Raw genomic sequence first — 60,948 nt, forward strand, 5'->3', positions numbered from 1 at the left:
TTCCACATTAGAAATACAAAAAAAAGAAAGATAAATGCACAGTGTGTCTGCCCAGTTCATATTGGTGTCAATTAAATAAAATCATATACAAATATATACAGTATTTGAACATTTCACACGTGAACCAGAACATTGAATGTAAAGCACAGCAGTGGGAGACTCAGCTCCCTGATGTGCATCAAGATTAGGGTTATTTACATGATTCGATTGCACATGTGCTCTGCTTCACTTGCAGCCCAGGCTCCTTGATGCTGAATAATGAATTGATGTCACAAACAGGCGCACCACTCATGAAGGTGTCCATGGCTAAGAGTCTCTATATGGCATGTTACTCTCAGACTCTGTCCAAGCTGCTATGTTTAAAAGTGTCCTTGAAAGCTCCTGGCTGGTGTGATTGAGAGAAGTGAGGGAGGGGGTGGGAGGGATTCTGTCATCGCTCTGTGATCTATCATCACTGAATCACACTCACTGAAATGTCCTTATCTTCCAGGTCTGGACTTGGACTTGCCTGTCTGCGTGAGTGGACACGGCAAAAGGAAGAGGCAAAGGACATGGTCGGCTGACGTGACATGCAGCGTGTCACTGCTACGTAGCTCGTCCAGTATGCAGGGTGGCCTTCCCAGCTGCGCATCACCAGTGGTGCCATGATCCAGTTATAACTGTGGGTAAGCATCCAAGGCATTCATATGATTACATTAATAATATGCGAGTAATGTTGTTAAAGGGACATTCGCTTGTTTTAAACACAGTCAGTTTACCAGTGACAAAGAATGTTGAACCTGTGACAAAGAATTTATCAGAGGGGAGCTTTGTCAAGTCTGAAAAACCCCAGAAAAAATAACCTTTTACTGTTTGAATGTAGTGTTTTTGACCCACATTGGTAATTAAAGGTCTCAGCCTTTGCTGCTTTATTAGTTTGTCTCATGTAATACATAAGTCCTTCAACTTTATGGAAGTGCAATGATTTGCTGGGGTACCTCTTCCAAAGGGCATTTCTACAGTCGCACTGGTATCTGTAAAACGCTGTAAAAACACTGTAACGCTGTAAAAAGACAAAACCAAAAACCAAATGCCCTAGTCTAAGGGGCCCATAGCAAGATCCACAAAATTAGGGATTTGTATGTTAAATGCTTGTTTTAAACTGTGGATAATTTAATTTCAATTTATTGTGTATAGATATCAACGGAGCAGTATGTGGCATGTGTATTCAGTGTGATATTGTGAATATGAAGGCAAAGTCAAATTTCCCCCAGGGACAATAAAGTATATTCTATTCTATTCTATTCTATTCTATTCTATTTGAATCACCTCAACAGCTCATTTTTGTTCATGCCAATAAATCTCCTGCCAGGGGCTTTCGAGGGCTTGTATAACCTGTTAGCCACTTCTCTTCCTGAACATCTTAATGAAAAACTTTTCAATTCTGTGACAAAGGAACTGTATTTGCTTAATAAAGGGGAACCCCTGCCCCTCAGTGCTGGCCCACTTAGAAGCTCTGCCAACCAATAAACCAATAACGGCAGCTACTCATGACTTATCTAAAATGTCAGTCTGCAGCTGCTTCTGGAAAATCAGATACCACTGAAGAAGAAAGTGTCAGCAAGCCCCCGAAATCTCAGGGAATACCACAGAGTTGGGTTACACTACAGCTGATTAAGGCTTGTAAAAGTGTTCAAATCTCCACAGAGAACTTCGTCATGTTGACCAATTAAAGCACCTTTAGAGGATAGGGGGCTTTGGCAAAGTGGGTCTGTGCCTCCTGGGTCCATGCTCAGGGCCAGTTTGTTCAGTGACAGTATTGTCAGTTTACTGGACTCGAAAGCAGACTCAGGTGAGGCGTGAAAAGTGGTTTGAATGGAAAAACTGTGAGGCTATAGGGAGGCTGGTGGCAGGCAGAGGGAGATTGGAGGTGGTGGAAATGTCCACCACCTCCAGGTTGAATGGCAGCTTTACTGTAGAGGTTCTTCTGTTGAGGAGGTGATGGCACATGCAGGCTGGAGCTGGTGCTAGAGAGCGCAAGAAAATGCACAAGCACGACTTTCAAACAGCTACAATGGAGCATAATGAAATATCTCACATAAAGTTGATTTGCCAAGAGCATAGCAGACTGAGTAATCTGGCAACGAGCACGAGTCAGCCAAGGTATTTCAACTGCAGGCTCGATGAGGAGATGAATTGGGGGTTAGGAGATGAGCCAGGAGTCAGCAGAGGGAAACCACACCCACAAACATACGCCGCGACACAATAGGAAATGACTGTATTTGCCTCTTAACCCTAGAACACTAACGTTACAAAAAGTAACACCATCACTAACGCCGGGTATTTTTTACCCGATATAATATACCCATAAAAAAATATTTCTCACCAAAGTATATTAAAATACAACAATACATGGCAAATTGAAGTACACTTCCTTAATTTTCCACTATACAATGTTTCACAAAATGAAAAAAAGGTATCATGGTGACCCTATAAAAAAATGTCCAAAATTTGTGATTTTTTTTTGTTTTTTTAACAAAAACTTCCTTAAAAAAAAACTAATGGAGCTGGGACTTTGTCCTTCAGACCACCCATTTGTGGGACATTTGAGCCTTATTTGGTGGAGTAAAAAGAAAAAAGAAGAATTTTCAGCATCACCAGAAATGGTCGCCAGATTTAGATACATAAACACTAACGTCGGGTGAAATCCACCCGAACATGTACCTGCTGAAAAAACTAGGGATGGGAGCAGGGAAACATGCCTACCTTCAATGACGTCAGTGAGCAGTATGAAGCTACCCAGGGACCCACGAAACTCAGACAACAGCAACATAATGAAAATTATGAAACAATAATTTCATGGGTGAAAATCACCCGACGTTAGTGTTCTAGGGTTAATAGGGTAGACATAGGTGTCATCATAGGATGTAAGATCATTTTCTCTCTAGTGAAATATCTGTATTTAGTGCAATGATAAAAAAAGATCTAAAAGGCCTATTTTTCATCATCTGTAGCAATTACGTGATCAAACCTTTTTAGTTAACAAAAGCGCACAGATTACTTTTCTTCATGTGGTGCTGGAAGATTATGCACCTTCAAAAACATGGCTCAAAGGAAGACATTCACTGGGTTTATCTATCACTGCAATTCTCTCATTCAAGAGTTTGGCATGTGGGTAATGTAATTTTCTTTACAATTCATTGTACTTCAGTATAAGCATGCAGGACCAAGCGCAGTAATATTTCCCTCAGAGGACTTTGCTGTAAATAAGAGCTTTAAAACTCAGCACAACCAATTTCGTTATCAGTGGAAACCACTTAATGTGGTGTTGGGTTTGTGTCAGAATTATTCCTACCTGATGGCTTCAGCATTAATGGTGTATTTATTTACAGAGCGCAATAAACATAATTGGCTTGTACACGTATATTAAGCCTCAATATACTGCCGCCTTCCCCCAGCAGTGGGAGCGGGATCACTGTGGGAAACATGATGACTTGCTTCCTCAAGTGTGAAGCTTAAATGAATATGCCAAACACCTGTGCTTGTTTTTTCCTTTGTTTAATTGAGCAGATCAGTTAATAACTGCATTTTTGCACTGAGGGCTCAGCATGGTTCGATGTAAATGAGTTTTGTAGGGAAATACAGAGGACAATGAAATATAATACATTTGGAAACAAAAGAACTACACCATATTTGTCAGACAAATTATATTAATGTTTGTTGAGAGCGTTTAAGAAATATTGATTCAACTTAATGTTCATTTTATTCTAGCTATATACTGGCGTTCATACACTTATTTCTAGAAACACAGATCCGTTTTATTATTCAAATAAAATGCATTATTCATTTTTATTTTATTTCAATTTTTAGGCTACTAGCCTAATTAATTTCTTGCAGAAAATAGTCTACCGAAGGGGGGTGGGGGGTTGTTTCATTTATGGAACATCCTTTGTGTGTATAAAATATTAAAACAGGAGTGACAGTCCTTTTATTGCCCAAATCTTTACAGGCTCAATCCTTCACTTCTTGTTTTCCAACTAGGCTATATAAATTTAAGTAGCTACAGTTTAATATGGGCTTTAACTCGTTTGCTGTATCATGTAGCCTATAATGACAGCTGATGGCTAAAACGAGAGGCAGTGGTCTAGCCGTAGCTTAGCAACCGTTACTAGGCAGAGCAGCTCTGAGAAGCTGTTACTCTGCTCCTGTTAACACATCTTTACCAAACACGAACTATGTTTGGCTGTGTTTGTGACATAAAAAAAAAAAAGAAAAGACAGTCATTCAGGACGAGCACTAAATATTTCCAGTGCTGTAAAGATTTATGGTAAGGTGTCTAAAGATAACATTTTAAATTGTTGTTGCTGTTAACCTGTTAGCTTCTCTGAGAAGATGAAAAAGTTAGCCTAATTTCAAAGTAATATATATTTATATTATTATATATTTATATTCATAGTAAATATAAATTAAACTAAACTAAAAGTAAACTGGACAGAAACAGCTTAGCCTATTATTAACCAACACAAACAGCTAACCATACTGTCTTGATTAGCTAGCTTGCTGCAGTTGCTAAAATAGGCTAAGTTGTGCTTAAAAATTAATAATTATTGTTTCAAGCAGCAAACATGCAAGGTATCAAATTAAACTGCCAAGTCATGACAAGAAAACAGAAGGGTGTAGTGGCAGGAATTAGCCTATAAATTGGGTGTGGCTTTGCTAACAGCACCATAGTATTGAAGGTAGCTTTTAAATGAACAGGTGTCGTTATCATTAGGCATTGATGGCATGGCACAGTATAAATGACCCTTTCTACAGTATTATAAAGCACAGACATTTGATTTGTGTGTATCCTTGGTCTGGTGTTAGGTAGAGTAAACATAAAAACAGGATAGAAAATATCAATTATCAATAATGAAAAAGAAAAACACATTTAAATCAACTTGAGAGCGATAGCAGGTTGGAGTCAGGGCTGACTCATAACCCATCATTTCCACTTACGTCTAAAATTGCACCTTTTAAAGGAGAAGGGAGTTATAGTCTGTGTCATTAAAAGTAGCATTAAGCAGAGGAAAATTGCAATGCCATATAATACAGCACAGACAGTAAAAAAAAAAACAAACAAAAAAACAGGATGTTTATGAGATAAGAAATATATTGACTTTATTCAGTATGTCTCTTTGACTCAAAAACCAGTGCCTTTAGCTTTACTGAGGAAGATTGTTTTAAATAGCATGTAGCTTTAAGAAGAGGTCAATTTAAAGAAGAGCCATATTTCAGTTTATGTTTGGTTAATTTCTTTCATGCTGTAATTAGATTTTTCAAATGGATACAAAGCTGAACCAAATGATGTGGACACAGAGGGAAGGGCACATTTGCCAAGCAGTCAACCCACAGTCTGGTGACATAGTTTCCTGCCATTTGGCTGCTGAATAGTTTCAGCACCGGGCATGAAGTCACGTCCCTGTTCTCAGCAATGGCACCAATGAGCTCACTGGTTTGGCAGAGTGGAAGCTCCTGCTCTGTGGCATCCTCCGGTGGCTTTGACCTTCCTTTCATTGGCTGGCACGCTTAGTTACTGCTTTTAATTGAATTCTGTACAGATATAAAAGCATTCATCTGCTCCATTGTCTCAATCATAATGTGTTGTGGCAAGACTGCTTTAATGCAACTGACTGGCAGCAAAATACTTTGTTTTGTGTTAACAGCACCATACATATCACTCAGTTTTTTGTGTCAGTGGTATTCTTTTCTCTCCTTATACTGTAATATGCTATAGTACTAGTTACAGTATATGGTAGACATGTATTTTTTTATTTGCAGTTAATTCAGTGACATACTGTATGCGTGTGTGTCTGATTGTGTGTGTATGAAACACACTGATATTTCAAAGAAAGTTTCGTATTTCACTTGACTTTAAAATCTTGTATGTTATAAGATGTTATATAACAATACATCTTTCTTTTTTTCTCCAGGTAATGCCGAGCCAAATAACCAATCCTGGAGATGCCGAAGAGAAGAGATATTCTTGCCATCGTGTTGATCGTGTTACCCTGGACTCTGCTCATCACTGTTTGGCACCAAAGCGCTATAGCTCCACTTCTCGCCATCCGCAAGGGTAAGCAGTGCACCGCACTTCACAGACGATATCAAACCTGAAGTGGGTCCTCAAATCTAACACTGCACTTCAGGTTTAGACGACAGGCCGTTCATTTAGAGGCACTCACTGGCCATGACCATCAGCTTCATCAGATTTCGATAACACTTGCTCAGTCATTGTAAACCTCACCAGTGTGGATTGTTTAGGAGTTACCATCACATTTACACATTCATACCTTTAGCAGTTATTTCTATTATGTTCAATCTTTCAGCTGAAATGGAATTGTTCAGCTGTTTCTAGTCTACTTATACAGTAATACTTGCCCAATGCAGTTTTTTACCAACTAGTGTCCTTTCACAGTATTCACTCTTTATCCAATCAATCATTTATCCAATTTTTGTTTGATGACTGCTCTCAGATTAATTGATTTTGGTTCAACCATTTCACCAACTTAGAAATCAATTTTTAGAGTTTGTTAATCAGCAAATTAGAGTAATAAATGTGTATCTGCTTGATTAACTTTATGGAATATCTAGCATCCACGTATAATAATGTGTTTCATGTTTGCACACCAGTCTTAGTCATTAATACGCACTCATGAGCTTTCCAATCATCCCCCATAGACCACAAACCAACAGTGCGAAATGTCAAGTATGCTGCAGAGTAAACAAACCCAAATTAAAGCGACAGCAAATCAATAAAGTGCTTTGCCCTGTTCTTATAATGCCATGAATGCACATACAGGGGTTAACAAACCAAACAGATTTGCACAACTGACCTGAAGCAGTCTGGACTGCAGAGTTAGTGTGAGTTATTTTCAATTGTGTGGTTTTGCAAGTTATCGAAACACTTAAAGCAATTATGGGACGCTTTCTATTTTCTCTAGGCCAAGTATTGAGATTTTATGGTAAAGGTTTCTACAGGACACAATGAAGTGTCAAAACTGAAAATATATTTTTTGCCAGTGCTATCTGACCCAGCTCTACCCGCTGGTGTCCTTTTGTGTACTCTTAAAAGAGAATCAAGAGAGTTTTTCTTTTTTCTTTTTTTTTTGGCAGCATCCTCGCTGGCAGCCTCTGTCGAACATCTGGCCATCAGCAGATTGTGTTAATCTATGTGCTGCAGAAAAATCCCGGGCAGAGCGGTGACAAAGATTGCCATTAGTTGTGGCACAATGAAAATAAATTAACAGCATTAATGAATCTATAATCACAGTCTATTCATCAAGACCAAAAGACTGGGGCCAAAGTATCACAGCCTTTATCACTAGTGTCAGCTCTGACTGATTCATCACTGTTTACATGTAAGTCCTGGGTAAGAGGTTACATTTTTCAAAAATGACATTAATATAGTCCCACAAGTGCTAGGATCTTTTACAATCATGTGCCATGAATGACAAATAGCTAACGTGATCATAAAGGCTGACTAATAATAGAGTGTCCCTGAGCATACATAATTTTACACACTGATTCTCCTTAATGCCACTCCGAAACAGTTTCCTGTGAAAAGGCAATACTCAACATCGCCTCTTCCACTCCACTTCCTTTTGAACGCCCCCTGAAAAATCTTGTTTGTGCTGCTCTCACTTTCCCGCGGTGATGTGCAGGTGCACCTCGGGACACTGTGATACCACTGTTGGGTGTGGTTAGTTACTAAGTGCTGCTGCTTTTCAACCGTTGCGGTTGTTCTTGAGTTAGCATCCTAACCTAAAACCAAAAATGAGCCCTAAAATGAAAATGAAATTGTTAAGGGCCCTGGACCACACACTGACTTCATGCATATACATTTAATTCATGCACGTCTTTGCTGGGAAGAAAGAAAGAATTTGTGTTTTCTGCCTAAAGCAAAAATAATTTTCTTCGTCTGCAAAGTGGGTGTGTGGTTTTGTCTGCAGGGGTCAAGGACGCAATGGGAATAAAGACAGAATACCCCAAAAAATAGCAAGATGAAAATTCTTGTCATGTCTGGCCAGATCTTCAGAAATGTCTTTTTTTTTTAAATATACATTCCCTTTACCACTGTACTATGCAATGCAAGACTATAATGTTATGTAGCCTATTATACTATTCTACCGTGGTGTGCTGTGCAGTACCATGCTGTGCTGTACTGTAAACTATACTACAGTATACTGCCGTATAGAGTCATTAAGAATGTATCACATTTTTTGTATTTTGCCATTTTTTACTGAAAGTGTTCAGCTTTTAACCTTTTAATTTGTTTGAATTACCAAACACCATACTGTATTACCAATTCAAATACATGACAGTTTGAGTGGAGTTTCACAAGCTTTTATGTGGATTTATCTGAGAGCTACGATAAAGCCATAGATCTCTTGCCTGCTCATGTTCACCAACAAGTGAATGTATAACATCATTTTTTTGCACCTTGTTTACAAAAGCTTTCAGACTGCAAGCTCACTGTAGCAATGAAAGACATTCTTGGGCATCGATTAAAGTCAAATGCATTTAACCAGCAAACACTAGGACTTCCTGAATTCAGCCGAATTCAACAACTCTGCTGTATATGCCTGTGTTTACTGAAGAAAAGTAACAGCATCCTGTAGGAATGGAGGTGGAGAGGCAAGCTGATGAGGGAGTCTGTGGTGGAACATAAAAAGAGGGCCACTGTATCCACATAGCCACATTTTTCTTTTCTTTATTTCTCTATAAAGAAAAACCCAAAGGCAACGCTTGGGGAATAGCAAAGCTCACGTCTCCCCTCCTTCGTCTTTCCCCCTGTCTCTCTGTCCATCAGCTGTGTTATCCTCTCACGGTGCTTGCTTTCACTTTTTGCAGCCTGTCACCACCTAGTAAAAGAGATCTTTATCATTCCAGAGAGGCTTGCAGTCCGCCACCACCGGCTCTCAGGTACACTTTACCCCCATTGGGTTTAAGTCACCTGAGGCAAATATACAAAGGACAGCCCAAGGTTGCACTAATGCCTTACATGTCCTCTTATCCCCAAATCTGCAGATGATGGCGTCGAGGGCAAGAGGGAGGCGGGCGGCCAGGCGCAGGACTCCAAGGAATACTGTGCCTCAGATAAGGACATTGTGGAGGTGGTGAGGACAGAGTATGTATATACGCGGCCTCCGCCTTGGTCCGATGTGCTGCCCACCATCCACATCATCACCCCCACGTACAGTCGACCGGTGCAGAAAGCGGAGCTGACGCGGCTGGCAAACACCTTCCTCCATGTTCCCAATCTACACTGGATCCTGGTGGAGGACTCCCAAAGGAGAACGCCTCTTGTTACGCGGCTCCTTCGAGAAACTGGGCTTAACTATACCCACCTCAATGTGGAGACGCCCAGGAACTATAAGCTGCGGGGTGACACGCGGGACCCCAGAATCCCCAGGGGGACCATGCAGAGGAATCTGGCCCTGCGGTGGCTGAGGGAGACCTTCAACGCCAACAGCAGTCAAGCTGGGATCGTCTACTTTGCTGATGATGACAACACATACAGCCTGGAGCTGTTTGAGGAGGTTAGTGCTGATGTGCAATTACTAATTTCTTTTTTTTTTTACTCCTTACTTTCTCTGTTTTTATATTTGGAATTCAAATATGACCTGACATTTGGGTGCTAATGCCATTTTAAGTTTCATCTCAAAACAATATTTTATTTGTAGGAAAACTGACACATAGCTAGCAACATAATATGCTGTGCACAATATTGTTCATCCAATATAAAATATTTCTCAATGCAATGCTGTGGTGAGTGTGTAATTGCAGTGTTGCATTAGGGAACACTGGCAAGCACACACATAGCTGAATTAACTTTATTTCCTACTTTATGCATGAACGTTAAAGTCTACCTTATATACAAAAAACGTAACCTTACTCCAGAACCTAACCTTCTTATTTAATACAAACTCTGTCTGGCGTCTGCACCATTATTAAAAATTCTCAAGCTCAGTCTACCTTTTGAATATTACACCAAGCTGATGCCCACCTGAGTTTCAGAAAAACAAACCATGTGTAGACCAAACAGTGAGTAATTCAGGGAGCCTGGGAGATTCTCAGACACTGAGGCTGGCTGGTTCTGCCTGGTTGGAAAGCTTGAAAGCTCAGCAGCCATTCATCTAACAGAGGAGTGACTGCCACTGATCAATACATTGACCAGAATAAGATGCATGGGCTGGACCATCATATCATTTTTACCTTTTGGAGTTATATTTTAAATGCATGAGAGATCAAAGCCTGTAACTGAAGTTCAATGTGAAGATCCGTATGAGGTGGAAGATACAGTATATTATAGGACACTTCCCAGCCACATACTGTACTGCAGGCATCTATAGTATAAGGGTGGTTAAACAATAAATCCTCAGTTACTTGGGGCATTTTTTAGCTCTTAACAAGCATAGTCACTGATCTGGAACTAGTGGAAAGAAGTTTGGCCATGTAATCAGTACATCTCAGGCCATCCATCTTGACATGAGTTGAATTACCTGAGAGGACACGGTCTGGGTCCTCTGAGTATTAGCCTCAAGTCTTGTTAGCAGTGCAGACAGGGTCCGTAGTAAATGGAGCGCCGGGTATTGACGGGGCCTGTCATTACCTTTCTCTGGGAATCAGCCGAAGTGCTCCGTCTCCCTCTGAGGCTCTCCATCACCTCCAACAGACCTATTTATGGGCCAGAGTAACGGCCCTGAGGGGGAGTAAGAGAAAGAGAGAGAGAGAGAGTGGGAGAGGTGGAGAGGGAGAGGTGGAGAGGGAGAGATGGAGGGGAAAAAAGGGAGAAAAAGAGAAGGTGACAGCGAGATAGACAGGAAGCAGACAGCTGACTGCAACTACAGGATAGTTTGCTGACACCACAGTAAAAATTCAGTAGTTTGCTGACACCATAGTGTCTCAGCAGCTTGACACCAGATAGGCATATAAGTAACTCTTTCAGCATGGGAGCACAGTTGCAAAACTGACTTCTAGTAGGTTTATCATTTTGTCCATGCTATTTAATCTAAGTATGACGAGTAATTTCAACCCTAAACTGTAGAAAACAAGTAGAATTTGGTCACATACTGACAAACTGTATCAATAAAAGCAAATAAAAATAATATATGACAAAAACAAACTGTGAAATCACCAGTAAAACCTCAAGTTGTTTAGAAACTAAAGGTTGGTAAGACCAAAGACCAGACACAGTTGCAACTCCTTCATGCCAATAGGTTGAGAGTCTAAATCTGTGCGTGTCCTCTATATAATCAATGTATTTTAGTTCTACAATGCAGCTCACAGCTTGTGTTGATATACTCTATAGGTTGACAGTAAAGTAAAAGAGAGGGGTAGTCACTGCAGGAGCACTCTGCTGCAAGAATGCATCACTTTCATTTAACAAACTAACAGCTGTGTTTTATCTCTGGCACATATTGTAAAATCATGGGCAGCTCCTTAAAAAAGTGAATGTGGCTCTTATTCTTTTACAAAAACACCAGAGCAACTGTTCAGCAAAGATGTTTGCTCAAAAACGGTACATCTAAATTATTCTGACTCTGCTGCTTTGTCACATTAGATGTCTCGTCTGTTTTCATCTTCCATGACAGAGAAGCAAGCAGCCTGCAGTGGCTGGGCATAAAGCTGCCTCATGAATCACCCAGTCTCATATATTTTTTGGTTTGGAGGAATTCAAGGTGTTACAGTACAGTATGAGCTTTTAATAAGACTGCACTAAGATAAACTGTGCCGCGACATTACAAAGTGCCTGCAAAGTGTCCCTCCATCCTTATATCATTAGGTTAAACTGAGGATTGTTGAGGATTAGATTAAAATGATCCAAGACTGTGTTCCTGTCATGTAAAGGAATTAAACTATGAATCATGTTTAATTGCGTTTTCAAAGCAAATTTTGGTACAGAGATTAGATAATTGTATAAAAATGCAAATTTTCTACTACAGATGCATTTTATATTTTCACTTAAGGTGCCCATTGAAATGATACAACCCTGTGTCATGTCTCCCAGCTTTTACTCATATTATTTTACAGTATGAACAACTACTAAAGTTTCATCTGAAAAACAATGGGAAAAAAAGTTCAAGTTTTAAGTCACACCGACAAAACCTGTAATAGTCGAACACTTACTTCACATTTTTGCTGCTGACACACTAATTAAGCCTAAAAGTAGGTGGAATTAAAAAGACTTAATTGCTAACCACGCTTGTGAGCCGTTCTTTTGCAGCAGCTGCAGCAGCGGTGAGGTACAGTACAGAGCAGCAGGGGTTCACCTCAGCTGCCACAGCCTGACACACACGCAGAACACTTCAGATGACTTCACACAATAGTTTGCAGTCGCCCCAAAAAAAAGAAAAGAAAATCCTGACAGGAATTGTTGTAATTAAACTTCCATCACAGTGCTGCTTATAGAGGACTTTCTTTATTGTCGCCACCTTTTCATGCTCACAGTCTCACTCAGACGTTAATTCCAGCAGCACCATTAACTACGACTGACTTTGGTACACACTGTTCTTTTAGTGTACACTTAATCATGATCATAGATTCATTAATATTCCATATATAATCCAGTAAATAACATGTGTTTTTTTTAGGGATGCAAATATCAATTGTTTTCTTTATTTTATTAATGTGCAGACTTTCTTTCAGTTAATCACTCAATTCATGAACTAGCCTATACCAAAGAAATATTTAGTTTCCAGTTATATAACAAAGAAAAGCAGGAAATATTGTAGTCTGCAGTTTGTACTGTCTGACAATAAATTCTTTTCTTGAAAAGTTACTGAAATTGTTTTGTTTAATCTCTAGCTAATATTTTGATGATATTAACTAAAGGCAATACATTAATATGTTATGCTATCACACCCTGCTCTGCTTTAATGTATGTTCAAAAGAGAGTTCATTTGAAATACAGATATAAAAAAAATACTGGCTGTGTTTGCAAGCAATTTGTGAGATCCACCAGGCTATGGGGCTGTAAATCTTCACTTTTACTTAAAACAATTTAAATAATTAAACAGAACTTAAATCTAAACTCAAACAGCTACAGAGCTCCAGTTCTGTTTTTCTCTTCTCTGCTGCACCCTTAAGGATTGATTACTGTACCTGGATGCCTGCCTTTTTCTTCTCTGGTAGAATTTGTGATTTATTTTCTTTGTATTTCTACTCATACTACTCTGAAACACGGCCACCTCTGTCTCTGTGGGCTTCTCCCTAAGTGGGGCAGGAAACAGAGCTTAAATGCACACGTAGGCAATGCACAAGCAAACTGTAGCAACAGCAAACAAAAACCTCTGCACAAACACATCATATTCATCAGTGTGGGGCAAAGAGGAACTTTGTTGCGTGTTCATTTGTACGGCTGCCAGCAGAGGAGGGTTTCGTGCTCCGGCCCGATATTCCCACCAGAGGCAGCAGGTGGAACACTCATTTTCACATTTTCAGTATAGATGTGGAAGTGACAAGCCTCTTGACATCGCCTGCAGAAAGCACGATTTATGTTTCCTTTTGATTCAGGCCAAACCTGTATCTGTGAGGGAAGCAGGCAGGTGATGTTTGAGCAAAACGGTGGATAGATTCAGTCAAGGCCTGGCTACAGAATACCTGGCAACAGTTGAGACAAAGTGGAGGATGGTACTTAGAGGAGCTCCTCAGCATCCAACAGCAGTTTGTCTTTAACTGAACCCAGGTGTTAATGTAGGAAACATTATCAGAGGGGAAAAAAACCCACGCATTGCTGAAAAGTAGATATGTGAAACATAACAGGGAGAGGAATAATGTAACGAGAGATACTGTCGGCCAGAAAAGCCCAAAGATTATAAGAGCCCAATCACATACAGTAGACACAAGAATATAAGTATTTGATCTCCTTTCTATTTCATTAACACCCAGTGCTCATTAAGACCTGCCATCCTGCCAAATCTTATCTGGAGGCCTGGCACAGTCCTTTTCCCCTAAAGCTCAAATCTATGGATTCCCATAAGCCCTCAGTCTGCATCATGCTGTTCAAACTCTGTTACTCTCTGATCCCTTGAAATGACCACACAGCAGCACAGACCAGATCACACAATCTAACACAGCAGCTCATGTGCATAAGGGATATTTGCATTTGCATGGGATTTGCACATGAACACCCGCTATAAACAAATTTGCATGTGCAAACTAGCTTGCATATACAACTGTTCAGTATAGATACAGACCTTTTCCGTATGCACAGGCACTCTACGCTGTTGACACTCATACTGGATGTTGTACATGCACTTGCACATGCCTTTTCCATTTTAAAAGGACGTGCTACAAGTAAGAAACCAGCATCATTATTTCTGCTGCATTGAATTTGATTAAATGACTGCTGTTTCTAAACCTTCCGCTACCCTCATTATAAAACTTATCTTTTATGACTGCAGCAGCTCCTGCAAATGGCACTCACTGAGAGGCAGACAAAGAAAAGGGCGGCAAGATCGTTTGATGTTGGGAGATTAAAGGACAAAAAAAAAAAAAAGGAAGAGGAGTTGGTGGTGCTCTACCTTGAAGAATCTCCTCCTCAGCCAACCAGCGACCTGAGTCACTTGCTCTAATGGTTTGGCTCCTTCAAACCCTCTTGTCACTGTCCGCATTTACCTCCTTTAAAGATGGTTGTGTGTAATCATCTCATTGTAGGGCAGCTGCTGAACAGCACGTGTGAACTGCCCTCATCTAACAGCGCGTCGGCCGCACGTGGCACAGCCGCTCGGTCAACACTCGGCGTCTTCCAGAGTGAATAATCTCAGCAGCTCTAAAAAAAACCCTCCGTCCATGCTCTGCTGAAACGCTGGCAGCTGATGCTCAAATACAGTGTCTCTCTGTCATGTACTCTTTTCAGATGACTAATCCGCTCTTTTTCTCTCCTTCCCCTCTCTCGCTAGATGAGATCGACGAGGAAAGTTTCCGTGTGGCCTGTGGCCTTTGTGGGCGGCTTGCGGTACGAGTCCCCTAAGGTCAACGCAGCTGGAAAGGTCTACGGCTGGAAGACGGTGTTCGACCCCCATCGGCCCTTTGCCATCGACATGGCTGGCTTTGCCATCAACCTGAGACTCATCCTCTTCAAGCCGCAGGCGTACTTTAAGCTTCGTGGAGTGAAGGGTGGCTACCAGGAGAGTAGTTTGCTCCGGGAACTTGTCACACTCAACGACCTGGAGCCCAAAGCAGCCAATTGCACTAAGGTAATTTAACCTTTTTGTGAATGTGTAAAAGAAAAAAATATATCAATATTTTTATAGGAATAAAGTAGCACAGTATGTCAAAATTGCACTTTACTATACTTGTGTCAATGTTGTGAATGTGGCTGTAGCTGTCCGTAGCATAACAACATATAACCAGCATACCACATACTTTGAAAACATCTTGATAAATATCAAGTGTTTACAAGTGTTGAAACATCTTGATAAATTCAGTTCAGAATCAGAGGAAAGAAAGTGGAACAACCTTTCACCTTTGGCAACGGGAAAAATCATCAAATCATGTTTGCAGCAGAACATTTTGTAGCTTTATGCCTCCGCACCTCCTTGATGATGCAAGACACAGACGGAAACACAGAGGAGGTGCGTGAAACTTTTGACTTATGTTAAATAAATGAAACGAGGAAGAACAAAACATAACTTTCGGAAATCATCCACAGTAAGACTGACTCTAAAGGAGTTACTCATTTGCATACAGACAGACACGGGAGCGTTGTTAATCTTCTGACTTCTAACTCTCAGCACAAAAGCACATAACTGCATTTATCAAAATATCTAACTTTTCCTTTTAACCAAGACAACATTATACTGTGTAACCATGGTGATTTCATATGACAACATCACATACTGTAACCTGTATTTGATAGAAGCAACAAGATCTTGGATCAGTCATCAACACAGTAGTTTTATAGACACCTCAAACTTACTTGATAAACATCCCCACATTCATGGGGCAACTGGTTTGTACCTCACCTGTACTACTGTTTTGTTTTTGTTGTTTTTGAGTTTGAGTTTAAGAGCAACTCATTATGTGGTTTAATGAACCAAGAAGATGTAGGCTGAAGCCATGGCTTATTGTGCCTACACTTTTTTACATCAAGATATGCGATTACAGGATGAAGATAAAAAACTAGTGTTGCCAGGCAAAAAAAATCATTGTATTTCTTTGCGTGAATGCTATGAAATACATCATGGTGATCGACTGGTCAGGACATAAACTAGTGTAAATTTGTCGGTTTAAAGTTGGATATCATTGTTTTGGTTTCCTGCATCTGCACACGTAGATTCGAGCGAGAGGCTCGTTCTTCTCCGTGCCCACGCCACCGCTCCTGCATGCAGCCGTTGGTTTGGGTCACATCACTGAGCCTCTCTCTGGGCAAAGAGGAGTCAGCCAGAGGGCTCGAGTTAGCCAGTATCCAAACTGCAATCACCCCTATACACACACACACACATACGCAAGGAATGAGAGACAGAAAGAAGGGAGAGGAAGGGAGAGAGAGACACTTTCAGCCAGCTTTTTCTCCTGCTCTCCCCTAGCCATTCAGACGGGTAAATGAAAAGAGGGGATTCAGGGAATGGCTGAGAGAGCGGAATTGGAGTTTTTGCGGGGTTGGGGTTGGGGGGGTAGGGACATCACACAGATTACAGATGAGCGCGGGGACAGAGAGAAGGAAGGGGTGGCAGGGAAGGAGGGAGAGAGGGGGGAAAAAATGGAAAGTCGTGCATGGGCATCTCTCTTTCTTATAATCTACCACTTCAGACGCCAGGGTGACTATTAACCTTCCCCCTACACCTGAGCAAAGTGGGAGTGGGCTCCTGGCACATTTCAAACATGCCCTATGCATAATTCATGAACGCCACTACGGCAAGATGAAAGAAAGGAGGGTTCCAACACAGAGGAGGGAGAGGAAAATGAGCTTGACACTTTCAGTCTTTTTTTTTCTCCTTCTCCCTCTCCCTCTCCCCTTCCCCCCGGTCCGCCTCGCCAGCCTTTTCCTGGATGTTTGTCCGGTCTCTGGGGCCAAATCAACCCAGTATGAAAGCTGGATAGAACAATAGCACCCTCTGAAGAAAACTCTGCTAACAACTGTACAGCCACCACGAAAGGCAAAGAGCTCACACACACACATACACATACATACTGTTTTGAAACATTTTCCATCCTGTCGTTTGAAGGTAGCCATTATCCGGCGGTCAGAAGAGGCCGAGCTGAGAGGACCGTGTGTGTCGTATTATTACATGTAAGATAACGCACTTCTCCTCCCTCCCTTCTAATTCAGGGTTCACGCTCAAGTAGCTCTCTGCTCACACGGACAGACTGTGTGTGGAGGTGTGTGGTGCATGTACCGTCGGATCTATGACTGGAATCGAATGTTTTGAAGAGCACGAGGCAGAGTAGCAGCTCAAAGGCAGAGAGCGGGCTGAATGAGTGCATTAAGGGAACAGCATGTTACTAATGTTACCGTGGTTTGTGTTTCCAGATACTTGTTTGGCACACGAGAACGGAGAAGCCGGTCCTTGTGAACGAGGGGAAAAAAGGATTCACAGACCCCAACGTGGAGATCTGACTGGTTCCCTTCACGTTGCGGTAAAGAATTATGATTTATTAAGTATGAAATAGCTTCTATTACTGAGGTGAACCCTCTTTTTCTCCATTAATTACATTTTTGAATAAAGTGAATAAGAAAGCGAAATGGAAATGTGATCATTTCACCTGGTGTCTGACTATGAAAACTGCAGGTGTTTCTAATATTTCCTAATATCTTGTGATTACTGCAGACATTGTCCTTTATTAAATGTCACCAATGAAATGAACTGCTTCAGAGAGAATAAATGAAGTCTTGGTGCAAGTTCTAAGCATATCTTAACCCTTTCTGTTGCAGGTGGTTGGCCTTGGACCTGCGCTGGAACGAAATCAGCCGAGTCTCTTGATAAGCGCAACCAGTGCTCATGTCTTAATTCAGAAAAAAAAGGAAGTGAGGGCCTTTGAAGGGGGATTTAGTCCTCTTCTGATCTTTGACATTGTTCAGATATGGACTTCAACAATTTAAATGTATCATATTAAAGCACAGATTAGTAAGAACTGGCGGCTTTTTTTGTCAGGACTGTAAGTGCAGAAGAGACGACATAAAGGCCGCCTCACTGGGGTCAGGATGGACGGTCGAGACACTGCACATTGGGCTGAAGACAACGTATTAAAAGAGACAGCACAAAACGAAAGGCATACAGCCAGCGAATTCAACCAAACATGCAGGTTTAAAGAAAATATCCTTCACCTCAGAAGAAAAAAAAAGATCATGAAGAAAATAAAACACGTATTGTCTGGACATGTCTGCACATGATATAAAAGAGAATTTCTTGGTTTTAAGGACATGGTCTACATCGTCAGCCTGGATAAAAACACGACTCCAAGGACAACTATGTCTCATGTGGATTTTCCTTTGAGCAAACACAAACATAGCAAAGGGAGGAATGTTCTTTTGATAACTATGAAATGTTTGCTTTAATTTAATTTAATTGGTTTTGGGTGTTTTGCAAGCTCTTGACTTAATTGCTAGTTCAATACTACTGACTCTTACCTACATTTACTCTTGGGTTACCATTGTTCATTTTATAGTGTCATTATAACTTATGCATTTAAGTCACCCGTACACTTGGGAGAGAGACTGCTGTGAAATGTTACCCTCATTGTGCTTGGGAGCTGAAACGTCCATGTACAACATCAATAATCCTAACACTCTTCTTAGCACTTAAAGTAAAAAATAAAAACTGAAAAATACACAGACAATGTTCCTTTATGGGTACATGTGTAAATAGTAATTCAACATGAGAACAATCAGAGGATTAATGACGAAGTTTGACAAAAGCATTGTAATTACTGTATTTATATGTAAAAAAGAAAGAAAGAAAGAAAAAAGTCTCTTCTCCCCCCCGATCGTTGGTGAATTCCTCACAATGACACTCGACAAGGCACAGGTTCACACTAGGCTCCACACGTGGGGAGAATAATAGCACACCACCACTTTCAATTGGTAATAGAAACTCCAGTTTGTGACACATTCATGAGGCACAGACATCATAACGAAGAACATCAGATCAGCGACATGACAGGCTCACCAACACTGACCCGATCCTCATGTTAGCCTTCGTATTTACTGTCATCTCTGACACGGTGGGGAAGCAGTATTTCATTCTAGTGAGTTAATTGTTTCTATGCACGCTCATATACATGTGTGTACACAGACTAGAGGTTAACAAGGGTTGGCTGCGTACAAGAATAAAAAAAAAGAGCCCCCAGAAAATGGTTTTACTAGGCTTGTTGGTCCCTCTCCACTCAGAAAAATACACTTTAACTCGAAAAATGTAGACGCTCAGGCTTCATCTGCTGACTCTTAGTACAACTCACCTCGCAACAGCTGGTGTTAATTATGAATAATACATTAAACTAATGAATGCATGGCCCCAAAATATTTTTTACTTTTTTATTTTTATTCCAATTTCCACAAATGAAATTAGACAGTTCATGCAACTACTGTACTGCATTACAGCTAGAGAAAAGCACAACAAGAGTAAAAGTCTTATTTTTCACTGACGACCTGAAAGCAATGTCGCCATCTTCAGTTTTGTGTACTGAAGTGGGCATGTCCTGCTTTTGTTTTTGTATTAGCATCCATCTGTTGTACATTAACTGGATCAGAGAGAGGGGGGGTGGGGGGGGGAGTCACCGAGGCTCTAACGATAGACATCAGTAGCGGCGCCGCTGTAACACCTGAGCACTGTAACAAAGTTATTCTACACCTCATATAATAGAATCTCTCCTCTACTTGATAAATCATCCGTCTAGTGCAATACACAGTGGTGGCTCTTATCTAACATTGCCCGGCGGAAGTAGCTGGAGATAATTCAAACACTGAGCCTCTGTACTGGTGCCAGATTATCTCAGTGTACACCCCCCTACCCCCCCATTCCCACCACCACCTCCCCAAAAACACACAACACAAACTACACTGCTGCAGTATGAAAACCCAACAAAGACGTTACAGCCTCTCAGGCTCATCAGCCGGAGAACCCGTTTTTATTACATATTTCGCTTGGAATATGATAAGAAAACACATTATTCAGACAATGGCTGCGCTAGTATCTCTCATCAAACCTGCTGTTTTCATTGACTGCATGATATTACACTGCACAGGGTTCGGCCATGGAGATCACAGACCGTCTTTTGGATTTGTTCTATTCTTCAACTTTGCCTCCCATTATTTATTAAAGATCAAATTTAATATATTTATGTATTTATTTCAAGTGTGGAGGATGTGCAATTAAAACCATAGCAGTGTTTGCCCTTAAATCTGTATTTTTTCCAGCTGCTCTCGAAAACGGCATGCGCATATACGTTATACTGTAGTACACAGGGATTATCATGTAGATCAATCATAGCAGGCAAACACACACGATCTACTTTAGCGCATCGCTGTGGATCTAAGTTCTACCTGAGTGGTCAGATGTTAATCTAAATGAATGATGAATCCACCTGAAATGTTTTTCAAACTGAAACTAATTTAGAGTTGTAATCCAAAATGGGGGGGAAAAAATGCCAGTTAAATTGATCACTCTCCTTTAAAAAAAAGCTGCATAACTTGTTTTCATTTTGTTGCAAACAAGTTTTCCTGAATGTTGCAGTACCATTATTTATTTTCCAAGTGGACTCAATTCCCTCTTTCATCTAATTCTCAAGTGTTGCTCTGGTAAAGATCAACATGTGGGTGGATTGGTTTGATAATATTCCTGTTTTACGCCTCGTGCTATGTCTTAAAGCAGCAGAATAATCCAAAAGGGCTTCACCGTGAACGTGATGTTACTACAATGTTGTTTTGACACCTGGTTTTGAAATGTCTCTGAACCCAACAGATGACGCGTTGTGCAATATCTAATACTCACGGAGAATTAGTCTACTACATATGCATCAACTTTAGCAGTGCAGGTTATCTAGTATTTAATGTCAGTGAGCATTACCGTGGAGGGCTCCTCTAAGGCACAATACACTTTACACACGAGTCCTCTCTTTTCCTCATCCCCACTCTCATCTTTTCACAGCCTCATGTGATTCACATTTTATGCATGTGACTCTTAAGGTTGTTTATTTGCCACAGCAGTTCTGTCTCAGAGAAAGATGTATTAGTTGAATCAAGAGAAATAAACAACTGAGAAGAACTTCACCTGGTCCTGAGTGATTTGTCCACTGAATGTCTTTACACTCTTGTGTGCTGTATGATGAGGGCTACACTGTTTTTTTAAAACAATAACATGTCCTAGTTCGAGAAATACATTTAATAAACTGATTCTTATTGTGCAGTTCTTAAATATTGGACTGAATTGGTTTGAATTAAGGTTTTCTCACTGTAGCGATACATCATCAGGTTGCACCATAGAGGCATAAGGCACACCATGCAAAAACTTCATCAGTGTAAAGGAGCTAAATAAGCAGGTTAGGAAGCAAAAGTAATTAGCTGAAGAGCCCAAATGATACAACCTACATGCTACATACTCTTTTTAAATGTTGCTATGTTTTATTCATACACTATTCACAAAAACATTCAATATTCGACTTTTGAGTGAAGTTCATGAAAAATTTAAAAGGTTCATGCTACAGTGATAAATCATTAAAGTAGGGCAAAGTAGGCAATGGTAATTTCTTCATCTCGGACAATTTATTTAAACAAAAACTAAAAACAGTGGTGATATACCACAGCAAAAAATGTCAATGTGTCAATAAGTTGTCATGTGACCAAAGGACGTCCACTTCTCTGTCTCTCTGTGTCTCTGTTGCAACCTGCTGATGACACTGTGAGCTCTGTGGACACTTCCCAGTGACAACATCCCATCGCCTGAAGCCTCAAGTTAGGTCTTGTTTTCATGACGTCAATGTGTCAACAGCATGATGAAGAGGACTGTTAAAATTTAGACACTTGTCGTGATTTCTGTGGTTAATCGCCTTGTTAGAGAACAGCATGTTATGTTATAAGAACTGAAACACTGAACAGTTTAACGCGTATTCAAAAGTTTAGAGAAGGTCAAATTAAGTTCACCTGTAAGTGCATTTTAGATGCTTTCTACAGTAGTGTATATACTGTCTATGTATGAGGATATTTTGTCGTATTTGTGTAGTCTAAATCAAGACTAAATGAAATGATGATGTAAACACATTGGTTATGTTTTGTAATTTATGTAAAATGGCATTTAAAATGAACAAAGTTTATATTTCTGAAGTACCATCAGGTCAGACATGTTGACTACATTATTTTGCTAATGTTACATTATTTTATGCTTCAATATACAGTAAAATGAATGTCCAGTGGGTCGCTGAGGGTTTTTTGTGGCCTTTTTTTTTATTATTAGTGTGTGGTTGTCTAGATATTTATACATCCAATTTAGTACCAGTGATTGAATTGGATTGTTGGTTATTGAAAAAAAGACAAACTACACTGATCTAAGTGATGCGTTTATGTCTCCAGTGAGCAAAAGGTTTTTGGTGAATAAAAAGCAGTTTGAGCAGCAGCTGGTGCAACTGACATGATATTTCACCAACACAAAAAAACCTGACAAACTTGTGAATTTATAGATCACCTGTTTCTGTCATTTGTCAAAAGCGCCTTGTCTTCAAATCTGACAGCACAACTTCACAGCAGCATCAATCTTTAAGAAAAAATAATTACGTTAGTACCCTGGGCTGGTTACAGCAGCACACACACAACATACGAGTTTTCATTAAAAAAAAGATCTTCACACGGCTCGTCAGCTTGACTACTCTGCTGGAGCCTACAGTGCATCATACAAAGATAAATTTGACAAGCAATTAGTGTTATATCAAACAGGTATACCAGATAAATAAAGCAGTTCTGGAGCTTCTTTGGCCTTGGCTACTGGCTCACACAGCAAACCAGTCTTATTCACACATTATTTTTCATACAGCTAGGATGTAATTTATAAATTAAGTCTGTAAGAGGAGGACAATTTCACTTTATTACAATCAAGATCATTCCCTGTCACAGTCCCTCAGTCTTCAATTATGCCGTGTATGAGTGGAGGTTAATGATACACTTACTAAACCGTGCAGAGAGGATGCAACATAATGTCAGTGCAGTTGCCAAATGAGAAATTGCTGTGAGGAAGCTGACTACGCTTCTGCACTGGCATCCTCCATGTCATGTCACGTGTCGCTTTTTCAGTGCTGCTGGTTATTGCTGTCCGTCCTGTCCTCCCCAGCTACTCCCCCCTCCTCCTCCTCCTCCTCCTCCTCCTCCTCCTCCTCCTCCTCTCCTCATCTGGCCTCCCCTCTGACCTCCTGTCATCACTCGACATCGACGGCCATGCCGTACTCAGGTTTGCTGGTGAATTGGATCTTGCCGTCTGTTTCCTGCTCTTCAAAAATTGTGATCTGTGATGGAGCAAAAAAAAAAGAAAAGAAAAGAAAAAAAAACACCAGTTAAGTGAGGTCAGGAAAGGACAGTGATGGCGGTTGGTTGAGCACTAATGTCACAAAATGTACACTTGAAAAAAGAAAATGGAAAAGGAGAAGAAATGCATAGATTCACTTTAGGTCTTTTCAAAAAAGGTGCTGCAGAGGTCGACAACATCAAAGCTGCAGGGCAGCGCTATCACTGGAACTGCTGACCTGTGATGTGCTTTTACTTACGGACATGAAAAAAACACAACTGAAGGAGCATTCATGTACATGTACATTTACCAGAGCTGCAGAGTCCCTTAAATTTGTTATTTCAAGTTCTACAACACTTAACAAGACATGAAACTACAATGTTAATTGATTGCAGAAAATCAAACAAGCTTCTATTTTGCTAATTGGATGAAACATTTGAATCTTTATTCAAGCAAAAAATCAATAAAACATTTCCCTGTTCCACAGTGAAAAATGAGGATTTGATGCTTTACAAACTGAATATTTTGTTGTTTTAGACTCTCGGTCAAACAAAACAAGACAATTCACGCTGTCACCTTGGGCTCTGCCAAACAGCAGTGAGCATTTTAACAGCATTTTATTGGCAAAACAACCACTCGATTTATCGGTTATTATAAGAAATCATTAGAGGCATCCCTAATTAGACGTGACTAGACTCAACTTCTATTTCAAGGAGGCTTTAAGGAATTCAGCCTCCATTTTTAACGGAAGATCAAACGTTCCATGTATCAACTGGATTTAATTGGTAGAAGTGGGAATAAACGGTAAATGTGCATGTGGACATGGACGTGGCCTATGTGGATAGACGGATAAAACAAAAGTACAGTACCTCGTTTTCCCCCCTGCGCAGCCAGGGGGCCGGGAGATAGAGAGCCTGCTGCGGGCCGATGGACCAGTACCGTCCCAGATTCCTGCCGTTGATGAAGATGACACCTTTATACCATCCCTGTAAACACAAACAGTCACCGGTCACCACAACAACAGGAAGATTCAGCACATTAAAGGTTAATGAGTAAAAAAAAAAAAGGAAACAACACATGAAAGCTTCCCCTTCTAATGTGATTAACATTATGGGGGGTTGTGGTGGATTACAGCTCTTAGCTTCTTTACATTCAGCGCTGGAAACGTGAGCGAGTTACTTAATCTGGATGGAAATAAAAAAATAAAAAAGCATTTTATTTAATCAATAATTATGTTATGTACAACTATATATGAATGAGATCATCACCACTGCAACCAATATTTTTTCAAGATCAAGATGTTCTGACTAGCTATCAGACTAAATGAAATTTACATATTTATATATACTGTAGTCTCAGAACTCAGAAGCATTTCTCTGGGGACTTAATCAAAATTTAAATAATTTTCAGATGGGTATCAAGACTGAAGACTGAGTCAATAATAATGACCCATCCACTCTATTATAGCAGCTGATTCTTTTTAATGGAGGCATGATCAATAAGAAATAGTATGCTAATTGTAAATTATACTGATCAAATAAAATATGTGACGGTAATGTGTGGGAGAATGTGTGCATTGCAGTCAGATTGATTTCTGTTAAATCAAAGGAAATACAATTTGGCATAAAATATGACATGACATTCATATCTGAGCTTGATCTTCTCAAACTTTGATTTTCACTGTGAATTATTGAGAGATTGTGGGAAAAAATGATACAAAAAGCAGTCACTCTATTGTAACGTTATCCAATTATGATTTTGAAATGTTTAATGTTCTGTTTTTATTTATTGTTAGGTTCTGTCAAAGAGGTGTTGAATGAATTTTAAGCTCTCTTTTGAGGCTGTAGATTGCGGCGCTGCTGTGCAACTCACATGAAGTTTGATGAAGGTGTCCTTAGGAGAGCTGCTCACGTAGAGTCTGGCCCGGAAAAACGCAGGGAAGCTGGGCTGCTGACGCATTGTCTCCCACTTGCCTTTATTGTGAATACTGCAAAAGGAGAGTACAGTTTATATTTTTCTTCATAATTTCCATACCATAAAACCATAAATGACTTGACTTTTTAGTATGCCTGTTTGTCAGCGAAAAAGTGTATCATGTCATTCCTACAGGATTTATTTGCCTGCAGTAAATGTCAAGTCAAAGTTTGGACACGGAAGGCAGGGGAAATATTCAGATTCAACCTGCTCTTGTGTTGGCTATAGGTTATATTTTTTGCCTCTAAGTGAATTCAAAAGGTTGCCATGCGACATAAGACCGAAATCCCCTCCTCAGTTATTCCAGTGTTCATTCACCCAGGGCATTAGGCCTTGACATTTTACAGGACGGTGCTGAGATAAAGAAGTTTACAGGTTTGCAGCACACGGGGGTGAAAAACCTGGACAATGGTTGTAAAATATATTCAGCAACATGCAAATACAGCTCTATACAAACCAAAAGGTCACATAATCTTACTGACGCTGATGTTTACTATCGCTAAAACCCATAAAAGGTCAATCAGTTTAAGAAAACACATATCACACATCTGCGCTACAAAGGCAAAGTGCAGTATCTGCATTTTTTTTTGTTTTGACCAATCAAAAGTGTGGCATATTCTCTTCAATCTGGTAGAATTTGATAGTGGTAGGCCTACTGCTAAAATTTCCAGAGTTATTGGGCTTTTTATTTTGCTGTCCATCCAAAAAAGCACTGTGAAACCAAGGCACAGTACCTGCAAAGAGTACTGTACTCCCTACATTCTATAATTTACTCTATATCTCCATTGGAGTAAAACCAAAGCAAAGTGCCGTATCTGTAGCTAATACCAAGGCAAAAGTGCAGTATCTGCACCAAAACCAAGGCAAAAGTGCAGTATCTGCCATAAAACGGTCAAAATTGGTCAGAAAGACAAACTACAAATTACATTTAATTCAGTCCACCTTTATCTAATCAATTATAGACTTGGTAGTTATTCATAATTTGATCCTTAAACCTGATAATGAAAAACACAAAAAGCTGTTTTTCTCACTTTGGCATTTTTACAGATACTGCACTTTGCCTTTGTAGGGCAGACATGTTATTTACAGAGATGGAAACATTATGGATAGTACAGTATGAGACGGTGCCGCAAACCCCCACCTGTCTTTTTATTTTTAATTTTAATCCATAAATCTAAGGCGTTAAACACTCTTAAACACTGATAACAGTGCAGTTCTGAAATGGCTCCAGCCGTGTAATCTATCTACTGTACTGGTTATAATTTGAGATGTTTAACATGAGATGCTGCAGTGGAGGCTGGTTGTTTTGATTCCATTGTGTTCCCCCACTGTAATTGTGTTAAGCAGGGAGATAATCAGCTGGATTGGATCAGAGGCAAGCTGGTTTAATGACAGAGAAACACAAACAAGGAGGGGGGGGGGGGGGGGACTGGATATTAATGGAAAGACACAAACCTGTTTACAAAGGCTGGCTTCATATCAAGACAATGAATAATGAAGTCTCGGAGGGGCTGGCTGTTCAACTCGATGACTCCTACCAGACCTGAGAGTGGAGTGAGTCAAAGCCGCGGTGAGTTTTTCTTACACATCTTACTGTAAGACATTGTTGATGCTCCTCTCTCAAGGTCTGTGGCGAGAGGGATCGTGTGGAAAGACTTGTGCTGACTGGAACATTTACAAAGCAATCAGTTTGTGGGGCTATTTGTACTGTACCTTTGCGCTGCTCATTCAGGGTTCCCCCATAATTCACTCTTCCAAAGTTTTCCACGAGTAAATTCAGAGTTCTCTTTTCCTTCAGGGAGAAAAAATACGATCGGTCAGATTCAGCGCTTCAGGTCGACAGGAAGAGTTAAGAAGGAAATTGAGTCATTTGACTGATTTGTGTATCAGATCACGGCTGATAGGTTGAATTTGACTATTCAGATTTGTTAAGATAAACATTCATTTGATGATTTGCTGTTGGCTTTAATACTTGTCCCGTGCTGCCAAGAACATCTATCAGCCTCCCCCGAAGCTTTCACATGCTGCATGTTGTTAAAATATTAACAACTTTATCTTTGTGAAAGAAGCTGGCAGCAGACTGGGTGTAGATTACACACACACACACACACACACACACACACACACACACACACACACACACACACACACACACACACACACACACACACACACACACACACACACACACACACACACACACACACACACACACACACACACACACACACACACACACACACTCACACCCGTACCTTCCCATCTTGGATCACTAACTCTTTTATCGTATAATCCAGAACGCCAACGAAATACTTGTCCACAAAAACCTAACGAGAAAAAGAAAAAGCAGGAGGTTGGAGTGAAATATTAAATGAAGCCACATTATCAGAAAAGTAAAAGCCATTCAAAACATGAATATTTAAACTGCATGTGAATGAAATATATTTGTCCTCTTTTCAGTTTTCAATAATTCTAGCTTTTTTGTGAAAACTGTAATCTTTTATAATTGTGTGCCATTAACAACCAGAGCAACCGCTCGCAGACTGAGCTTGTTAATCGCGATCCACAGTACGGGGTGTGATTTCTAACGAGCAGATCACAGCTTCCCAAGTGCAAACGTTCTCACAAAGTAAAGTGTAAATGAGTCATTGTGAGCGTGTTACATCTGCACCACTGTCTTCCTGTCCTCACCAGCGCTCTGTCTTTGACGCTGCCCTTCGAGTGGAGGACCCCCCCACTGGTGATGACCGTCTCGTACAGCGTGTAGCCGTATGACTGACCGTTTCCGTTGTTGACGGGGAGGTTCTCCATGTTCACCGGCTTCTCCGACTTGAAAGGCTGGAAAGAATATGTAGGAGTAGTTTCAAGGTTGTAGTTTCAAAACAGCTGTTTAAATGTGATGGTTTGCTTTAGGGATGAACAATATGCAAAACAAACATTAGGTTCAGGTTATCTGCTGCAAGGTTGCATGTCTCTGGACTGTAGGAGGAAGTCGAAAAAACCCAGAGAGAAACCAGGTAGAACATCCAAACTACGCCCAGGGAGAATCCAAGGCCTGGGAATCGAACCCTGAACCTTTGTGCTGTGACACAACAGTGCGCTTGCCACTGCAGTGGGAATGGTGAGCAAAAGCGGTGTTGTCAAACTAGCAAGGAGACTTCTAGACGACCCCTCCCATGTCTTATTTTCTAAATACAAGGAATATACTTCAGGAATGTGTTTTAGAGATGCAAAGGCAACTGTTTTAAATTCTCCTCCATCCCTATGTGTCGCTACTGAACAAAAAGTAGATGGAGGTGGTCTACACTGCCACTGTTGTTCCCTTTTTAGGTTATTACTTAAAATTTAGATTGAACAATTTTTATTACTACTTTATTTTTACTATCTTATCTTACTAATGATTGATTTGCTCAATAAAATGCACTTTATCGCATTACTTGAACTCAAAATGCACTATTGTTGTTGTTTTTTTGCTGTTGTATTCAACTGTCTGTGACTACTGTTATGTTGTTGCCAGTCCTATGGTTTCAAAGGGATAGTTCAACATTTTTGGCAAATTGGCCCATTGCCATAATCCCTATAGTTTTAGGAGTAGGTTCATCAGTAGGTTAATTGTTGGTGCAAGCTATTTTTAGAACGGTGGAGCAGAGCCGAGAGCTACTCAGAGCTACGCTTGTCCACCAGAGCGTTTTGGAGTTGTTGGATTGTGGATTTGAGGAGTTTGATGAGGGAAACCAAGAAATCCCACGAGCCTCCGTAGCGTAGCTCTGAGCAGCTCATGGCTCTGCTCCGCCGTTCTAAAAATAGCTTACACCGACAATTAAAGGTAACAAACCTACTGCTATGACTATAGGGATTATGGCAATGGGCCAATTTGCCAAAATTTTGAACTATCCCTTTAATGTATGTACCTATGCACCATGCACTTCAAGTCAAACTGAGGAGAATGGGAGAACAAAGTACATTTTATCTTATCTTATCTTTTGGCATGGCATTTTCTGGATGATCATTATTATGTCATGGCACTTCCTACCTTTATCAAGCCACTGCAGCGCATGCTGTTTGGGATGTTGCCCGATTTTGGTTCAATGTTCATCTCTATAGTTTGCAGCATTTAAAATGAATCACATGGTTTTTGTCTGCCTCCTTACAGGACAGCTTCATCTAAAGTGATGATTTATCAAACCTAATGAAGCTCCCCTGTCTGGCGTTCAGAGCGATTCTTTTATTTGCTAACGTTCGTTTTGCATACCCTTGGGAGGTGTATTATACGCTCTTCACAAGACAATAAACACTCCCCGCTAAGACACGATTAACCACCTACCCCCAAACACGCAGATACAATATCAAACTCAGACGCCCCACTCAGTCTCTCTGAAGAGAAAAACGCTCTTCTCAAACGAGGGTGTGCGTGCGGCTGGTCAGGGGCAGAGTAATTGTTGCCTCAGAGGAAAGCAAATTGTTGCAACGGGGAGTGAATAATTAATGTTGTAAGCAACTGACAGACGTGCGACATCTGGTTTGAATATCAATGCCGCCGAAGAGTGTGCGGTGTAAATGGCCAAACTACGCTGGCGGACATGAAAGTAAGCAACGCATGATGAACACAGTGGGGAGAGAATATCTTTACTCGGGGGCGCTAATCATTTATTTCCCATCCCTCAGACTTGCTCACGTTGGCCCTGGTGATCAAGCTGCAGTTTCAATCTCACTTCCAAATGACCACAGCCACATATCTATTCAGCCCTGAGATTTTTTTTTTTTTTTTTTTTTAAGCCTCAAGTTACATTTTTCTCAGTTTTTTATCAAAGAAATCTGAAATAGAGTTTGCCTTGGGAGTTTGGTTTATGTACCAGAGGAAAATATGCCACTGCATATCTTGTGATTTCCGATCAGTCTGGTGGTTGCTCGACTGAATACAGATACCAAAGTGACACTGTGACACCAGAATTGAGAGATGAGACATGCTGCATCAAACTAAAGAAAATCTCACTGGTTCAAACATGTTTATAGATAAATCTGAAGAAACAATCAGTGCCGGTGGATGGAGCAGCATCTTGGTAATGTTAATTGACTGATATACATATATTGCCAGTAAAGCGGCAAACCAATTATGCTGCCTCTTACCAGTAACTCTACCTGTACGAGGTAGTTAGCAGATTTGACATGTGATAATGAAAGTGAGCAGAAATTCTGTGTTGAACAGGCAGATGTGACGAGGAGCTTGTGCTGCTGTAAATGTGGCTACAGTGCAGTACATGTAAACACACCTGTCCTCAGGCAGGGACCGTCTCACAGCTGGGAACCTCATGTGCAACACACGGCTCTTTGAGAAAGAAACTAAATTTTTTGAAAGTGGAACACGGACCAAAACGAGGCTTCACATCCACATAATTAACTCGCAAATTCATTCGATTGGCTTTCATGTGTTAGTCGCGTGTGAAGTATTTTATGTGTTAGGCTACTGTGTGTCTGTAAACAACCTTGAAGCTCTGTACGGAGCAAAAACGTGACACGGATGATGTTTACTATTTCTGTGCCTGGAATATATTTTTTTGGCACTCTCTGTGCATCTGAAGCTTACCTTGTCAGTGAATTGCAGACTGTCCCACAGAGACAGGTGCTCCTGGATGACAACGGGCTGGTACGCTTTCTTTTCCTGGAGAGGGGGCAGTTCAGGAAGAGGTTTGGCTGAAAAACAAGGACAAAAAAAATGAGGCTATGTTGCAGTTTGTCTGTTTGTTTACCCATTAATTTTCCTTTCCTTTCCCCATCATTTACCCAGGACTCCAACTTTCAAACATTTACACATGATTTTGACCATAGGAAATGGAAAGGCACTTCTTAAAATAAAATGAAAATACACAAGTTATGTAGGCTAACTTATTGATGCAGAGAAGGGACAAGGGACATTCTGATCTACTGTATAGAAAAGCATCTCATCATTTAAAGAGATAGTTCCACATTTTGGCAAATTGGCCCATTGCCATAACGTTCTGTTATTATCTCACAGTGTGGCAAATGTGCAGGTCACAACTTGTCCACCAGAGCATTTTGGAGTTGTTGGATTGTGTATCTGATGAGTTTGATGAGGGAAACCAAGAAATCCCATGAGCCTCTGTAGCGTAGCTCTGAGTAGCTCGCGGCTCTGCTCCACCATTCTAAAAATAGCTTGCACCGACAATTAAAGGTAACAAACCTAGTGCTAAGACTATGGCAATGGGCCAATTTGCCAAAATGTTGAACTATCCCTTTAACATTACAGCTCGGTGCAGCAAACTCTCCAAAATTGGTACCATTGCATCATTGCACGTTAAAATAAACAAAACAAACTTTTCCATATATTTGAACCTGCTGTACACAAAGAAATAGTTGCAGGTATTTTACACCTACTCCACCCTCTGCAGAGTAGGAACTGCTTCAGGCTCCTAATACAGGAACTGAACACGCAATGACTGCATCAGGGAACACTTGTTATTGAAATGTCTTGCTCTCTGATATGCAGTATAACCTTCTGCTATGTGGCATGTACTGTGTGCTTTTGGAGAAGCAAAATGCAAAAATTCCACTGAGATACAATACAGTCAATCAATCAATAAATCAAAATCTCTAAAAACTTCTGCCGTTTTTGTGCCGACACCACAAAAACACACACAAATACAGCTAGGCAGCTACATCATCACATTTAAGAGAGACCACAGGAGGATTTCTTTCAAAATTGAAATTTTAAACAAAGTCTAAAAGGCTTCTGTTTGACTACAGCTTGTAATAAACGAAGGAGGAAGTCTCACACAATTATTGGCCTGCTGAACTTTAACTCTTTAACTTTATTTTTATATGTATAGGTGATTTCAGGACATTGTGGGGGGACGCGCAAGGAGCTGGGGGATATGATGATGTGTTTGTTTATGGTCTTAGATGTATTGTTTTGTGTATATGTGTTCATGGCGCCTGGAGTCTCTGGTCTGTCCACGACGAATTTCTCCCAAGGGAGACAATAAAGACTAACTAACTAACTAACTAACTAACTAACTCTGCAACAGTTAACTCAACCACAAATAGCTACTGTTCCTCCTCCTTCTACACAATGCTGTAATAGACACCTGTCTATTAAACTGCAGCCAGACGCTGCTGCTGTGCGTTCTCTTGTACAAGTCTTGAGTCACTCAGTGCTGACCATAAAAATAACCTGTCCCTTGGAAACTGCTTTTAAGGCTCCTTGGGTGAGCCATTTACCCTCCACAGCAGCATCCAGTTTGTGCTCTGTGTTACAAAAAAAGTCTCTTTACAACGATTAACAGCGGTTGCTCATGCCCTCTAACTGCTGTTAAAGGTGTTAAAGCATGCAGACACACCAGCGGTCCCTTTGGAAAAGGCTTGACAGCATTCCCTTATCACCAAGTGGTAACAGCTGGATCACTTAAGGAAAGCTTGGAGGATAATGGCCCACACCTTCCTCCTAAATGGCTCTCTAAACGCTTACAAGCCAGCGCCTTTGGTACTGTATATAATGTGTCAATAGAAGAAGATATAGAGTGCAGTGAAAAGACATTTATGTGGAGTAATGTCACAGACGTGGCATCTTTCCTCACAACAAAGGCGCACGTTATCCCAAATTATGCAGATAATCCTCTACAACAGTGTGCAGGGAAGGAGAAACATGCTGTCTGGGCTCAAATGAGCTCACACCTGACATATGACTGTCTTCACAGAAGATTGTCAGCTGATGAGTACTAATACTTTCAAAAGCCGAAAATGCTGTAAGATGATCTGGTATCACTGATGGGGAGCATAGGCAGTCTGTATCGAGTCAAGTTCAGTTACTTTGCAAATTTCTTGACAGCTTTGACATAATGAGAAAACCCCAAAGCATGTATGTCATAAGTCTATTTAAAGAGCCACGTTGTTGTCAAAACTCAGTGTTAGACCTTTGACAGATCAGCCTGAATCCATACAAAGTTAAGCAAAAACAACGCCACAGGGCAAAGAGTAACTGACACAATGTACACGATTTGACAACCAAACAATAATGAAATATCAAGTTGATCTAATTAAAAAATTAGGTCATGTGTTTGTGGTTGCTATAGAACACAAAGCCTTCTCAGACTCTCCTTCATATCCAGGCCACTGCTCATTGTTCAGCAGACTACAAAACGTAAGGATGAATCATGCACAGGCAGCCTTTTCAAACTATCTTCAATCACCACAACGCTGGATGAATTATTACTTTGTTGTGCTGGATTCAATCCCAGATTGCCAAAAGCTACATTTTCAGCGCTGGCCACAAAAAGCACAAGACTTTTTGTTGCCCTCAACCACAAAAGCCTTGTTTTACAAAGAGAGAGAACTGCATAACCAATAAACACGATACAAGGTCTAGTGTGTAATTTTCGCAATGAGCAGTGACTGAGGGTCTCTGACTTGGGCAGAAATCTCACACACGCACGAAGACGAAGACACAAAAACCCATATCTAACCCCCTGCTTGTAATTATATGCAAAGTTATCCTGCTTTAGCCAACAGAGAACAGGTTCTACAAGGAGAATTAATTTAAAAGGGGAGATGAAAGGCAAGGAGAGAAAGAGAGACAGAAGACGTGGGGCCTGCCTCGGCAACAACACACAACACTCACTGTGGTACTTGCTGTATAAACTCCTCAGAAGATGGTACTTGGTGGTGTAATCCCCAGCCTCGGATAATGGAGCATCGTAATCTGAAAGATAATGCGCTATCAGAACAGCAGGCTCGGGAGCCAGAGAGAGGCAGGGATGCCTCTCAGCGTGGCAGATGCTTTCACCGTGCTCCCCTATCACGCATCTTGAGACAGCAGCGGCGAGCAGACACACATTTTGGGTTATCTTGACAGAAACTCGAGCCCTTTTGAGGCAAAAAGGTAACAAAAAAGGCATTTAGAGGAGTAAACACATCTATGGAGAGCGCTGAAGGTCAGAGGTGGCCGTCTCCTACTGTGGAGCCACTTTTCACAACTCTCCTCTTTCCTGAAAAATGAGGTCATTACAATGTTAATTACCCTGAGGAGGATATAAAACCCATTGTACCATCTTTAATTTACATTTCTCATGCATTTTATTAGGTAATGAATTCATTAGTGTGCATTGCATTCAAATTTCTACGCAGCCGAAGGTCAGCGGCTGCAGAGTACGCACGGCGCCATCTACGGGTAGTTAACATTATCCTAGTTGCCATTTCATCTAGTTATTCTATTAACATTATTTTCACATGGCACATTGCACATTTTGGTGCTGTACCAATTGGCTTTAACTGTTACAATTAAAATCAATATAAATGCCAGTAATTGTGAATATACAGACCTCATTTTTGAAAAAATGCAGTTTTGTGCTCAATCCTCAGGGCTCCAGCCCCTGACCACTCAACCCTGTATAAACCATTTTCTCTCCTGTCTCTTCGGAAGGGGGGAGGAGTGGGAGGGGGGGGGGGGGGGGGGGGGTTGTTTATTCAAATGTGATACAATGCAGATGCTCAAAAGCAGAAATGTCACACGTACCGTAGCTGGTTACCATTGGTTTAGGTGCTGGCATATCCAAAGCATAAGCCCCGTTCATGAAGCCAAAATTGGTCCCTCCGTGGAACATGAAGAGGTTGATGGACAGGCCCATTTTAAGGACTTCTGTTACCACAGCTACCATGTCTGTTTCAAGTGGGAGAAAAAAAAACACAAACAAATCCCATTTAATACAAGATGAATAAATTAGCTCCCTTATTTTGATTTGAAAGGTGAGAGATAGGCGAGGGTAATGAATACATAGATGAACATTTAGACTTGTGGTGTCACAATAAGGAGAAAAAATGTAAATCAATTTGACTTCAAGCTTTAACAAGCCAGAGCCACTGATTCAATAGTCCACTTGCCCTCAATTCCACTTCAATTAAAAAATGGATAGACCTCAGTCACACATCCTATTACAGGTTACTATAATTCATTACGGGGCATACTCACAACTGTTAAAAAAAAAAAAAATAGCCTACCTCCCTGCACAAATTAGCCACCTATATTTTGCAGAGAACATGGCAGAGCAAATAATTAAGCATTCAAATTGGACTTTAGCAGTCAAGTTGGTCTGACTTTAATGATCTGAATCAAGGGCACGAGCCTTAGTGAATAGTAATTGAGCAGGGTGAAAGACTGGACTCAGTTGGTTTCATGGCGGCGGTGGCGCCGGCTGTGACCGACCACTGGGTGTGTTGCAGTCTGCAGAGCACTGAACTGTCAAGGACATGAATCCCCTCTGAATATTCCAGTTTTCATTTCATAGCTGTGACACTGTCTCTCTTTTCAGCTTCTCACTGAGGATAAAATACATAAAGAAGTGAGACTGTGGGTCCCTTTCATTTCCAGAACATGTTTTTGTGATTATGTGGATGGCTGCTGGGAACGACACAGAGTAAAAAAAAGGAGGCTTGAGGCTCTGCGCTGTGTGTCTGAAAGGAGATGTTTCCGGCAGCACTTGAGGTGATAGCCAGGTGTGTTAATGCCATTAGTCTTTACAGTTGTGAAACATGTGCTATCATTTGTGTCTTGAGTGCACCTTAGAGTAAAAATATCACTCTCCCAGCTGCAGCATGTGGACCATTTAATATGGCTGGTATGTTGCACATAATGTACTGCATATGAGCGAGCCACTGGTTATTTTAAATGGATACTGCACAAGCACTCTTTACACTTTTACACTCCATACCAACATGAGCTGCCTTAAGTCGCCTTTGGCGTATCTCTATGTGATGTCTAGATACAATTATTAATGGATTAACTGGTTATTAAAAATAAAAGAAATGTTAAACTGATCATTTTGAAGATATTTGCAAATTATTTAAAGCAAAAATGCCAAACACTCACTGCCCTTAATTGGAAACATGTATTGATTTTCTCTGTTTTGAATCTTTTCAAACTTAATATGTCTGGATTCTTAAATATTAGTAGAAGAAAAAGGACAATTTTGAGGAAACACTGTTTGCGCTTGGATTTTGTGAAGGACTTTTTCATTTATTTCATTCCATTAAATTCTTCTATGGGAGCATAGTGATTAACTAATTCATTCGACTAATGAAAAAAAAAAGTTCAATTTGCTAATTCAACCCTGGTAAAACAATAAAATGCCTCTTAAACGCTGATGCATAAACAATAATAATCAAATAATGTATTGTAACACTGGGATGGGAATGATTTTACTTTTTATAAGTGATTTTTTCTCCAAAAACGTCTTTTCTTGAGTATACATTCTTGTTTTTTTTTTAACCACCACAATTTTGGTGTGATGACAGTTGGTGCAATATGGAGCCAAAAACTGTAGCAATGCCCAAACAAAGACTGGTAGCGAGCAATGATGGATGTGAACAATGTCAGTTCCAAATCTTTCCAAAAATCTACTCTGCAAATGTTTTATGAGGCAGTAAGTGCAACACAGTTTTTGGGACCTCAGGGTGAGAATCTAATCTTCACTCCAACACAAACTCCACAGTGTTTAGTCTCATGTATTTTTGCACAGGCTGGTAGAAAACTACAGTAAACATGCAGCCGGTGACTGACTGTGCAACAAATTGCAGCACAAGTAAAGCCCATGAAACAGAAATGTCATTTGATGCAGCCGAGGGCAAGACAATCACAGTGTGATTTGTGTGTCTGTGTGCAGCAGATGGGTGCGTGGATACAGAGGAAGTGGGAGGACATGAAATGAATGCGACTCCTACAAAGTGTAACACCTCATACCTGAGTTCAGTACAGGCAGCTAGAATGACTGGAGCTCATCTTTGAACAATCCTGCACAAGGAAGTGTTTGAAAACCTGGTCTCTGAACATCAAATAGATGGTGCACACAGACAAAGCGAAGCGGACGAGAGACTCTGGTTTGTGATACTTGGCTCACGACCTACCATGCATGAAAAGTATATAAATCTCCGACAATGCTGCAAAACAAGTAAGAAATGACCATATGCTCGGCTGTGCATCCCAGCTGCACTGAGTGGGCTCCCTGCCTTTTGTGGAGGAACCACGGCGTTAGAGCGACTGTTTTACACTCAGCTTGGAGAATTTATCTTACACAGCCCCCATAGCAGTGAGTTTGTCCTTATCTTGTCTTTCCCCTGGCACAGAGACTATTTTATTCACTGCTAAAAAGGTCTGTCTTAAGCCTTTCTTACCCTAAGGCTCAGAGACTCTGTCTTACCCTCGAGATGGTTTTACCTTTTGAGATTCTGTATTGGCTCGCTGCACAAAACCTGTCTTACCCCATCCTCAAATTAGCCGGTGCTATCGACCCTTTTACACAGGGAGAAACTGTTTCACCCTGAACAAAGAATCCATCAGCTGAAATCCTGTCTTACCCCCATGTGAACACTTGTCTTTCTCTTATCACAATGTCCCGTATGCCCCTTCTCACAGGCTCTATATGTACGTTTTTCTTTGCTGCTGAACACGGTTTCTTGCCAGGAGCTTCACTCCCCATTGTGTTTACAAGACAAGAGGTTCAAATACGCCCTCTCTGATCACATCTACTCCTTCATCTCATGCTGATCTGAGGGCAGACTGGACACTACAAAGATTCTGGTTAGCATGCTAACCTCAAAAGGAGGAAGCAAAGCGATAGAAATAGAAGCACAATCAGAGGTTTGTTCATTGACAGCTAACACGGACTATCACAATAACAAAAACATCCTCTCAGCACCTTCCCTTTATCAAAACAAAGTCAATCTTACCCTCAGCTGCATACACATGATGAAGCTCTCCCCACAAATCAAACCAGCCAGACCAGTACTCCATCACCAGCTTTGGTTTTCCAGGCTATTGTAAGAGGAAATAGTTTATTGTTAGGACACCACTTTGCACAAACCATGAATAAATAACTGGCTTGAATACATTCTTTCAGATCTCCAACTTTGCCTTTTAATGTAATTGAGGAGCCTTAAACATTTGCATGGAGAGAGCAAGGGAACATCTACAAGCATTCATGGCAAAGCAGTTGTTAGCGGCACACAAACATGACTCACTTGCATATTATCCAGAAGCTTGATGTCATCTGGGTTCAGGGTCTGGAAATTAATGGTTTGTAGTGCTTCACAGCAAAAAAAAAAAGAAAAAAAGAAGAGGTTACAGTTCAATCAGTTCACACTACTCCATAAAATGAATTACTTTAGTGGTTCTTTGTTGGCTAATTAAAACTTTACAGAATGATAAAGAAACTACTCAAACATAAAACCAAACTCCCCTTTAATTAACAAAGTTGAAATGTTCTAATGTAAGTTCCCACATGCCAGTGTACATAGGCTGTAACAATATGCAAATAGCATGCAAAACATGATTTGAATTCCTAGATTATGATAATATACGCACTGCACTGTAATCATGTCAGTGGTGCATTGTTTACAATGCTAGCAAAACTAAAAAAAAAAAAAACATCACAATAAGGTCAACCTGATTGTGAATTTAAAACAGTGTTCAGACACAGAAATTGAGTAAATGTTATAAATATTGATACAACAATATTAATGCCAGTGTACATTAAACAGAGCAGTTTTTTTGGTACAGTACACAGAATCATTTGTGTGCAGGAACTGGTTCTGAACTACAGCTGCCTGACACTGGGCCACCCTTGGCTCACCTCTTGCCTTTGTGTGTGAAAACACTACACATCAACCACCATATGTGTGTGTATTTGACTGGGTGTGTGTGTGTGTGTGTATGCACAAGCTTGTTTGTCTGATAGCCTGTCTGACAATACCTCCTTTCACTGCTCCAACTTTTAGTCCATGCTTGTTGTCTGAGGTCAGCAGCAGCTCTGTGATGCCTCTTGACAATAAGGCCTGGGGAGAAGGGGATTATGGAGGCAACTAAACAAAACAATGGAGGTTCTTTCAGAAATTGCACTAGTGTAGCTGTTCACTTTCTTACCTCTCTCATGAAAGGCATGTATTTTTCATCTGCTGCATAGGAGCCGTATTCATTCTCCACTTGAACCGCAATAATTGGGCCACCATTGGAGTACTGCGCATTAATTAGCAAGTGACAAGAGGACACATATTATGGCTCGGCACCAGATCCTGAACGTTCCTACATACCAAAGCACCTGACTTTTAAAAGCACTGAAATGGAAATCACAGTTTGTTCAGTGTTGCTTTATGGAGCTCATGCAAAGAAAATACGAGTTGAGCGATTCAACTCGAGGCATAATATGGTGCCTTGTGTTGCTGACAATGTTCACCATATGGTCAGCAGGAGGTGGTTATTGCATAATACTTAAAGGTCCATTGTGTAAAATGAGGGGAAAACAGTGACATCTAGCATTCGGATTCTATTATTTATCTATTAAATAATTCTAGACCCTTGCTATATAAAAGAAGAATTATAAGGCTATGAAAACCAAACAGATTTTATTTTATAGCGATTATACTGTATATTCAGATATGTATATTCAGATTTTGCCAATAAACCTTGACAAATATTACACACTGGACCATTTTAGAAAATTGCATACAAGACAAGTCATCATAGATGGATAATGTTTTAATGCATGAGTTTGCTAAAAAATAATATGAACGAACATAGATGCATGCACAAAGCCATAAAAGATTGAAGTGAAATAGCTTTTGTATTTCGTACTTCAGTCCAGTTCCTTTTTTAATCCATTTAAATAGGAAGTACCTGATGCCGAACTACTCTCTTGATGAGTTGATCAAAGAAGGAGTCGACTGCCTTAATATACCCTGGGTAGGTTGTTCTCAGTTTCATGTTGGGATCACGTAGCAGCCAACTAAAAACAAAATCACAACAAGCCCCTTTAGGAAAAGTCCAAAAGACTGACATATCAAACAAGTTCCTCAAAGTTTTCTGGGCTGTGAACTCTCTTTAGGTTTTTAACTATCATGGCTAATTGTACCAACCTAAGCATGACTATCATATAGTAAAATGCAGGCAAGAAGAAGTCATGCATCACTGCGTGCCCATCAAAACACTCTGTTTTGATGATCATCAAACAAATATTACCTCAGCCTCACATTCCCTTAGGCAGAACTATTCCGAAAATACCTACTTCTAGCCGTCTTCCTTCCAACATTTACCCCCATTATCTGTCTGAATCTATTTTGATTACAGAACTAACAGAATTCATCCTCTCTGGGAGATGTTCCTGTCGGATTTAATTATGGTTTGGTCTGATTCCTCGCCAAAAATCAGGAAAATCATCAGGACCTTCAATCTGAGTCACAGTTGTGTTGAGTGTGTAGAATCTACAGTATACATATTAAATATTAATATAAACCAATGTTGTATTTGAGTCATGTACTGTATGAAAATCTTCAATCTCACCAAGACAGATTTAGTTTTTTGTATGTAGCAACACAACTGGAAAAACTGGCCCGACAGATGATAGCGCACTTCAAATAATTCCATAAAACTAAACCATGAATTATTTCCAAGACTTTAATGGGTTTAGCCTGCAGCTAAGACACTGCTAACTAACAGCTTACCTGACTGAACAATTCATTTTCCAAGCCAGTTTTAGGGATTTACACAGCACCCAATTGGCTTTTTTTGTGTAAAACAATGCATTTCGATGTTACTATGGCAGCGAGCCAAGTACAAAATATCTGCAAAGGTAACATGTAATTGCGGTTCAGTGACTTTTACCTGGGCAGTCCACCTAAATCCCACTCAGCACAGATGTAGGGCCCTGGACGCAGAATCACCCAGAAGCCCAGTCGAGCAGCAAGGCGGAGGTAGGCTCTGAGGAAAGGATACAAAATATAGAGGAGTTCTCCTTAGGGTCAATTTATTATCTGTGCAGTCAATTTAGAATATTTATTGGAGCAGATATAAACCAGGGACAGATGGTAATTTGCAATTGTAAAAGGGCATATAATTCATCTTAAAACACCGGTACTATTTATGTTTCTATTTTCATTTAATTTTTGGAGACAATTTGTCTTACTACTGCACTAGACATGCCAGTAATCAAAACATTCAAGGGACCAATGCCATCGTAATCAATAAATTAAGAATCACTGACACCGATAGTGCACAGCTACTTAATCAGAGACATTTCGTGAGGGTAAACGAACACCTTCTCAGTGGTATCAAATGATTCAAGACCATGGAAAGCTATGGTATTTCACAGTGCAACAATGCCATCTGCAGGAGACAGCGAAGCCCCATGCAGGACCTCCCTGCATCATTCCTTACTCTATATCCAGATCGTCCTCAAAGTTGAACACCCCTCGCTCAGGCTCGTGCAGATTCCATGAAACATATCTGAAAAAATGAATATAAAAGCATGTGAATATCATTGCTTTGCTTTTAGGTGTTGAATACCATCATATTTTCTTGCAAGAACAGTTTATAGAAGAGCGACTTGAGAATTTTGTTTGCTCTACTTTGCTTTTTTATGTAATCTGTGAAAAATCTGCAGTACAACTAAAATCTGCCACTCTGTCGTGGTATTGTGTATTATGCTTTGACGTCTTGTATCATTCAACCAGCTGTGTGACTTGCAGTGGGAGCATACGTTGTGAGTGTATTGATGCCACAGGCCTTCATCTTCAGCAGCCGGTCCTCCCAGTAGGCTCTGGGGACGCGGAAGTAGTGGATGGAGCCTCCCAGGATGCGGATGGGAATTCCCTCCAGAGTGAATTCAGACGAGTCAGCCCCCAGCCCATCTAACTGGCTCATTATTGGAGTTTCATGAAGGTTACTCCTTGAGACAAAATACAATTCACATGTATAAAAAAAATGCACTTTTTGAATATAATGTAAATGTGTTAGAACCAATATAGACATATCTGAGACTCATTATTTGAGTGCACCTCTCTCACACCAAACTGTGGTGGTGAAGAGCAGCTGTAACAATGGGTGTGTGTGCTTCATATGTGTTATCATTATATTTGACTGTAATCAGGGAGGGAGACATGGACTTTGAACAGTAGCAGGTGTGTTGTTCACCTTGCTGAGGTAAATTATGGCAGATTCAGACTCCAGTCACCAGAGTCCTTATTGCTGCACTGGTGTCAGCGCCTCTACACGTTACACAACATTAACACTTAAATATTGAGTTGAATCACCACACAAACCACACAGATATTGCCATGATACAGTATGTGTCCACAGGCCAGCGGGTGAGAGAGGTCAAAGTTCACAGCGTGGTTTCTTTGCATAGTAACTGTAGGTGCAAACAGCTAAAACTAGACCGCAGACCAAACAAACATACTCAAACATGGCAGTTGACAATAGGCTTGCAGGCTTGGGAAATTTACTAGTAGGCTAACATTTCAAGTGGGCGGGGTGTTCAAGCAAGCAGAAGCGCATTTTACCTGACCTGCATGGCGCATGGAGAGTTGGTTAAGAGTTGGTCTTACCTTGTCAACTGATAAAAGATGATCATGGCTCCGACAGCGATGCAAAGCACAGCGAAATGCTTTTTCCTTCGCAGCATGCGAAAGCCAAACACTGGTGAGCTGTCCATTGGTTTTGTTTTTCTTTAATGCACGACTTCAAAGACACCTGCAGCTACACCCTGTTCCTTTCGTCTGATACCACCCACTGAAAAGCATAGCAGTCACCAGCGGCTTTACCTTACTGCCTCCAGAGTCCGGTTGACCCGGTCCAGTCCTGTCAAACGAGTCTGACACTTAACGCGCGACCTGCAGAAGTCAGGATGGGTTATCCCATAATAACGCCAGGATATCCGTCCTTCTTGGGATTAATGGGCCTAGTAATAATATACGCGGTCAATGAAAAAGTTCAACTTTATCCCTTGTTTCGAATATATCAAAAGAAGCTGACGATACTTTCCAGAAAGTACACAAACAGGCGCGCGACTGCCGCTGCTCCAACTGTCCGCGTTTAGGGACCGTCATAAAACCACGACGCTAAAAATGACTCAAGACAGGAACACTGTCAACACTTCCCCTATTTCTTTCCCTTTTGAACTCATAAATATCACCTACTAGGTTAGGCCTACCACTGCCAAAATGTTCTCCAATAAAAACATGTAACCGTTTTTTCTATGTAGACCTAAATGTTTCTTATCTCCTAACCACTCCCTCTTTTTTTATCGGTGAACTCTTCTTCCTTATTTATTCTAACACAATAATGTAGGACCACAGTTTTACTCGGTCCCTTAGGATGTGACTAAACTCTAGAGCCGCTAGAGGGCATTAGTAGACTCTTGTCAGTGGCTGTTAACTAGGCTATACCATGAATCCAACATCACTTTGTACAATACAATGCAGTGCAATGTAATGCAATGCCTCCCTTCACTGACTGGGCATCAGAGAGAGTGAGAGAAAGACACAGAGAGAGTCACAGAGAGACAGAGCACCATTATATTTTTTGTTGTGAAACAACAATAGTTTCCCTTATCCACTGAGTTTGAGGCCTCCCAGCACCGTCCTGCATTCAAACGCTCTCTGCTAAGCTCAGCTTCAAGGTACATTTCTGACACTGTCATTGATGTAACTGAGGATTTTTCTGTAATTCTGCATTTTGAGACTCTCATGATAAGTGGTAAGGTTGCTTTTAATTGTGCTTTTTAAAGTTGATTAATTTTGTAACTGTATGCCTTACTATGTTCAAATATCACAGTTTCATCATCTGAAGTAGCCAAATGTTTCATATGCTTTTCTGCTTTTGTAATCATCCAACACAGCCGACATTTTTCAAAGAATGGGCTTGTATTTTATCTAAAGGTTTCTCTCTTGACACCATCCTGAAGTGAAGTGAGGAGAATGAGCCGCTTGGAAGGTCTGAGGGCTGACTCGTCTCAGTTCACTCTGGAGGGAGAGCCCTTTCGCATCCTGGGAGGCTCCATCCATTACTTCCGTGTCCCCAGAGCCTACTGGGAGGACCGGCTGCTGAAGATGAAGGCCTGTGGCCTCAATACGCTCACGACGTACGCTCCCACTGCAACACCACTGTGCTTCATTTTGCAGGATTTTCACAGTACTTTTACTGGAGGAGATTAAAAAAACACAAATCCAATTAAATGTGTTTGTATGAAATGCCCTATGGAATTGTTCACCTTATAATAATAAAACAGAAACAACCCAGTTCCATTTTACAAGCCACAAGGCTATACTATTGTTAGTGACAAAAACAATCACTCTCTTGTTGTTTTTTCAGGTATGTACCATGGAACCTGCATGAGCCTGAGAGAGGCACATTCAATTTTCAGGATCAGCTGGACCTCAGGTATTTTTTTTATTCTTAATTTTTATATTTTTAAATTACTTGAATATTTGAACGTATATTTTATAATGGATTTTTTAAGATTTAGCATTAACTGTCGCTCCTTTTCTCAGGGCCTATGTCAGTTTAGCAGCAGAGATGGGTCTCTGGGTCATCCTGCGTCCAGGACCATACATCTGTGCTGAATGGGATTTGGGCGGGTTGCCAAGGTAACGGCATTTGGTCATTTCCTCAAAATAAAACTACAGACTATATAAGCAGTTTTCCATGACAGTTGTTCTCATGTTTCTCTCAGCTGGTTGTTACAAGATAAGGACATGCAGCTGAGGACAACCTACCCTGGATTTGTGGATGCTGTCAACCTCTACTTAGACAAACTTGTCTCAGTTATCAAACCTCTGATGGTAAATCTAAATTATTCATTTCAGCATGCATAACAATTTCCTGAATAATAGAGGATATTTTATCACTTATGGGGAAAGCATATGTTTCCTTTCTTGTTTTCTTTTAGTTTGAAGAAGGAGGCCCAATCATTGCTGTGCAAGTTGAGAACGAGTATGGATCGTACGCAAAGGATGAGAAATACATGCCATTCATAAAGAGTGTGAGTTTTTTTGACGTCTTTGTTTGTGACTAAAATGACAGTAACAGAGTGGATAATTTAGCATTCTTCTTGTACGCAGCATGTTCTTCTTCCTTTGACTGCAGTGTCTCCAGGCCAGAGGGATCAATGAGCTCCTGCTGACTTCAGACAACTGGGAGGGCTTGAGATGTGGAGGAGTGGAGGGAGGTAATGAAGAAATCAAAAGTAACCCTCCAGTTAAACAGAGAAAAAATCATGACAAACACCTAACCAACATTTATTTAAGTGGCTTTTTAAATTTTTCATTCTCCCCCTTTAACACATTATGTTTGATGACATTATCTTGTTCTTTGCAGCTCTAAAAACAATAAACCTTCAGAGACTGTCATTTGGAGCAATCCAGCACTTGGCTGACATGCAGGTGTGTGATAATAAAAGTCTAGAGGAGTTTTGACTAAAAGTCAAAGGAAAAAAAAGAATAGCATCTGATAGAAGAGTGCAAGATATGTATAATACATAATGTGCCCTGATCTTTATAGCCCCAGAAACCTCTGATGGTGATGGAGTACTGGTCTGGGTGGTTTGACGTCTGGGGGGAGCATCACCATGTGTTCCACGCTGAAGGTACAGAAACACTTGACCAAAGTATAAATAACCTCAACTAACAGAGAAAAGCATTGTTGCCTTACTGGACTCCCTCAGAGTTGTGTCTTATACTGTATGCTTTACATGCATGGTAGTGAGGGATTCATGTGCTCTGCCTTGACAGACATGCTAGCTGTGGTATCAGAAATCCTGGAGAGAGGTGTTTCCATCAATCTCTATATGTTTCATGGTGGAACCAGCTTTGGATTCATGAATGGAGCAATGGACTTTGGCACCTACAGACCTCAGGTCACCAGTTATGGTTGGTATAGGAAACACCTTCTCCCATTACAGCACAGAGACCCCAAAAAACAGAAAGATCTTCATTTGTCTTGTGTTAGCTTTCTGCTACCATCTCGTGTGTTAGGGTTGGTTTTGACCCAAGACTTAAATCTCTTGATTACATTGTTAGGCTTCCTTATCCAGGAAAATAAAAAATAATAATAATATGGTTGTTTTGCACTAAATATTTCAGTTTTAACTCTATAGTTGTTATCGTTATAACCGACCCTAACAACACAAATGTCATAATATTTACCAGAGCATTTTAGAATTAAAAAAAAAAAAGTTTTGTTTTATTTTGTTTAAATAGAGGTTCCTGACAAAGTCAAAAAGCCTTGATGCAATTAACTAATTTATGTGGTACTATGCATTAAAAACCTAGAGTGCCGACCCTAACGCAAGAGGAAGGTTAAATAAATCCATTGCGTCCCGCTGTTTCTTTGCAGATTACGATGCTCCCTTATCTGAGGCTGGAGACTGCACCCCAAAATATCATCTTTTGAGGACTTTATTCAGCCAGTACCACTGTAAGCTCTTTTTAATACTGTACATGCATTGATTGCACGACAAATCTTTATGACAAGACATATGCACCTAGCAATTCAAATGACGGCTTCATTATAATGAGTAATTCAGTCTGTCATAATTATCCTTAATTAAATGTTTCTGCTCACTCATGTTCCAGCTGAGCCTCTTCCTGAAGTGCCCCCTCCCCTGGAGAGAAGAGCATACTACCCTGTAGTCATCCAGCAGCACCTGTCACTGTGGGACAGCCTGCACCTCACCGACAAGGTAACATACAGATACTGAACCGCCGTCTGTGCCATGACAGTCGATTCTGTAATCTACAGAAGGGAGGCTGTCGTATCCAAACTCCAACTAGACCACACTGTCCCTGTTGGGATGAGAGCAAAAAATGTAAGATGTCGTACGTGGCCACATCAGACTCACAGGCTGTTATACCAGCCTGTGTGTCTAGTGCTGCTGCTTATCCACTTGTCTAGAAGATCTAGCAACACACTGCTTATGCTCAAGACAGATGTCTCACACCTGGCAGCTTAGATTTTATCGTACGTCAGGGTGTCAACACATCAAGAAGGACCTGTCATATGCTATCTGGTCAACTCTCTTTACCCTCTTGTGTCAGCATCTTTCAGTGACTGCATATTGCCCTCCCTCTAAAACTACACAGATGTTGGTTTAACCTTGTGACATTTTTTTTTCTATAAGTCTAATTTTCAGCATGTTCTGCCATGTTCTTGTATCTAACACGTTGAGTTATTTGACCATTCATCCAGACGTACAGGTCAGAGAGGCCAGTGAACATGGAGAGGCTACCTGTCAACAATAACAATGGTCAGTCGTTTGGCTACACGCTCTATGAAACCACCATCAGCAGTGGAGGAGCCCTGAACTCCAGGAACAACATCAGAGACAGAGCACTGGTGAGCACATAATAAACACAGACAGAAACATATCTACTCTACGTCCATAATGTAGTTTCATAAAACTTTCTCTTTCTCTTACTCAATAGGTTTTTGTGGACAGACAGTGTGTTGGTAGTTTGGACTACAAGACTCATGAGCTGACCATCCCTGATGGAAAGGTACTGACGTCTTTTCCAAACATGATATCCTCCATTCCCTTAGTATATCAGATGAACTTACAATTTAGTCAGGGGGCCAATTCTGAAAAGTGCTTCCGTTAAGACTTTTGCGGACATGTTGGGGTACAAGATGACAACCATTTTTTTTTGTTAGAGGGGGACTATAAGTGAAATTCTAGGGTGGTTGTCAACCTGAAAAAATATTTTTGTGAGTTTTGGAAGCAATTTTAAGCAAATTTTCAGGTTTCCTGCTTAACACGACCTGCCCACAATAAATGTCAAATATCTACACAACCACAAGGACCACATACATAAACTTGATATCAAATGAAAGATTACACTCAGGGGATGTATGTAGAAGTGTCAAAATGAAAATGTATTTAACAGTGTAAGAGCAAATAGGGCTAGAACTTGTAAAAATCAATCTCCGCCTAAAGAGAGCCAGTTTTTAAAGTGAATTTCAACTTGGAAACACAAGATAGCAGCCTCAAACCTGTATCAATCAGTGCCCAAATGTAGGGGAATAAGTCATGCCAAGTTTAAAGCTTATAGTGTGAGACAGTGCAACACTGCACAAATTTTAGTGCTTAGATGTCCAGGCGGAAATCTAGAATATTTGACATTTCACTACCAATTCCTTTAAAATTCAACAGCTGTCTCTCTTCCTCTAGCATTAGTAACTACTAATGATTTGTGGTAATAACTGTGTAATATTTGTATGGCTAAGAGATATAATATATTTGAGGCATCTTAGGGATGATTTTGACAAAAACATTGTTTAATAATCACATAATCACAAAATTACAGGGCAACCGGCATTCCGACATCCCACCAGTCCGACATAGGCCTCTATTTTTGTCTAAATGGCAACATTAATTTTCTATCAAATGTCCCATCATTTCAACACTTCTTGCCTTCTATGGTTGGAATGATGGTATTTTTTTCTTTTTTCAAATGTCCTGCCTTTCCGACAGTTCCTTTAATAGCCTTTTTTTTCCCCAAAAAACATTTTGCACTGGTTGGGCTTAGGCAATGATGAAAGGAGTTGGTTAAGTTTAGTAAAAAGAGCAGGTAGAGGCTAGACAGGCAGACTAGTCCCTATCTGCACTCTACTGCATAATTACGTACAACAATGTGGGTATTCCTCTATCAGCATGTCTTAAAGGGACAACGAGGAGTTTTGGAAAACAAAGTGTTTTCACACTACATTTCCCATGAGCCTCCACACGCACGGTGAAATTATTGGACCGGCGCAAGATGGACGTCTTGCCAAGAATGTTTTCATTCATCAAGAATGAAAGTCAGAGGTTCGAAGACGATCAGATACCGTCGTAGTTCCGACCATAAACGGCGATTCGGCTGCGTTATTCCCATGATCTGCCGGGCAGCGTCCGCAAAACCAAAAGCAGGAAACGCTGGTTGGCTCACCCAGCATTTCCACCACTAATGATAATAACAAAATAACGATCTAGACAAAACGATATATTTATCGAAAATGGGCCCATTAACAAGTGGGTAACGTAGATTCATCCATAGATTTGGACTTTTTTATAACCAAATAGAAACTCTTCATTGTCCCTTTAAAGAGGGGAGTCACCTGTTGAGTAATGCACATTTCCTTATATGGAAAGCCTTGTAGAAATGGTGGGGTGTTTGCATGTCGGAATAGCGGTATGTCAGAATGGTGGGATGTCGGAGTGGTGGGATGTCGAATGACAGCATGTAACCCTTCAGCAGAGCAGAGCAACAAGCCTGCCAGCAGAAACCAAACACGGCGCCAGGTTTGAATGCGGAGTAAAATGTCGGATTCACAATCTTTGGTTTTATTGTAGAAGTTGTGACTATCTGTTCAACATGAACTCCGCTGTATGAGCTCCACCGCTGCAGCCTGAGTGAGGTCGCTCTGCACACAGCACACCGCGGCTCCGCCGAGCTCTAGACCCCGAGTCTTCCTGCTTCTCTCCCCAACACACAGCACCCTGTGCTGGGCCGTCTCCCTCCAGCTCTGGAGCTTTCAGTTCCTGCGGTCCCGTTGCCGCCACCGTGCACCAGCTACTGGTAATGACGGTGGAGCCAGTTGCCGTCGTCGCCGTAATTACCGGTAGCCTAACTGGTGCACGGCGGCGGCAACGGGACCGCAGGTACTAGCGTTGCTGCCATTAGCAGCGCCGAGGAAAGCTCCAGAGCTGGAGGGAGACTGGTTGTGCTGTGTGCAGAGCGACCCTGCTCAGGCTGCAGCTGCAGCTGGAAGCGGCTGTGTGTCGGGGAGAGGATCAGGGAGACTCGACGTGGCACCAGTACCGGTAATAACGGCGGTGACACATTCTGTGCTTCTGTACTGTTCTTCTCTGAATCCTAGTGGGGCTTTCAGCGGCAGACCGGCCGGGAGTGGGGGGCAGCAGGCGCTGAATTCATGGGTTCATGCGTCTGTGGCTGAGCAGCTCAGGGCAGTTACAAACCACTTGTAGTTTCTAAGCGGAAGTGGGTGGGGACGAGGACGATGAGGAGCTGGGGAGTCGAGGGGATTGGATGGAGGGTACGAGAGAGAAATTGACCAATAGGAGCCATCCAGGCTGCATGGCTCCTATTGGGAAAGTCCAGGCAAGTTACAAGCTACAACTGGTCAACTGGAGTACATCAATCTAGTACGAGTTCACAGGTGGGAAGTTACCAAGGGGGCAGTTGTCGGTCTGAGAAGTGAAGCTCACTTCCGCGTTCAAAAAGCTGCAATCCCCTCGGCTGTCGCTGGGGGCTGGCTCCAGAAGGGAGCAACTCCAATTGAGCCCCATGCTAAAATAGCCGATTTTACAGCTTAAAAAAACATATTTACAGCCTGGTACATTTCATTTTTTTGGTCTCAACCGATAGTTTCTACCCCCGCACACACTCTGAGGGGGGTGAATTTTTTTTAAACTCTACCGTTTTACTGTTATTAGGTTTAAAGTTCTGGCCAATTAGGCCGCAGAACCGTTGAGTGACAGGTCCGGCGACCGCTGCTACGAGGCCAGTGGGCGGGCTCTCGGGCGGCCAACGGCCGCACCGCTCCAAATATGGCAAGTCAAATCCAACATGGCGCGGTTCTAACCCCTGTAGTAGCGGCACAAAACAGACTCCCCCAAACCAATGGGTGACGTCACGGACGCTACGTCCATTCTTTTTACAGTCTATGGAAGTTACGAGTTTGACTGTACGTTCCAACGGGTAACCATAGGAACGGGTCAAAAAAACACGACTTATGGGGTGCCTGGAACGCACCGTTACTATAGGGCCATAACCACCATCTAAATTACATTACATTAATAATAATGATCAATCTTTCAAATCGTAGACCTAACTTTAACTAGCAGACTGTAGAGTAGGCTGTGCATAAAATTAATTGTCAACATATATGCCCAGTACACACTCATTCACATTTGTATGAAAGTACATTAGCTTAGCTTTTAAGTTTAGTTTGTGGGAAAAAGCGTCGCCTATACCGTTTTCTGACAACATTTGGCCCTCTGCGTTGTGTTTCGGTACGGACTGCCCCAGGTAGGGTTCAAACATTGGTCTCCCACATGGCGGGCGACGATGCAAACCGTTATGCCAAGAGGTCAATGACCATTTGTCAGTCAGGTTTGCATGTCCTTTTTATGGGTGAGTGCACACGGGACCCTCCATTACAGTAGCAGTAGATGGTTTTGTTTGTAGACAATTAGACAAATTATCTGAAATACATTACCCTGTTGAGACTGTTGACACCTGCTGTTATCATCTTCACTGTTGCCTCATTCGACAGCTGTGCTGACAAATAGCGCCCCCTACAGTGCAATACTCCTCTGGTATATTGATTATTGTTTTCTAAAGATCATGTTTGCATATGAATTGGATTGTATTGCAAATTTTCTCAAAACTACAAGAGGAGGTTCAAAGAATAAGGAAGCACTTTGGGGGGAAAAATCCGATTTTACCACCTTTAGAAAACAGTCATGAAATGAACAAAAAAATCATTTCCTAAGCTGACAACCTGGCTAGAATACATGTTGAGGGGTCAATTATTGACACTGGATAGGTTGTCAGCTTGTACCCTGAGGTGTCCGCATAAGTTACAATATCAGTTTTGGCCCCCTGACTAACTGTGAAGCCGTACATTTAGATCTTGTTCAAACAAGCAGAGAAATTCTGGTTTGTTAGTTGTGCTCAGTGCTCTTTGTCGACAACTTTCCCAAGCGGCTAGCTCTCATGTTTTTTTGTGTGTATTACAGGGAGAAAGGATGCTGAGCTTACTTGTGGAGAACTGTGGAAGAGTGAACTATGGGAAAGCTCTGGATGAACAGCGCAAAGGTACATTCAGTCAGATCATGTTGCTTTGAGACTGAAAAATCCATTCGGTTCACTCAGACAAATCAAATCACTGCAACCGTGGGAGACTTTCTTCTTTCTTTTTTGTGTTTAACTTACACCAAAACCATGCAATATGTGATTCATCACACCATTGTCTGTGTACAGTGTTTTGTCTGCTAGTAGCCTACCGTATGTCTCCATCTCATATTGTCCCTTTATATTAGGTATAATGGGAGACGTACTGCTGAATCAAGTCCCTCTGAGAGGATTCACCATCTTCTGTTTAGATATGAAGCCAAACTTTATGAAAAGGTTGGTTAATTATGGTATCAGATTTGCCAGATCATTGCCAGATCATTCTCACCACAAAATATCAGACTGGTTTTAGTTTTACATTATCATAGTGAGTGTTTTTTTGTTCAATCTTGTTTCAGATTAATAAATTCAGGTAATTGGAAGTCTGACTTCAGGCCACCCACCGTCCCAGGGTTTTTCCTGGCCAGGCTCTCTGTAGATGGGCCTCCCAGAGATACCTTCATCAGACTCCCTGTGAGTAGAACAACTATAGGTTTGTTGTTTCAAAATCGTTTGTATTTAAACACAATGCTGTGCATCCATGTTTAATAAAAGTGTCATGCTCCATAATCGTAGTTTCTATGATTAATTTGCAAGTCAGTTTAAGGGTAAAAGTTTGATCACTGAGAAATTGGAGCTCTGGGTGTAAAATAAAAACATCAAATAAACAATGATCATCCATCCACAGGGTTGGGGTAAAGGAGCTGTGTTCATCAATGGCCAGAACCTTGGACGCCACTGGTTCATTGGTCCTCAAAATTCCCTTTACCTCCCAGCACCTTGGCTCAGAAGTGGAGAGAATCAGGTAAACTCATGTTGAAACATCACAGTGTTAACATTAGTCAAAGTAAACTTCACCTCTGCTTTCTACTTCTATCTGTCTGTGACTGTGGCTTTTGTGTGTTTCATGTTGTCTTGCAGATTGTTGTATTTGAGGAACAAAAAGCAGATGAAAAAATACACTTTGCTGAGAATCCTGATCACGGGAAGACAATTGATGTTTACAAACTCCCCTTTTGCACACTGCTGTGAAAACAATGTAAAGCAATAACAGCTTGTTCTCACTCTCTTACTCTCTCACACACATAGAGTTTCTCTCAGAGATTAATAATACCTTATAATTTAGTTGTATTCAATCTTATTAATTGACTAACCACAGTAGTTTCAGAAGCTATTGTATTTCAGTGTTGTTTTTTATTTTATTTCATTCTTTAAAGTTTATTGAAATGTTACATATTTGCCATTAATTCTTGTGCATTTACTCCATTTCCCGTAACCAATAAATCAAAAATCCACACTCTCTTGTTTTCTCACTTCATTGTGAACTTTGCTCCTATTCAATATTGCAGCTCACACCTTTGACAGCATGACACACCTTCACAGCTTCCCATTGGGTCAAAAGCTTGTCTATTACTCAACGACACCTGACCTACACACAGTTTTGTCCGTCAATAGCATTAAAGCCGAGTGGCCATAAAAAAAACAACCATGTCTTCCTTCAAAGTAAAGGGCTGACATAAAATTGATAATTGACATGATACTCGTATTTTATTGACTCTGTGTATACCTGAGTATCTATACCAGATAAGGTCTATATTGTAGTCTCTACTCATATATTATTGTGGTTTTGAATTTATACGGTGAAAACGAAATCTGCACATTTATTTTGAAAAACAAAACCGGAAGTTATGCTTGTACGTCATCTAACTTGACGTGTAAATATATCCGCTGTCCGCTGACGTACCTGCGTTGGCATAACAATTGCGGAAAGAGCGTTCGGTCATTTTCAACTTGCACAAGAGCCGACTACATGTCCTTCAAAGCCTTTATTTTGGGGCTTTGTAACAATTAATTTCCCACTATATGTGCTCATAACAAATACGACTTTTGAAATGGTTGCATAGCAGCTCCACAGTATCTTAGCCTAGCCTGAACCGGCGAGCTGCTGAACTGGACCAGTTGTGAGGAGGAGGTTTTGGGAGATTGAAGTTTAGCTAAGTTGAGTTTGTTTTTTTATTTTTATTTTTTATCCCAGGAGGTTTACCTCAGCATCCTCACATGATGGAGTCACTCGGGGTCGTCGGATCAGCTCTTGGATGCTCTGCGGGCATTGCGGTGTGTGGGCTTGTGTTTGCAGCCTACAAACTTGGCTTACTCTACCAGTTGTTCCACAAGGTAGGTTTTCTCCACATGCATATTTCATTTCCCCCCTCACATGCTGCATATATAACATAGTAAGATATTGCACAGGTGAGTTACTGTATAGCAGAGACAACTGCATGCTCTAGTCTGTTCACACCTCTCCTCTGCAGGTTACAGGTTACACACAGGTGAAGAGTAAACTAGGCTCCATTAATGTAAACTTTGACCAGCCCTGTGGTTTTCTAGCACAAAGGCCATCACAACAGCCAGGCTGTTAGTGGGATCACACAAAGGCCAGAGGGAACATCACTGCCTGTTGCAAGCCTCACAATAACTTTGTGGTTGTTGTGAAATATGAGAGGCCGTTGGAGGGAAGAGGTGGTGTGACAGGTGACCTCCGGAGGGGCTATCACCCTCACACTGATAACAGATTATGACAGAGCTTTGTCTCCACTTTATCAAACCGTTGACCCCTTGTTAAATAAGTGAAGGAACAGTTACTTGAATGTTTCTGTTAACATTTATTCTGTCCCCTCACTTGTCTCAGACTGAAACACAGAGTCCACGGCATGGTGGCGAGAGCGTGGCAGAGGTCCTACGTGCCCATGGAGTCAAGTATGTTTTCACCCTTGTCGGTGGGCACATCTCACCCATCCTGGTGGCCTGCGAGAAAATGGGCATCCGCATCGTGGACACCAGACATGAGGCCACTGCTGTCTTTGCTGCCGATGCTGTGGCGAGACTCTCAGGTAGGCACACATTTATAATACAAGTATAGATGTAAGGACATATAGGAATCTAAATATGTGCCTGAAGGATTTTTTCAGCACATATGTGGAATAAAGGAATGGGTGTGTTGTAGCTGTGTAAGGTGTGTCAGACCTTAGTATTTCAAGAGTTTAGTGCAGCAGTCCTGTCTGAGTTTCTCATACTGTGCAGAGTCTGTTGTGAGTGTGCTTTTTTGGGGGGCTTGGTGATAGTTACTTTGATTGTCTTTCCACCAGGCACCGTTGGTGTAGCAGCAGTGACCGCTGGCCCAGGCCTCACTAACACAGTGACAGCAGTGAAGAACGCCCAAATGGCTGAATCTCCATTGCTTCTCATAGGGGGAGCTGCTGGCACACTACTTCAGGTGGAGTGAACTCAAATACTAATACCGCTGACACTTTAACTGTTCTCAGCTTCATTTCTCCAACCTCTCTTTCGATTGAATTTGTGGTACAGGGCAGAGGGGCGCTGCAAGATATCGACCAGATGTCTCTGTTCAAGCCGCTGTGTAAGTTCTGCGCCTCCGTCAGGACCATCAGAGAGATCGTGCCTACGGTCAGGAAGGCCCTGGCCATCGCCCAGTCTGGGACTCCTGGTCCTGTTTTCATAGAGTTCCCCATCGACACACTCTACCCCTACCACCTGGTGTCCAAAGAGTTTGGGGTTAAGAACCCCCCCAAAGGCCTGATGGGAAAAATCGTCACATGGTATCTTCTTAACACATTAATTATATAATAAAAGATGAATAAAAATGAAATCATACTGTATGAAAGTGCAAATTAGACTCCAAAATAATATACAACTGCACCTCCATGCACAAAAGAAATCTGAAACTTTATGTCACAATACATACAAATCTATTACAAGTATGATTTCTCATTAGGTACCTCAATAACCATCTCATGAACCTGTTTGCTGGAGCCTGGGAGACCAGAGATGTGTCCCCACTTCCTGTTGACATCCCACAAGCCACAGATGATCAGGTAAGACCATGCATGATGCTGCTGCTTACGTATTCTTGCAAGAAAAAACATAATTCATTAAATGCATCAATTTAACAACCTAATTATGAACGGAGTTTAGAAGCCCAAGCCAGAGTTTTCAATATTTTTTTATTTTTTCTACTCAATACAAATCAGGTACAAAGGTGCATAGAGCTGGTGAGCCGAGCCAAGAAGCCTGTTATTCTGCTGGGTAGCCAAGCAACACTACCCCCAACACCCGCTGATAACATTAGGTAAAGAACAATGTCTACTTTTCTCTACTTGTTTCTTTTGGCACTTTTCAGTTTTGTTGAATACTGTTAATACTAGAAATGTTTTCCTGCTTTACAGGAAGGCGTTGGAAGACCTGGGCATCCCCTGCTTCCTTGGGGGCATGTCTCGTGGGCTGCTGGGTCGAGACAGTCCCATCCATATCAGACAGAATAGGAGAGATGCTCTGAAAGAGGCCGACTTGGTGCTCTTAGCAGGTCAGGCAATTTAAAAGTTGATCAAATACAATAAAATTTTAATATTTGACTCTTCATTTAATAATTCAGTAACTGTTTTGATAGGTTTGTGAGGTAGCCGGTACAGCCGCTGGCTCTCCGCGATTCCTTGAAGAATGTTAACATTGTGCGTTGTGTTTGCAGGCACTGTGTGTGACTTCCGCCTGAGCTACGGCAGAGTCCTCAACCGACGAAGCAAGATCATCGCCGTCAACAGAGACAAAACACAGTTGTTGAAAAACTCAGACATGTTCTGGAAACCAACTATAGCAATTCAGGGTACGTTCACAGGCTGCCATCGTCATCCAGGCTTATAATTAGATAAGTAATATGTCAGCATTTGGTGAGTTGTGAAGTTGAAAAAGAATTGTCACTGGCTCCAGTTTTTAAAATGTAAATATTGGTTTCTTTTAGGTGATGCTGGTTCATTCTTAGAGCGACTTTCTAAAGGCCTGAAGGGCCACCGCTGTCCAGAGGAATGGCCTCAGAGCCTCAAAGCCGGAGACGTGACCAAAGAAAACCTAAACAGGTGCGCAGAGGTGACAATCCCTGGTCCCTGTTTTGTGACTCAGTCCTTTTAAGTGACATCTATAAAAAAACACAATGTTATGCAGACGCAACCTCTCCATCACATAAACCAGTTTTTTTTTCTTTAATTGCAGGGCTAAAGCTGATGAGAAGACGGATCACCACTTGAATCCATTGAAAGTCCTCCACCGTGTGGATGAGCTGATGGCAGAGGACAGCATCATTGTTGCTGATGGGGGTGATTTTGTTGGAAGTGCTGCTTACATAATGAGACCAAGAGGACCCATGCGCTGGCTGGACCCAGGTGAGATCTCGTAGATTAAAACAATGGCTCTTGTTCTGGTTATATAAATGCCAGAGAAGAAGGCTTGTTATTTCAGTAATATGACCAAGAAATAAGAATTTAAATTCACTAAATGTCGACTTTTCTTGTTCATTTATTGCTTGTTTGTCTGCACATACAACAGTTAGAGTAGTGCATAGACACCTGTGCTGTAGTTGTCAAGTTCATTCATGTTATACAAAAGTTTGCTCTACATAATCACAAGTGAATGTTTAATGCATGAGAATTTATTAATGCTCACTTTAGACTCATAACTTTGCTGGATCTAATTCCGACAGGAGCCTTTGGGACCCTGGGAGTTGGAGGAGGATTTGCCCTGGGGGCAAAACTGTGCCGACCTGAATCTGAGGTATAGTCTTCATTCAGGCGTTTCTGAAAGCACTTCTCTGCATTCGTCATTCATGAATGAAACATCTTTTAATGTTCTTTTCAGGTGTGGATAGTGTATGGTGACGGCTCATTAGGATACAGTGTCGCAGAGTTTGACACATTCACCAGACACAAGGTAAAATCACCCACATTTTTTACAAACAACACAAAGTCATGTAAGGATAGAGACAAGTTTTGCCAACTATGAACAAACAGAGCATTGCTACAGCACTGCGGAGAATGGCATAAATGGAAAACAAAAACTTAATACAGCATATACAATATATTAGGGTTGAGTTAATACAGGTCAAACTTATTATAAAGCTGTACTGGAGCATGTCGTTCAAATCAGAGTTGTTTAAATTGAAACTAAACTTCTAATGTTAGCCATTAATTGTTGTCTACATTTCATATACTGTATACCATTTGTTGGACAGAGAGCAGTGCCCTTGCTTGTTTTAATATAGTATATTATATAACTGATCAGTTTTTATTTTTTAGTTGTCTTGGAAAGTGCTATAGTCTTAATGTAATTTCCACGTCTTATTTGTTTCATCCCAGACACCAGTTATAGCTGTGGTGGGAAACGATGCCTGTTGGAGCCAGATCTCCAGAGAACAGGTTCCCATCCTTGGCAGCAATGTGGCGTGTGGCCTTGCATTTACAGGTACAAGTTCTCACCACAGCACAATTATGCACAATCAATAATCACCACAGGATGAACGGGATTTGCTAACTGCTAAATTGTTCTTTCTCCTCCTTCTTGCAGATTATCACACAGTGGCAGATGGGTACGGTGGTAAAGGCTACCTTATAGGGCGCGAGGACGAGGACAGGCTCAGCGACATCATCACACAGGCTCAGAAGGAGGCCAAGGATGGCAAGGCCACACTTCTCAATGTTCTGATAGGGAAGACCAACTTTAGAGAGGGCTCTATCTCTGTCTAGAGCAGAGATGTTTTTCTTCCTTTAACCCTGAATGCCTTCACAGAGTTTGTACTTTCAGACTCTGGGAAGAATTTCAGAAAGTAGGACAATATTATTTAACCGAGCCCTGACCAGACCTCTGTTAATTCTGTGTGCCCTTAAAGCCATACTTCACTTTAATAAGAGGACATGTCCACACTATGCTGATCTCCCCAAAGAGTTCAGTTGTAATATCACTAACTTCCCTCATCAGATGAGTCACAAATCATACCGGTAAAAAACATCTTCAAGCACCAGTCATGACAATTATAATAGCCACTTGATTTATTTATATATTTATATGTATTTAAGTTCTTAACTAAATACTTAAAACATAAAAAAGCTTTTGTTGTGCGTGCTACTTTCAGGGTACCATTTTCTTTGAGAAGAAATTTGAGAAGGGAAAAAAAAACAGGAAAAGTAAGAAAACCTTGCTTTGATTAGGGATTTTACCTCTCTGGGTGCTTGGGAGTTTGATTATGACCTTTAACCAGCCTATTATAACTTAGATAGATGTTTCTTGCAAATAAACCAGTGACAGAAAATCACTCTGCTTGAGAACATTGGTTTAAGTTATTACTGTACGTATGACCAGTATGCCTTTCCTCCTCGCCTTTGTATGAGGATACATGAATCTTACAGCTGTGATGTTCTTTATCGGTTGAAAATTTGTTAAATGGGAAAATACTGTATTTTTTTGAATGTTCAAGACTGACAAATGATATGCCTTTGAATGTTTGATTGTATATTCGAATCATTTTGCCCTTTACGTTTGGGAGGATGTTGATGTTCTGGAAATAAGTACAGCATCGGAGTATAGTCACACAGCTGGTTGACATTTGTGGCAGACCTGGGATGGCGGTGCTGACGCCAGTGCTGTTGTGTTACACGTCACATCTCTGATCCTGAAATGCCTAGTGCATGCCATCTACAACAACCACACAGGGCGGCGGCAGCAATATGTCAGTGTAAACCAGCACAGGCTGCATCACAATGAGATGTTTTACAGCAGGGGCTGTATAGATTGAAAACGTGTTTGCTGATTCAACTATGTATTTAAATGATACTTGATACTAACTTGTATGCAGTGATGTGGGCTGTCATTTAAAATATGCCTATACACAATATGTATTGCACTATGATTATATCTTACACACCAGGTTAACATGTGGAGATCATCTCACTCCAATACTGCTGTTTTATTTTGTATTTAAAGGGATTAAGGATGTTCCAAATTTTGATTTGATAATCTGGATTTATTCTCAAATAAATTTAAAAAAAAAGGAAAGTGGACTATGAGTCAGATTTTGAATGATCTTAGCAAAGAATGTATTGTAGGCCTATGTTAAAATATACTTACTTATTTATATATTTTTTGTGCAAACTGGGTGATGGCAACCTTACAGTTACAATTACATACTACATAAATATATTGTTTAATGTGAACCAGCTCGTGGCAATACAGCTATCCAAAGGTTGATTCTTTTAAGTTGAACTGACAAAAATGCTTGGTTTTAATTGCCTGGCTTCTGCAGTTAGCCCACACAAGTGAAGTTCATTTTTCTACCACTCCCTGTTACTTTAACTTAAATTCTGGCAAGTGGTGGCACCACTTTTAGATGGTAATGACGTACAGTTGGGCATCTGCTCTATGGTATGTCTGATATGCAGTGTGACCTGCATTTTGAAAACTGGGCAAAGCTTGTAACGTGTGCTCATGCCACCTGCGCCTGCACCAGTGGGCCAGCAATGCGCGGGTAAATATTTGGCTTCAGACAGTTGTTGGATGGACTGCCAAATGTACCACCAGCACAGTGGTTCAAAATGATTTCATAGCCTCAACTCTGTGGAGTTTCATACAAAAAGAACATAACAGCTTCACATCTGTTATCATAAAAATATCTGGCACAAGAGCAGCAAGAAAGACACTGAACAATTTAAATTACAAATGTTATGAGCTTGTGACCTTTGCCCTTAATACTTCTACATGCAGTTCTCATTTTAAACAGGAGATGGCATGCTAGGTTAGTAATAGTTTCACTGAAATTGTATATGCTGACGTGTTCCTGTTTAGATTAAGTTATGGGGGAAGCATTTAACAGTCTATTTGGGAAAACATCTGCTGCTGTGATAATCAATGGATGTCATCATCCCTCCAGGTTTCGATGAAATTCTTTTTTTTTTTAAATAGTTTA

The 60,948-nt window shown here is 41.0% G+C and overlaps 4 protein-coding genes across 5 annotated transcripts; 3 read left to right on the plus strand and 1 right to left on the minus strand.

Annotated features, from left to right (window-relative positions):
* Positions 1-5,982: 5,982 nt before the first annotated feature.
* Positions 5,983-18,090, plus strand: LOC310996076 (galactosylgalactosylxylosylprotein 3-beta-glucuronosyltransferase 1; the record flags this gene model as incomplete). Its single annotated transcript, XM_083985367.1, has 5 exons — positions 5,983-6,094; positions 9,049-9,560; positions 14,925-15,221; positions 17,498-17,604; positions 17,900-18,090. The coding sequence occupies 4 exons, from the start codon at positions 5,983-5,985 to the stop codon at positions 17,582-17,584; spliced, it is 1,008 nt and encodes a 335-aa protein (XP_083841493.1). The 3' UTR covers positions 17,585-17,604; positions 17,900-18,090.
* A 5,237-nt stretch (positions 18,091-23,327) lies between these two features.
* LOC310996455 (beta-galactosidase-1-like protein 2) lies at positions 23,328-43,429 on the minus strand. 2 transcript variants are annotated; one of them, XM_083985860.1, is made up of 19 exons: positions 43,020-43,429; positions 41,957-42,145; positions 41,635-41,703; positions 41,083-41,178; positions 40,099-40,207; positions 39,349-39,441; positions 39,179-39,260; positions 38,448-38,512; positions 38,157-38,241; positions 34,951-35,094; positions 34,057-34,137; positions 31,009-31,115; positions 28,116-28,262; positions 27,680-27,751; positions 27,138-27,216; positions 26,880-26,967; positions 25,323-25,437; positions 24,320-24,436; positions 23,328-23,451 (listed from the first exon to the last, which is right to left on the minus strand). In XM_083985860.1, the coding sequence occupies exons 2-19, from the start codon at positions 42,118-42,120 to the stop codon at positions 23,365-23,367; spliced, it is 1,800 nt and encodes a 599-aa protein (XP_083841986.1). In that variant the 5' UTR covers positions 42,121-42,145; positions 43,020-43,429; the 3' UTR covers positions 23,328-23,364. The 2 variants fall into 2 exon arrangements, with proteins under 2 accessions (XP_083841986.1, XP_083841985.1); XM_083985859.1 differs by having other exon boundaries at positions 42,804-43,429.
* LOC310996456 (beta-galactosidase-1-like protein 2) lies at positions 42,786-53,180 on the plus strand (the record flags this gene model as incomplete). The annotated part of the gene is made up of 19 exons (XM_083985861.1): positions 42,786-42,897; positions 44,136-44,338; positions 44,569-44,637; positions 44,748-44,843; positions 44,930-45,038; positions 45,146-45,238; positions 45,343-45,424; positions 45,574-45,638; positions 45,757-45,841; positions 45,987-46,124; positions 46,591-46,671; positions 46,830-46,936; positions 47,443-47,589; positions 47,679-47,750; positions 51,995-52,073; positions 52,298-52,385; positions 52,508-52,622; positions 52,837-52,953; positions 53,070-53,180. The coding sequence occupies exons 2-19, from the start codon at positions 44,175-44,177 to the stop codon at positions 53,178-53,180; spliced, it is 1,818 nt and encodes a 605-aa protein (XP_083841987.1). The 5' UTR covers positions 42,786-42,897; positions 44,136-44,174.
* A 734-nt stretch (positions 53,181-53,914) lies between these two features.
* On the plus strand, positions 53,915-60,028 carry ilvbl (ilvB (bacterial acetolactate synthase)-like). The gene is made up of 14 exons (XM_083985792.1): positions 53,915-54,323; positions 54,838-55,039; positions 55,295-55,422; positions 55,515-55,765; positions 55,942-56,041; positions 56,198-56,295; positions 56,393-56,529; positions 56,692-56,826; positions 56,962-57,076; positions 57,210-57,379; positions 57,697-57,767; positions 57,852-57,923; positions 58,349-58,454; positions 58,557-60,028. Exons 1-14 carry the CDS (start codon positions 54,207-54,209, stop codon positions 58,733-58,735), a joined length of 1,881 nt encoding a protein of 626 aa, XP_083841918.1. The 5' UTR covers positions 53,915-54,206; the 3' UTR covers positions 58,736-60,028.
* The last annotated feature ends 920 nt before the right edge of the window (positions 60,029-60,948 follow it).

Source organism: Trachurus trachurus (genome assembly GCF_905171665.1).
Source record: "Trachurus trachurus genome assembly, chromosome: 13".
Lineage (NCBI taxonomy): Eukaryota > Metazoa > Chordata > Actinopteri > Carangiformes > Carangidae > Trachurus > Trachurus trachurus.

Bases quoted from the DNA above. Each gene is read 5' to 3' on its own strand.
- LOC310996455 (XM_083985859.1), bottom strand. From the start codon at position 42,910: ATGGACAGCTCACCAGTGTTTGGCTTTCGCATGCTGCGAAGGAAAAAG. The intron at 41,179-41,634 runs GTAAGGAATGAT...TCCTTTCCTCAG, and splicing joins GAGGACGATCTGGATATAGA to AGCCTACCTCCGCCTTGCTG. The intron at 39,261-39,348 runs GTAAGAAAGTGA...CCTTCTCCCCAG, and splicing joins ACATGCCTTTCATGAGAGAG to GCCTTATTGTCAAGAGGCAT.
- ilvbl (XM_083985792.1), top strand. From the start codon at position 54,207: ATGATGGAGTCACTCGGGGTCGTCGGATCAGCTCTTGGATGCTCTGCG. The intron at 56,042-56,197 runs GTAAGACCATGC...AATACAAATCAG, and splicing joins CACAAGCCACAGATGATCAG to GTACAAAGGTGCATAGAGCT. The intron at 58,455-58,556 runs GTACAAGTTCTC...TCCTTCTTGCAG, and splicing joins GTGTGGCCTTGCATTTACAG to ATTATCACACAGTGGCAGAT.